General features: G+C 28.9%; 1 protein-coding gene across 1 annotated transcript; it reads right to left on the reverse strand.

Annotated features, from left to right (window-relative positions):
• Positions 1-336: 336 nt before the first annotated feature.
• LOC129958686 (uncharacterized) lies at positions 337-45,196 on the reverse strand. Its single transcript, XM_056071332.1, has 11 exons — positions 45,088-45,196; positions 39,087-39,176; positions 26,077-26,172; positions 21,515-21,666; positions 18,796-18,988; positions 13,706-13,887; positions 12,833-12,948; positions 8,400-8,683; positions 8,186-8,303; positions 2,920-3,036; positions 337-791 (listed from the first exon to the last, which is right to left on the reverse strand). Exons 2-11 carry the CDS (start codon positions 39,160-39,162, stop codon positions 680-682), a joined length of 1,446 nt encoding a protein of 481 aa, XP_055927307.1. The 5' UTR covers positions 39,163-39,176; positions 45,088-45,196; the 3' UTR covers positions 337-679.
• Positions 45,197-57,874: the final 12,678 nt, after the last annotated feature.

The following is a 57,874-nucleotide window of genomic DNA, read 5'->3' on the forward strand; positions in this document are numbered from 1 at the left end:
TATGTAGTAATTTTAATATCAATAAATAATTCTTTTGAGTTTGTAATTTTGAATCTTTGTAAAACTTTTCAATATTAAACATTAATATAAATACAATAAAAACAGTAAAATAACAAATGTAAATTATACAATGTGATAATAAAGCTTCCGGAGACTACAAATTAAAACATTTAAATTCAAATTTTGATATATATAATCATGTGCAACAGGATATGTTTTTAAATAGGAACTTTTTAATATCTGTTTCATAGGTTAAAATATCACAGGAAATGTGTTTCAGTAGTTAGTGCAACAACTGTTACATTTGTAACTGTGTGCAACTGTTACATTTGTGTAACATGAAACAATATTTAGCATAAACATTTTCAGTAATATAAAAGTCACGACTAGAAATGTTCTTTCTCTCATGCTTGCATATGTATAATGTATGCAAACGTTTTTTAAAATATTGCCTCTGATAAAACGAAATTAAAACAAAACAAGTATAGGTGAACATTTTGTAGCTGTCCAAAATTAGTTTCTAAAGTAGGGCAGGCTAGTAGTAGTGCTTCTTAAAGTGCAGAATAGTAGTCTTATTTTGTTTGCATATGTATAAAGTATGCAAATAGTACATAAAATTATATAAAAAAACATAAAATTATTAATATAAATATCGAATAGCATGAAAGTTTTCAGATATTTAAACGTTTTCTTCATGCGATACTGAATCCGTCTCACTGACACGAAACTTTGGTACAGGAATTGGATTCAATGGGTCGAAAAGATCGACATTCACAGGAAACTCTTTCACTCTGTAGACAAAAATAGAAAATTTTGAATGCTTTGAATCTTGAAATATTATTAAAAGCAAAACTGAAAATATTGAAAAAAGTTTTAGACTCACACTCTGAGAAGAATTTTTTCAAATAAAAATGAGATAAAATCATTTAAAAAAAATATTCACGCTGTGGACAAAGATGAACTAAATCAGGACAAATATTGAGATGAAGTTATCTTTTAGAAAAAGAATTTACAGGTATTGAGATATTTGATGTTATTCAATAAAATTCTTAGAATTGACCAACAAATGTTTTAGTAGCTTGATTAAGTCCTTTTTAAAAACTGATTTTATTGTTCTGGGTTTAAACTGAAATAGTGTGCTTTCTTGGTTTTGATAATGTGATACTCTGTGAAAACTAAAGCCATTGAAGAGCAGAAATCTCACATACACACACAAAACCGTTACCATAAATATAGTCAATTGAAAAATTATCTATAATTTCTTACTGCATTTACATTTTTATCCAATTTTAATATTTTAAATCCAGCTTTTACTTTTTACTTTAATGAAACGACTATAGATCCAAGAAACTTATGGCTGATCCATAACATGGTAGATAAGTTCAACCAATCTCAATATCAGAGATGGAAGAGGCATCTAGGAATTATGGCTGCTCACGACTTCATAAACAAACATTAGTTTGGATTGTCTAACGAACTAGATATAAATACCTATTAAACTGGAACAATCAGAAGCAAGTCTTTATTCCTATCAGAGCCTACCATCTAAATTTGCTACGTATTATATATACACCAAGTGTAGAATTACCGCATTTAAAATTTATTGAGGAGGCAAAGTGTCACAAATCATACTGTCACAAAGTTCGTCATCGTTAAATGTTATAATAATGAAGATGTGAGAAATGAAAACACGTAAGTGAATAAGCTACGCTTAATTTATGACAGATATATTTGTGAAATACAGAATGGTGACATTCGGAGTTCAGAAACTGACTCCTAAGTCACACTGCTTACCTGAATATATTAGTTCACAACAATGTTGTCAAGATATCCTCACGATATTGTACGGCTTTCAAAATATTGAACAACATCGTATAGTTGATGTACAATATCCTGTGCTTATAGGGGACAACATCGGATCAAGAGAGAAAATTATGAAAGATTTTTTTAGAAATACTGGATCATTGTAACAACAATGGAGATACATGTGATAGTATCCTCAATATTATCAATGGGATGAGGTTCATTAAAGCTTTCAGATTGTTCCAGAAAAAATAAACTAGGAGGGATGAGGAGATCATATCAGTAAAAATTTGGAAATATCAAATCTAGTTCAATATTACCCACATGTGAGTTGAGAAAAGCATGAATGAAATAAAAGAGGTTCCACTAGACTAGAATCAGATTTTATATTGCAGCGACTAATGAGTTTTTTATTCATTAAAAAGTTCTGGTTCTTCCAAAAATATTCAGTTCCTTTGTCATCTACATATTTAGGTTTGAAATAAAGTTAATTAAACAGTCCTCAAAAATGCCCGGCCTGCATACGTATATCGTTCCAATTCGTCTATGAGTACTTTGCTATAGATGATCATAAACTTAGTGGTAAAACATGATGTATAAAATTAGAGATAAAAATTTCATACGGCATTATATAAATGTAATTGTTTAATCCAATTCCAATATTTTTTTTTCAAAAGTAATATATTAGAATGCATCGGTAATTAAAGCAGATTATATTATCGCCAAATCAAACAATCTTATTGAAAAACAAGTTTACCATCCCAAGAATCTAATGCAGATTAAATTAATCAACTTCATTAGTTATTACACATCTCTTCTACTCGTAAGTGTACAAGCCAAATTTCCACAAATTCTGTGGATCGCTGAATTTTAAAGAACTGAATAGACGAGCGCAGAAATGACAAAAGAAAAAAAAAAATCTGCCTCAATATTATATGACAGAAAAGAACGAAACAGAAATTAGTAGGCTTTTGAAAATGTACAGAAAAAAAATCTAATGAATCAAATTCTAACCGTTTTCCTGTACATTAAAAAAAGCAAATTTTGAAACAGAATAGTAATTAATAATGGGTTCCTAAGCTAAAAGAACAGCAAATAAAAAAAAATTACACTTACTTTGTTTGTAAATGAGCTTCTATTTTACATTTCCATTCCTCAGTTTTGGGATACGTTGAGGTCTCTACTTGCTTCAAAGACACATAAATATCTTTGTCTAAATCTGACAAATGAAGTCTGAAATATAATAGTATAAATCTGTTAATTTTAACAGTATCAGCTTTTAATGTTAAGAAAATACATATTTTGCGATCGAAACAAATTATGAAAAAATAATTCATATCTAAACACTAAAATTCACACTAATGAGAATGTGTGGTAAATCTGCAATTTAAAATTAAAATACTGATTATCAAATCAAAATAAAGTAAAATGGACTTAATAAAGAACTTTATTTTAAACAATAATATATTCCTCAGTCAATATTCATTACCTATTATTAATATTACTAATATAATAATAAATGCAACAAAATTAAATTATTAATTTCTTGCATATATTACTAACTGTGATGGAATCTGATAAAATTATTAATGATTATTCGGTTAATTTTATTAATCAGAAAAAACATCATTGAGGTAAAAAAAAAGTAAGACATTTCAATAAAAATGAGCTCAATAACAAACTTTACTTTCAAATTTTCACCGGAGTCAGTTAAATGAAACGATGCTAGGTTTTTTAAAATCAATATGACACAAAAATTGAATATATTTCAAAAATGGATTTGTCTGCATTTTTTATTATCTTAGGCCATCACATTGAGGGAGAATGAAAATTGTAAATAGAAAGAGAAAGAAATTCCATTATTGGCTCCTTAATTGTTTACAGTTCATGGTTGTTTAACTAATACATACTTAAATTCAGCTGTACATCCAAATGACCTTTTCTTACAAAAGTACAGCAATGCAGCAATTTCCTTACATAATTACTTATTATTACCAAGTTCAATATCCTCGCCAAGTAATTTAATATTAATAACTAAAGTGATGTGGTGAACGAGGACGACCTCATGATTTTTTTCTATATAAGTTGAAAACATTTGGATAAATATAATTACAGTACAAAAAAAAAAAAAAAAGAAAAAAGGATTGTGAACTTTTATTTATCAAATCCGTATTTTTGCGTGATATTTACTATTATTGCGTTGAAATAATATAGTTATGGAAAGAAAGCTTATTACCTCTGTGAAATCACCCAAACTATTTGCTGTGCGAGGAAAATGTCGGTTCTGCTATAAGTGTAAAGCTTGTATTCGCCAAAATTGTTTTTTCACTCATAGATTCAAAAATACGTTTCAGGAGCACATAGTTCACATTAATGTTTCAAATATCTTTTGATTCTCTAGAATCGGCATATATCAAATCATACATGCCAACGCGATTAGTTGGTAAAAGTGATGACGTTAAAAATAAGCATTCAATAGAAAACATATAAAAATTTATAATAATAAAAAAAGGGAACACATGTTGACTGAAAACTAATCAGAGTAGAAATTTTTTAAGTATATCATACGTAATTTTTAATTAACAAAGGACGTTTTCATTTTTCTTAGGCTATAACAATTCTTCGAATTACATATGCACCACTTGATGCACCAAAATAAGAAAAAACGGATGCACTTCCGATTATCAAACTTTAATTCAAAAATAACGAAATTCGCTAAATGCAGAGATTCAAAATATGTTATTAACACACTGAAAATGTTTATCCCGGAGCTGATAGAAAAAGGCTGGATATTACATTAGAGTATTTATTGATGTCCTGAACGTCAGTCTTAGAAGGTGCTGTAATGGGAAATGTTTCTTTAATGTTAGAAAACAGAAATGTTATTGATAATATGTTCCTCGGATTCTTAATTGTCCAGGTACTTTTTAATTTCTACGAAATTATCGAAGGTTCCATTTACAATGATATTTGTTAAACAGAACGTTTGCTCATATCTGAAGATAAGTTGAATTTTTTTCTCTGCTCCAGTGAGATTTGCTATAAAAATAATGTTCAGATATAGTCTAAACTTTGGTTAATTAATTGTAAAAGTTAAAAATTGATTTCATTTTTGAATTGTTTCCATTGTTTAAATACGGGTGTTGGGATTCCTGGCGTAACCCTTTAGCGCATGCGCGCTGGTGACGCCAGAAAAAAATCCCCATGATCCCAAAAAATAACAGATGCATGTTGAGGTTTGAGTTTGGGCTGAAGAAGCGTGTATGATGGAACCAAAGATGGTTGTGTGTTTTATAAAGAATTAGTGCACATAAAATGAAATATGTAAATATTTGTATATAATTATCTGTGCCTGTGTCCTCGTCCTGCAAATAAAAGTGATGATAAAATTGAGAATACTTGGATTAATGATTTCGATGTTTATGTAATCTAATTCACCTTGGAATACCTCGATTCTATTTCATTTAGAAGATCCCGGAATGACTAGGTAAGGGCGAATTTTTCTTACATTTCGATAAATTTGAATTTGGGGCCTAGAAATCTGCAAAACGGGCATACATTCTGTTGTTAGTGGTCGTAAGAGAATAATTTTTAAATATCATAACAGACTCAAAAGATTGCAGAAAGTTTTATAAGGAATTAAAAGAACAAAAATTCGGAGAATAGAAATCTAGTCTCTTTGAAAGGAGAAAGAAGGGAATTTCATTCTTGTAGAATTAGCTACCATGGAACAGAATATTAAAATGATTTTTGAAGTTTAATTTTGAATTAACTCTTTGAAATGCAAATGCATTTGCAATAAAAACATCCATTTAAATAGAACAAATAATGAAAATAAAATAAATAGAAATTAAAATTTAAATCTTACATTTCACACATTCTACTAAATTTAGAATAAATTTATGTTGATAAAATCGAAAATAAACCGATAAAACAGAAAATGTGTCCACTTAAAGTAATAATTTGTGCTTTTTTACATTCATTTTTTATGCATTGATGCAAAATTTGATTGTATTCTTTTCGTAACTTTATCATTAACCTCATCTAATTATTACCGAGTGCAATCATGAAAGCCTTTCGGATATAATATATAAAAAGAAGAGAAATTTTCCTTTTAAGAAAATTGAGGGTTAATTATAAAAACTTGAAGAAGAAATTATGAAATCACTGAACTCGAAAAATCTGGATTTAAAAATATGTTACGAACAGAATTTGATGATGCAACATAAAATGTGGTACACGTAATAGTACAATAGAAAAAACTCGCTTGTCTACTTTTTGCACTGTGCGACCTATAATTTAAATTGATTTTAAAAGATGTTATTGGAAAAAAAAAACCCATTAAAATTTGCCAGTATTTTTGGAATACTCCAAAATACTTATTGCAGTTTTGGCTATAGCATTTTTCATTAGGAAGGACAGAAAACAATGTACCAGAGAGGATCGAATAACATGAATATAATACTAAAAGTTCTAAACCCAGCTGATAGACATGATGTAATGAATGCCTTAAAGCATTGATTTGTTGAAGCTATGAAAGGTCCAAACTGCATAATTAAAATTTTTCAAAAAAATTAAAGAGAGGAATGGAGCAATAGAACTTAATAAAAAAAAACTGGAAAACATTTAGCTTTGTTTTTCTCTTAATTCTTCTTAAACATTGTTTCAAATTCTTTGCAATGTGAAATCATACTCATTATTAGTATATGGATTTCTAAATAAATAACCGAAATATAATTAAAAATTTGGAGTTATGGTATCTACTGCTTCAGTAATCTTTAAGCCTTCAGTACAAGTTGAAGTTCGCAGAAATATAGCCAAAAAGCAAAAAAAAGTCATGAAATCGCTATAATATTATATATATATATATATATTCACTCTATCAAATTATTTCGCCATTTTCTCTAAGAGAAAATGAAAGATTAAAAGATCCAGAATCCTAATTTAAGGATTTAAGGTATTTTCCCCAGTGACAGTTATTTCATGCATTCAACTTCATCATCCTTTCCAAGGCATGAAGAATGTTTTTGATACTTATCAAGTATTTCAACCCGAATTTCTATGAAAATAAATAAAGAAAGTGAGAAAAACTTTTTATTTATTTATGATGAAAATAAATAAAAAAGTGAGAACACTTTTTCATCGCAGTTAATCAGACACCATTTAAAAAGGATCTTGAAAAAATTAATAGCATTAAAGAATTAGCAGAACTGTTGTAATAAACCACAGTTCACCTTCATCAAGATTTCTTATCTGGTTGTAACCAAGGTTGAACAAATATTCACAAAATTGAAATTTATTTTTAAAATCTCAAAGCAGTATAGGACAAGAAAGTCTCTCGAATTCAGCATTACTACTCTCAATTGAGAATAATACAGTCAAAAAATTAAGTTTTATAAAATTGTTAAGTAATTCGCTTTCTTATCAGCCAAAAAGTTAAGATTTTATAATTCAAATATAATAATAAAACATTTTGAATTATTTGTTAATAAATATTTTACCTTAATTATACTGTGTATATTTCACATTACATTCTGTACGATGTGGCGAAGCTTCGATAGCATATTTTTTTACTGTTTAATTTTGATAAAAATAAAATTATCACGTAATATAACACATTATCACACAATATACACACAAATAAAACTGTATGAAGTTGTTTTAATTATTCGGATGATCCTGTTCACCTAGAAAAATTGGCTAAAGTTTGGAGAAAGAATGAAGAGGAGAAACCTCCTGTTATAGCTCTGATCTTAACCTCAAAAAACCTCCGGAAATAGTCGCGACGATCTTGCAACCACAGGGAAATTTTTTCTTGTTAATTGTATTAATATTAAATAACAAAATTTAACAGTTGATTTAAAATGTGAAGATTATTCTTACTTTTTTGACATTTAAAAAGATCTATTATTATTTTGATCAAGAATTTTATTCATATTGTGATTTATGTCTTGAGAATAAAAGTTCATGTCATCTCACAAAAAGTTAAGTATTAAAGGTTTCTGATTAACATAATAATGAAAGCTAATTTATTTTCCTACTATTCATTACCTACTTTTGAATTCGCTATACATGAAGATGAATAGCAAAAGCAAAACACGTATAATAGTCTAAGTAAGTTTATAGAATTATCACAAAGAATTATTTAACACAGTTATTAAGGCATACGATTAAGCTGTTGGCTAAGCCATCACAACTAGCAATATAGATTTCAATAAGCATTCAGAATGGATATTATTGAACATATTGTATTTGATAGAAGTTATTGAATTAATATCCCAATATTTTGAGGCATATTGCACTTCAAAGTATTTATTGACTTAATATACTAATATTTTGAGGATGTATATTTGTGGTTAAAAATTGGAAGGATAATACATACCTATTCATAAAAATATTATTTTCTGACTCAAGAGTTTGAGACTGCTCACGCATTTCAGATGAAGAAGAGGGTAATAATTCAGCAACATCGCCATCTTCAGTTAAATCTTGAGCATTCGCTAAGGAAATAAAGATTTTTAAATCAGTTTTTCAGAATTTATAATACAACACAGAATACCTTTATAACTCAAGACAGCACAGGATTCATTTTTTACCTTCAAAAAATTTCTTTTGATAACAATAAAGGAAGTTTGCCCTGTGGCAAAGTGGGTTAACATGAGAAGGATAAAGACGAAGCAATGACATTTGCTTCGTCACAATCATTGTATTTTCATCATCTAAGGATGAAGGTACTGAACCAGAAGGAAGATTATACTGCTCTCTATTTTCACAAAATTTTTCAAAGACGTCCAATCCTTTATTTTCTTGCAAGTTAATAAAAACTTCGAGTGGAAGAAAAAATTCCTTCCATTCTAGTTTCAGATCTTTTGCAAAACTCCTAAGATAGAGAAAAATCCAATTGTTAAGAAAGGCAACATTTAACCTTTTAATAAAAATTGTAACATAAAATATGAAATTTCAATGCCTTAAAAATAAAAAATGTTATATGAAATGCTCTATTTTTTAAAAAAAATTATTTATAAAAGTAACTGCAAGTGATAACAATTATCTGAACAATTCCATTAGAAAAAGTTTTGATTATACTTTAGTTAAACGCATCTGGTATTATCTGTAGTTCCTTTAAAATCAATCAATTAACATTTTGCAAAAAGTGGAATCATCCTATGAATATAAGTTAATTATTTTATAATAACAGTAATCATATCATGTTTTATAATTTTTTAATATAATGTGAATTGAAGTTGGCATGAAGATGAACAGCAAATTCAAAAGAGGTGTAATAGTTTGAGTAAGTTTAGAGAATTATTACAAATAATTACTTACTAGTTACTAAGACATAGATTAAACTGATGGCTAAACTATCACAAATATCAATATAGATTTTTTTAGAACCATTCAGAATGGATACCATTACAATCGTCACATGTTTACAATCCTTGAAAAGAAGTGCGTCTAGTCATTGACAATGTGGCTGTTAACCAGTCACTAACACTGCTAGGGAAACTAAAAACTTACTTAAGCCTTGTTCCCATGATATGTCGTGCGAAAGATCTAATCAAAAATAACTATACTTCTGATCGTGGGAATGCAAAAATCCATTGTTGCGTCCTGGAAATTAGGTTGTTTGACCTTTCGAGCGAAATGTTGACAAATGCTTAGACATCAAAGGCTCGGTAATGGAAGGATGCTAGTAAATGTCATCCACCCATGTGTAATCCGTAATGTGGGTTTAGGTCGCACCAAACCCTTCAATATCTCCAGATGTTTAATATGCAACATTAAATACATTATGCCAAACAGACATAACGGCTAGAAGGTTTTCACAGAATCTTAGTGAGAATCTTAATCAATTCCCAGGCAAATCATATGCTCTTTCGAGGAAAATCCTTTATGCCTGAGTCCCTCAATACATTGCAGAAGAGTATAAGCCTTTTGTGGAGATAATGGATTGAGTTTCTTGAACCTTATGCGAGGCTTTACTTAGAGTTTCTGGAGATAGCACTATCAAATCAATACCCTCTTCCAGCTGAGTGTTTTCTTGTTATCATTTGAGACCACACGAGTGAAAGAGGCTATTTGCTAATGGTTTGGCCAGTAATCTCACCAGAACTAAATCCCATATAGTGCATTTGAAATGCCCTAAAGAAGAGCCATTGCATGACGTCACCACATTTTCAAGACCCTCTACTCATAGAAACCAATTAAAATCCTATAAGACACCATTTATTATTCTAAATATCATATAAAGTGAGGAGCAAACTTTAAGTTCGGACACCAGTGAGCATTATTACACTAAAAAGAGGATTTATCGAAAAATGAATGAAAATGATGAAAATACGGAACTTTTGTATTTGGTTTATATCATAAGACACAGATAATTAAAATTACAGAGCTTAAAATAATAGCTGGTAAATTAAAAAAAATTGCGATATTTAATTCTTTATTTCTTTTTTATAGCTTGAAACGTCTGAGCTACGGCATATTTAGAAAGCAAAAAACATTGCTTACACATCAGTGTCAAAAATACACACACTTTCTACATTTATGAGAAGAAAACAACGATTGAAGAAATGTATAAAATAATTTCTATTTTACTACAGCAATAAAATGAAATGAAAAATGCCAATCTCATGAAAATATACATCTGTATTCAATAAATGCAACTAGTCTAAACAATTTTTATTTAACAATCATTCGAAAGTATTCATAAAATTCGTCACATTATTGATCAACAAAATTTTGCCTTAAAGTTTAATTTTTAAAAAAGTATGCCTGAAATTTGAAAAAAAATTATCTAAAACTTACTTTCGTACCTTTTGAAAATATATATACGCTTTTATTAAACATGCTTACCACTAAAAGCTGCAAAAAAACTCAATGTTTTCTCTACATGTATACTGAGTATAAGAGGAAGCACTCAAGTGCTAGTTACTACAAAATAATAATACACCCTCCACTTATTTTTTGAGTGGAAAGAGTAAAAGGGGGTGAATAATTCAACATTAGTTGAAATAATAGTACATAAAATGAAAGTTTATATTTACATACAGAAAAAAAAAACACCACTTTATTATTACCTAGAATTTCTCAAGACAAATTTGCCTGTTAAGGGAAAAGAAAGGTATTGATCACTTACCCCATGCTCTATTTCAAAACACACAAAACTAAGGACAAGAGTGAAAAAAAAACACAAAATAACAATCGTGCTATCATAATACAAACTATTTCATGATTCCTTAACAAGAAAACATTACAAAGCATTTTTATTTTATTTTGCCAGTTCATATGTTTGAACATCAATTTCTGCACATTTTTCAGTCATCAGTTCTCTTTTTTTCTTTTTTCTTTTGTATTAATTTAAACTGCTTTGAGAATTAAATTAAAACAATTGTTGGAGATTTTTTTTCCTAAACTTTTTCCGATTTTCTAACGCTTCATAATACCTTATATGCGCTAATTTTACATACTGCAGCAAGTCTCTTGAGATCGGAACATTTAAGACGCTTCCATAAAAGCTTATGGGAATCATAATTCTTAGACCAATTAAAGAATTTTCCTTCTGAGTTTCAGTAAGTTGTGCTAAATCCACTTTCCACAGTCGTGGTGCCATGTGACATTACAAGAATTGTTTTTATGACTTCCCCAAAATTAGAAAGCTCTTTGAACCGCAAATAATCAGAATAGAAATCATCTAAACGAATTTCTTCATTAAATGAAACAAGCTGCTCTTTGTATTCACTTTTTCGTTTTTTCAAGAAAACTTCAAATTGGAACTGAAGTTACAGTGAAAGTTTGTGCTTCGGAATAAAGAAGCAAATCAGCTAATCACTGTTTTTCTATAAATGTGGAATTATGCAAGATACAGCTTTTAAAGTAGGGAATATTTTGAACATGAATTCAATTTTTTATAGTATTCTTTATAAATATGAAACACTAAGTAAAAAAATGTATTTGTTCTTTGTTCAGTTTCAGTATCTCCACTAGTATTCAAGTAGCTGCAATCAGTATTCCATTATCGGTATTTTTTCCCCCTCAATCTTGGAAAGTGCATTGATCTATGCAGAAGAAAATTGGGAATGAGTAGAAAAGGGTTGGAGTTCTGTGAATAGTATTATTTAGTTTTTAGAGCTATGGCGAGAACTTTTTATTCTTTCAAAGTTTAAAGAGATCAGCATTTTATAGATTTAAAAAAAACTTCGGAAATTTAAAATTATTTGTATTTTTCCAGTTTTTAAGAAAAATTTAAAAATCATTTACATATTCCATGTTTCATAGATGATTTTTAAATTCCATTTAATTTCTGAATTTTCCTTGTTAAACTTAATTTGTTTCATTTTTATAAAGTTGGAATCTTGTAATCGATATTTCATTCATTTCCTGGTGTGCTAGAAGTTTCAAATTTTGTACACATGTGTATTCTGAAAGACAATGCTTCATTTTTAACATTTTCAGAACTTCATCATCGATAAATTAATTTAACTTTGATTCCAGACAATATGCTACCTAGTAGTGAGTTACAGAAAAAATTGACTTCAGTTTACCATAATACATAAAACAATGAGTTATAAATCAATGACTAAGAAAAAAAAATTTTAATAAAAAAATTCTACTTTTTAGTATATTAATAAAACTGTTTTTATGAAATTTATTTTAATAGCAAATTTGATAGTTTCAAGTTCAACTTTCACTGTGTTAGGGTGCCAAGAGACGCAGGCATCATTTATTATCAGGAATACAGAGACAAGTTCCTTTTCAATTATTTATAAGGGTTATAAGATATGTTTAAGACTATATGTCAAAACTGTCAAGTTTCGATCAAACTTCTTATAAATTGATTATAATATAAATGCTTAACAGGAAAGTGCTTTTGAATTAAATCAGTCTTCAGATTCATTAGTTCCTATCAAACTTCAATAAATCAAGCTACATGATCATACTTTTCAAAATCAGACTGTGCAGTTCCCAAGGAATCGAACTTTAGTTCAAAATCGAAATAGTACAATAAATTAAATAAAACAAAACTTACCTGGCAATTCTTTCTACACCCCTGTTAGGTTCTAAGAGTTGTATTTTTAATAACTGGCGTTGTTCTTCAGGCGTAAATAATGAGCGGTTCTTCAAAGCATTATAAAACTTATCAGCCTAATGGAAGGGCATAAATTAGCTTTCAGACCAATAAAAATGAGCTTTTATTACCGACAAGTTTAACAGTTTAGAATTTCAGATATCTAAGAAATATAAAATTTCCTGATAAAAACAGATTTTGTTTAGAGAGCAATTATTAAAATATTTTTTAATACTAATATTCCTTTCAATAACAATAATATGTATCAGTAACCAGAATTCCAAGAGTGAAACAAATATTCATTTCATATGATTTTAATAAGTGGAATCATATTTTATAGTTCCTATGTAAGCACATCATCTAATACTAAGTAATTTTAATCATGAAAACAAAATAACAGCTTTAACATTCTTATATGCAATAAATAACAGCAATTCATTTACACTATAGACAGTTTGATTATCTTGATATCTGATTTACAATTAAATGAAAAGAATTAAAAATCCATTTTTTGTAGTAAAATTTACATACAGTTTGATAAGATAATCAAACTGTCTATAGCATAAATGAATTAAAATGAATAAAAATGGGATGATTTTAAATATTTTATATTCTGATTTTGATCAAGCTTTATAAAAAATTTTACTACAAAAAATGGATTTTTAATTTTTTTCATTTAATTGTAAATGAGATATCAAGATAGATATCTGATTTACAATTAAATGAAAAGAATTAAAAATCAATTTTTTGTAGTAAATTTTTTTATAAAACTTGATCAAAATCAGAATATAAAATATTTAAAATCATCCAATTTTTGAAAGAGTAAAAGCATACCATTTCAAATGGCATTGGTCCTGCAAAGGCATTTAAAATATAAAGAGGCCTTTCTTTTATTTTCCTCTTGAAATTAACTCCAAAATTCCTTTCCAGCGAACTAAAATCCTTGCATTTGCGAGGTTTGCCAACTATTGGCTGTAACCCTGCATTTGAGCGGAAAACCGGCACGTAGAATAAACCTATGAGCATAAAAAAAATCATTTTAACACAAACGGCGAAACTAGAGAAACAATGTCAATTAATATGAATAAAACTAAACTAATAAAGAATTTGCTTCTTTTCCGTTTTAAAACTCTAGTGTGGGGAACTGGATGGGATATCTGGAGGTTGATCTACCACATTTTTCTAGTATATGATTTTTGAACATCTTACTTAAAAGAAACTATTTTGTTTATTTCAGAAAATGCAACTTAGCCATTATTCTGAAAAGAAAGGAGCAAATAAATTGTGTTATAATTGAACCTAAAATTGCTCATTTATAAGCGTTATATTAGATTAATCAATACCTGTGCTAGTATATTTCGCACATTTACCTATTAAATATAACTTTTTATTGGTGAAATGGCATCCTGAGAATAGTATAAAGTACTTCAAGCAGCTTTTCTTTTAGCACACTACATACCATTGTATAAAAATTACAACTTTTAATAAACCGAAATTGATAAATATGAAAAGCGAACAGCATTTCCTAATTCACTCGAAGTGCCCATGACTTCGTGGCACCTTATTAGTTTGGGTAAATCACCATGGAAAATTACAAAATGTAAAAAAAAAATATATATACATAACAGTAATTTCATTGCTTGGATTGGTTTTTGGATTGGTCATCTGAAACAGGCTTCTATGTTTGCTCCCAAATATTGGAAAAAGGGGTCAGAAGATGGGAAAGTTGAAACATCGGTCTTTCATATGTTAACAATCTTAAAAGAAAAGTTTAAACTAAAAAAGTTATATATATTAAAAAGACATATAAAATGAGAAGTAGAATTTTAAGATAGCTTGATTACATTAGGAGTGCATTTTTAAAAAAAAGTCCGAATTCGAAAAAATGTTTTAATTGATTTATTTTTTTAATTTCAGCGACATTTTTTGGAATTCCGCTTCAGTACTTATTATATAGAAATAAACACATGTAAAAAAATGTCTTGGTCGGTATCTGGATTGTTTTTTGAAATTATTCAAATTTAGGGGTTTAATTTAATTATATTAACGTCCCGTTTTAAAGCAACAGTAGGGCTATTTTGGGACGGATCCCGTAATTTTGAACCACGATCAGATGAACAGGGCGACACCTGAGCTGGCACCCCCTCTCCAAATTTCCACACCACATTAGTGGGAAGACGTTTGGCAAGACGGATTTAACGTGCACCAGACCCGCTTACACAACGGATCTTCGTCTCTGTCTGAAGGTCTCGAATCTGAAGTCCTCCGGCTCCGAAGCCGAAACTTTACCACCAGGCCACAGCGGCCACTCAAATTTAGGGGAGATCGGAGCTAGTTAATGCACGAGATAAGTTAATATATTGGAATTTCAAATTAACCAATAATTGAATCTCACGTTTCTTTCACTCGTGTGGCTTCTTCACCGATTTTTGAACAATACCTGAAGTCAGCAGGAGAAAGAAAGAAAGAAAAAACGTTAAAATTAGTTGATAAACGTTGATAGTTATGCAATTATTCGCAATTTTTCTTTTAAATTTTTATTGGCGTTGGAACCCTTGGAGATATTTGTGTAAGATCAATATGCAATGAAGAAATCTTTATTTGAAGTAAACGATATTACATTTAAAAGTACTAAAGCTTTACATTTAACTGTTTTATACCACTCATACATATCTAGATATATAATGGCGCCTCAAAGGGCGACTTCTTATTATTTCTTTGGAAATAGTAGTCACAGTGTAACAATTTGGCCTGAGTAAGTTTTAATTTTATAGTGTATGTTTTCTTTTTAAAGCTGATACGAAAAACTATAAAAGAAAGATGGTTAGGGGTACATTCGCACAAATATTTCTGGAGTCAGAGATAAGTTGTTTGGTTGCTCGTTGAAAAAGGCGGCTAGCTAAGATGGAATTGATTTCATTGCTTTCCAGAGATTCTGCAGTAAAAGGAACATTGCTAGTAATGCGTAAGTTGTAATTCTAATCAATATCCATTTCTAATTTAACTGCTTTAAGAGAAATCAAATTTTGATGGATTAAATAAAAAAAATAGATAAATTTAATTTTTAAAGATATTTCTCTGAAATGCTGTTTATAAATTACATTAATGAATCATTTTTATTTTGAGTCAGAATCAATTGTACATAATATTGCTATAAAAAAATGTCGATGAAATTTCGCAGATGAACAGAAGGTGGTGTTTCAATAGTACATAGACAATGCTTCAAAAATATATTATGGTCTTTTTAATATGGGAGCATAAACTTTGGCTAATAATCGGCAATTAAAATATCAAAATAAAAATTCGAGGGAACTAGACAATGCGAAAGTTCTTCAAGTGACTGGTTGGCAGCTTTTCTAAGAAATAATGCTTAAGCCTTCTTATGCACTCAGCAGGAGGTAACCTGAATGCAACTATGAGATTTGATAGAAAGAGCATAGACTAGCATTTGATAAATTCTAATTCTAGTATTAATATATATATACAATGCTGGCAAGACTGGTTCGACAAAGATCTAGAGGACTAAAAAGATAATTGCTAAAAAAGGTACCAAAAGGATGAAGCCGTAATAATAATTCAGGAAAGCATTTTGATATTAGTTGCCTTTGCTGTTAGGGCTGATGGCAACTCAATTCCTACTTTTTTTCCAGAGGAAAACGTTTTAAATATCATTTTTTTTCAAACATACCTGAAAGAAGTGCAGTCTCAATAAATAAATTGTGTAGATGTTAGAGCAGGATTTTTTAAGCTCATGACATGAGACATTTTGTTAAATATACCAAACACCAAAGAAAGATCTGTCTGTTCCGAACAGTCAACAGCGCCATCTCAATTAATTAACATTGGATTTCATCAAAAATCAGGAAAAATTCTTTTGGAAATAAACTTAAAAGTCCACTCAACTTATGATATCAGTTGCAAACAATAGGCAGATTTGTGTTTGAGCCTTTCAAAAAATTTACAAGAAGTCTCATTGATTCTTGGGTGATGAATAACTCCGAGAGAACTCTAACCAATATTTTGGGACGGACCTCGTAATTTTGAGCCACGGTCCGTGAATTATTGGCCCTGGCCAGGGCTAATAATTCACAACCAGTAGATTCAGTTGACGGACGGAATTTTGCAGAAAATGCACGAAGCAGTGATGCAAAAGCAGAAGGAGCTCCTTTCGTAATAGAAGAAATCCCTTCTGTATCATAAGTAAGTTCTTCATTAGAAATAGATCTCTCTACTTCAACAGAAGGTAGAAGAGGTTTATATCAGGTCACAGGAAACAAGGCCATTTCCAGAAGCTGATGATAGGAAAATGGTCAAGATGGAAACCACTAGTGAATTTCATTTTAAGATATTCATTGGTTGAAAATAGTTTTTTGACCGAAGTTAAAAACAGGAAAACCTATAAAGAAAAAACTACTAAGTACTGAAAGAAAAACAACATCAATCCAGACAAATAAATGGAAGAAAAGAGCTCCATAATATAATTCTTTAGATGAAGAGGATGACAATTAATATTACATAGAATTGATACTACATAGAAAACTCCTCCTCAACCCCTTTCCCCCCCTAATGTACTTTTCAAAGTCCCAAATCTTTGAAAAGTACCTTAACTTTTTAGAGAAGGAGTTTTAGTTAAAAGATCTATGTTAAAAATTCCAATTTGTTATTTTACTTTGAGGAACTTAGCTTGAGGTCATTCTGGGGCTGTAAAAAAGGACGGTATTCTTTGTGCCCCCCCCCCCTCCACTTGACTAGAATTACTAAGAATCAGAGGAACAAGAGTAAAAAAAAAAAAAAAAAAAAAAAGGACCTTTTCCTTAAATGCAACCCGATTCCTCAATTTTGTAACCTTTAGTGATTGCACACAGGGCATACCGTCCTCCCCACGCCTAGTTACGCCAATGGGTACCCCACTCTCCAAATGTTTACATCACCCAAATGAAAAGTCAGATATTGAAGTAGATGGCAAAGGAATAATGTAGTAGCCTTAAGACATCAAGCCGTACAGCGTAGCAAATCATTTCTTTGAAACTTTGGTATGTAATCGAATCGTACAATACTAAAACTTTGAAAAGAATGAAATTCACCGGAATAATCTATAATATAAAACCTTTCGTTCGAATGGTCACTTATGTTTTGGCTATTTGCAGTCTCATCTGCATAACACAAACACACACACATTTATTTACTTGCATTATTTTTGGCTGAGCAAAAAATTTCATTATAATAAATCAATTATTTTTCGAGATATCACATATTTGGAAACTGAGTACATGTATTTAATGTTTCATTGTTTCTCAACATACCTTAAGATGTGATTTTTAATACATTTGGCTACGGCGAACAGTATATAATTTTAAAAAAAAGTTTAGAGAGAAAAAAAAACAGTTCTACAATAAGAAGATGATAATGAAACAGTTATTTAATAAACAAACCCAATCCAAAGGCCAAACGGGAACGCTAAATGACTTCGATACATAGCATCCCACCTAGCAGAAAGACACAAACTACGCTTGTCGATACCGACAGTTATTCAATGAGAGAATATTCGATAAATATTTGACACGTATCATGATCAGATTCAACTTTTTTATGTGGACTGTTTGATTTTAAAGTCTTTCAGTTACATTATACACGCATCAAGTATATTTCAAAAGTAATGGAAAATGAATGCAGCACTAAAAAATGCTTCAAAATTTTCTGAGAAACTGCAAGCATTTTATATTGGTTAAAGGTTTTATCAGCAAAAAATATGACAAATCTGATTTTTAAAAAAAGGATTAATGATTTTTATAAGATATTAACTGCTTCTTTACTCTGTAAAGAACTTTTACTTGTGAATATGTTCATTTAAATTTCAAAATTAGTAAGCTAACAAATGCATCATGAAATGCTTAAATGCTAATTAGAAAGGGTGCTTTTATTACCGTCATTGAACAATGCTTGTATCTTTTCAAAAGTTTCATCAGAACGTTCTTTCATGGAAACGCAAATTACTTCAGAAGGAGTTAGATTATCATAATTAGTGACTGTCATGTCACATAATGGTCGGGACAACAAGATTTTACAACAATCTATGTATCCAAGTTTAGCAGCAAAATGCAGAGGCGTATCTCCTGTCTACAAGAAAAAGGAACTGTTTATTTAGCAGGTAATCAAAAAGGAATACACAAAATTATTATTAGATTAAAATGTTTGGAAATATATAAATCGACAGATAATACTACATGTTGCCATCAAATTTATAATCAAAAGCTTTATTTCACCATCAACTTACTTATAACCACATAAAAAAAGGAAGACATGTACGATTAATCGTCTGAAATCATTAGTCCATTCTTAAAGCGACATATTGGAATATTTCGAAAATAAACATCTAAAATTATATTTGTGAACGTAATAAGTCTTCAGATTTTAATTTATTAAAATCTGCAAAAAATAATTTTTATTACGATTCATTAAAAAAATTTTTTGATCTGGTAGCACAATCTTGTCTTTCTGCCTACGATAATTTACTGATAAAATTGCTATGATTTGTTAACATATCATGTCATGAAATATAGCGTCATTTGCTATTTATGAGTTTATTATATAACATTTGCTTTTTTAATTATGTAAACTTGATTTGAAATTCATACTTAAATCCTCACAATCCCTTAAAATCTCTGCAGTATTGAATTTGGTAAGAAAAGACCTGTATTCCATTGCTAGATTTCATATTGTGGAAGGCACAGTCATTTTATGATTAATTTAAAGCTACTTTTATGATTAATTTAAAGACAGAAGAGAAATAATTTAAATTTTCGAAAACAGTTGTAAAGATTTAAAATTATTCTGCACACGATTATCATACAGTGGCAAGTGATCTAATATAAACACAATTTTTTAAAGCAGAGTCGGGGCCGAAGAGAGAGAAGACACCTTCGAATTTTAAATTTCACTTTTATTCCATCCCTGGAGGCATAATATATGTAATAAGCAGCAATGCAGAAACGACGAGCACATCAACACAGAACGACACAAGAGCGAAAAGAAAAAATTCTCAAAAAAAGGGCTTGAGCGAGGAAATATTTTCCCCAGTGTTATTTATACTATGAGATTCTGATAGGGATTTCTCTACACGTAGCGATTTAGGAAAGGGAATTTTCAAAAAGAATTCGTTTGGCTGACAGTTTCTTGTCCCTTCACTCGGAATGTGGGAATTTATCGACTTCAGCAGTTTTACAACTCGAGTTGAATTAATTAAATAAAAAAGGTGGAATCGGATCAGGAAATAAGGGAACATTTTAGAATGAAGTGTTAACATGGGCTGAATTAAAATAAAACTTTGGAAATTAATTAGGTTTAAATTAAATTTTAAAATATCATTATATATATATATATATATATATATATATATATATAGTAATTTCATTTAAATCCTAATTAATTCCCTATTTTTATCTTAAATTAAACCGTGTTACTTTCTTCTAAAATGTTCCCTTATTTCCTGATCCAAATCCCACTTTTTCATTTAATTATTTCCAACACGAGTTTCATTATTCAAAAAATCGCTCTCTTTGTTTCCCATGCTGCGAGTGAAGGGATAAAAATTCCTAAAACCTACGCATTCCTTTCAATAAATACCTAAGATTCTCTTTCCTAAATCGACAAGTGTCAAAGAAATCCCTATCAAAATCTCTTCATAAAATAACTAAAGGGAAACATTTTGGCCACTTTTTTGCTCTTGTCTTTTGGCGCGAAGGAACGCGTTCCAACATCGTTCCCATGTACAAATCATCACTCCTGTGAAAAAATAAATCAAAGTTAAATTTCAAATACCTCTTCCTTTCAGCCACACATCTACTAAAATTATGCTACACACACACACAAATTTTTTTAATCTCTAATGCAGTTAAAAGTTTAAAAAAATACCTGCTTATCATATTTAACAACAAGTGTGGCTTCAATACAGTGCGTATTATGTGCTTCCTCTTTTCATGGTCAATTAGTTGCATATTTCAAACCATTGTTAACTTAGTCAACATATTAATGGTTCATTTTCATTTTGTGTCAACAGCTTTGTAAACATATTATATATGTTTTGTTAGCTTTATTTGTAGAAAAAAATCTTAAGTTTCTATACTAATCCCACCTCTTAAAACTAGGAAAATGAAATTGTATTCCCGAGCAGAGCTGACAAAATAAAATTTCAATTCAAAGGGTTATTCAACATAGTTACATGCATTTGACTATTCCCAGTGCATTTTTGATACTAACAACTTTTAGCAGATAGATGCAAAAAAGAAATTACATATTACCAGTAATACCTTATTAGTTAATTTAACTAAATGAACAGTAATACAAGAAGTAAATTTTATTATAAGCATCTTATATTTACCTGTATTGAACCTGTATTTAAATACATTTTTAGAATATCTAACATTTTTATTGACACAAGCTTCTTTCTTTTAGATGAAAAATAATATTTGGGCAACTGTGGATTCTCCAATAAATCCAGGATCAACTGAACGAATACAGGATAGTTGAATATGACTGCTACTTGTAAAAAGTTGTATTTAAACCCCTCCTATTAAATGAAGCAAAACAAATTAACATATATGTAATTAATGTATAATATTTAAGAAATAAAAAAAATCAACTTACATGATCTACAGGTGGAATTTCACCTTTATAATATAACGATCTGGGATACTGCCAAAAAAAGGTCGCGAACTCTTGTTGGCGATTAAATTTCATATATATGTACAGAAGCTGTATGTCTTCTTTCTCCCACGAATCTGTATCTTCATCAATTGCTGCACAAAAAAGAGTTGCGATTAAAATTTATAAAAATTTTAGAGAAATGCTCTCAAATACTTACATAGGGGTGTAGGACGCAATTTTAAAGTTGTGAAATTACGAGCAAATACGAAAATATTTTTGCCATTCAAGGTAAAAAGGTTTATAACTCAACATTGTTTCTAGGGTTTAGAGAAAACAGTAGAGATATATTTGTCCTTTCAAACTACGTGCATTTTTGCAAGATACTGAAAACAGCGGAATTCAGGGTTTTTTTTTTTTAATTTTTTTTAATGAAAATTAAAAAAATAATAATAATAAATTAAGTCGTAAATTTCCCATTTTCAGCTTCGTCTTTAATCTAACAAATTCAGTAGAGAAATATATTGGTTGTCTCCATAGAACATTGTCAACAGAAAATAGAATGTGGTTTTATTGTCATCAAAATATATCCTGTAAAAATTAAACATTCATAAAAAAAAACAGAAAATGCAAATACCTTGATGAAAAGCAGCAATTAAAATCCAGATCATTTGATGTTTTACAGATTGGCATCTTTTTTTTTTATCATTAAAAGATTTTTAAAAAATGTTTTAAATGTACATAAACAAAGATGAATAAACTGTATGAGAAAAAAAAGTATCAATTCAATATAAATAAAGCAAATAAAGTTTAATGATTGCTTAGTTTGATATATCCACTTGAATTAGCTTAAAACAGTATTCAAATTTTCCAACACAATTTTTTAAAACTATGATCCTCATATGCCGCCCCCTCTCCAAAAAAAAAAATGCTGAGGTGGGAGTTGAAGTTAAGCCTTAATAATTACGCATATAACATTTTTGAATTAATATGGACTAGCAACCAATTAAAGTATTTTACTTATTCAAACAGAATAATTAAGCTTTTATAAAAATAAATAATAATGCAGTTATAAAGAATCATAAACAAAAATATAGCTAAAGTGTGCAAAAGGTTTTGAAATTATATTTTGAAAATGACTGATAAATCGAAATGTACATAATATGTGAATTATTTCAGAAAATATTGAAACGGCTTCAGCAAGTGTATTCCGATCCTTATGAGATCAATTGAATACATATTTATTTTATATTTTTCGAATATATCAAAATTTTTACACAAGTAACCATTCAAATTTCTTATTTAAATACTTTTTATCTGTTTAAACTATTAATATATCAAACATTTTCTGAGCAATAAAAGCAAAATTTTATTTAAAAAAAATTCGAACCGATTTTGAAATTCTTTAAAAACGTTTTTACGATACATCATTATGATACATATTAAGTGAAAGAACAGTCTGTAATTAACATTCATTATACAGTTACATCTATAAATACTAAAAGCGGAAACGTGCCTCTTGTCTGTAGATCTGTTGTCGCATGAGAAGCCGAACTGTTTCAATCAGATACTAAACTTGATACAAATACACTTTGGAGAATAGGAATATGCACTCCAAAATTTTTTGACACTTGAATCAGTTTTAATTTATCAAAAATGAAGCGAAATTTCGACGGTTTTACTGATAATTTCTGAAAATATTTTTTCACACAAGCATAGTTACCAATTACATCATCTTAAGATACCAAATGAAAATTCAAACTCTCGTCTTTTTAACAATATACGCAGGTGTTCAATTTTCTTCCAATTTTAACAAACTTTCTTGCAAAAATTCTAGATATAATATACAAAAGTATAATTTGTTGAAATTTAAGTCAGACTAATTTCTTCGTTTCATCAAACCTTTAAACAATTTTTTTTCTATTGGAAAAGATTATTGTATCCAACATTACTATTTAAATAAAGAATTTTATTTTACTTTTAAGTAATGAGAAATTAGTATGTGATATTTTTTCTTTCAAATATTAGATTCTCTTTCTGATTCTCTCCCTCTGATCTTAAGAATAAGGTAACATTTATTTCAAGATAAGATTTTTCATGGCATATTTATAAAGTGCATATAAATACTCAAGAGATTTGCCTGACTTCTAAAATTACAGAGAATTTTTAGCTATGCATATACAATATTTGATAGTAAATTAAACAATTTCTCAATAATTACTTAATCTCTTTGACCTCCAGAACAGATATAAATTTCATAAAAATTCAAAATGTTTTAATTTATAAAAGTTTAGTGCTATATTCTTAGTTTCATTTTTTGAATGTGGAATATTATGTCACTGTCTTTATTTAATTTCAGAGCAACAATTTTGATTTTTTAAAATTAATTTCTTATTAAAGTAACTATTTTAATCACCATTCTGTTCTAATTTTTTATATTTTCAATGATAATGGCATCGTTATTTTATTGAATTATTTTTTAAAATTTTATTGGACGAAAAACAAATTTCCGAATATTTGAAATACATTGGCTTAAAAACCAACGTCTTGCAAATGTTCTTTTGAAAAATTCGTTTTGAAGCACCACACTAATATTATGAACAAAAACAAAGAAATGTCAAGGTTCCTTTCGTGTTGTTATACGATTGAACAATGACATAAATTTATTCAAGCCTCAAAAAGCAACAAAAACATCCAATTAATAGTTTGTAATTCAATCCATTCCTCTTTCATCATATAGAAGGTTTTTTTTCCTTATAATGTCTACATTTTGCATTTATATTATTGGTAACATTTATTCTAAGTTCTTCTTATTCAGTTTAGTTTACAGCAGCAATTCTAAACAATCTATTCGGCATTTCAAAACACTAATCGACTTTTTGCTGATTCATAAGAACGCATTATGACTAGAAATATGACCTTCAGAGCTTATTCATTGCTTTTGCTTATTAATCAAAAAGTGTTTTCAAGCTTTCATGACTGGCTTATCTATGCCAGAAATGATGTTTGAATGTGGAGTGGTTTGAATTTGGGAATTTATTATGTTAACTAAATATATAAAAATATTCAATTTTTTTAAAAAAGTTTTATCTTTTTTCTGGAAAATGAGTTGGATACTTTTTGTTAAATTCAACTATTTTATTTACAATTTTCCTCGTAATGACGTTCAGGTTAGTTGTCCTGCCTGCCCCACCCTTGTTAAGCCATTACCTAAGGGGGGGGAAACGAAAATGGCAACTACTGCAGCTCTTAGTACTGTGCTTACTATAAAATCAATGACTCAGTTCCACAAGCAAGTATTCTTCGAATAAATAAGGATTGTTAGTTATCTCTTCATGTAACTTCTAAGTTGGTCCTTAATATATTTTGCTTAGAACTTGAACTGCTACTACTACAGTTGGATTTATCTTTAAGAAGATAAAAATAGCCTTTATTACAGTTTAGAAAATAATTGCAACTTTCATTTTCTTTCCAAAAAATAAATAAAAGTTTTTTTTTTTTCAAAAAAGTCTGATTGTATAAATAGTGGAGCATCAATAAATTACACTTATTGATATAAGTTATACTTACTGATACTTTGCTATAAGAAACAGCAGAGCATCGAAAAGTTAGGCAAGAGAAAAAGATTCTATTGAGAGAGAAAATTTTTTCCATGGAGCAAAATTATCGATTTTTCACGAGGATGCTCATAAACGAAACATTTGTTAATAAGGAGATAGTTTTTTTTTAATAAGAAAGAAAGTAAAATCAGTACCAAAAATATTTCAACTCTTTTAAAATGTCAATAAAAATGTCACTATATTATAAATGCTGCAATTTTCTTAAAGCAAATTTCTCAATATAATCAGGATTTTTTTTTTTTTTTTTTATGAATAAGGCAGAATATTTTTAAAGCGAATATTAACAATTTACTAGAACAAAAATTTTTTGTAAGTGCACCCAAAAGTGAAGTATCAAATTTTTATCATTTATTCAGTATAAATGAAATATTGGCTTGGAAAAGGTTTTACCCTTACAATGAAACAAATTTTTACAATCTATGCATACTTGCACCTAAATATAAATATAGATTAATGAAAACGAATACAAAAGTATGTTGGTTATAAAGACATTAATTATATAAACAATTGTTGAAAATAAAAAAAAGCGTTTATAAATTACTGTAAATAAGAAGAAACAAGTTATCATGAAATAAATTGTAAATATGGAAAAATGAATATACATTATTTTTAAATAGGACACTTGGAATTTCAGCATCTGAAACACGGCAAATAAACTCATTTCTGTCATTTTTTACAAAAAAATAACTTATGTATCCAATTTTCTTAAATATGCATAAATGTACCAAAGTTTAAAAATAAGAATTTGATTTAGATTTTATAAGACGAGCCATATAAATGGACTTCCACAAAGGGATTATTAAAAAAAAAACATATGCTACAATTTAACTCCCGATGGTAAAAATGTCACCGTTTAAAATAAATAGCAATGAAATATTTTGAAATGCAAATAGAAGCACGTGTATTAGTTTTTAATATTTAATATGTAAGATTATTTGTTCTTACGAGATAAATCAGGTCGGAAATTTAGAGATGGCACATGTATACGAAGTCCGCTTCTTGACTTTTCCTTGGTTGGATTTTGTTCCTTCGGTTTCTCTTCTATAAGAGATCAGTAGAATTATATATATATATATAGTAATTTATTTATATATTTAAATCATATCTTATTAAAATTATTATTTACAAAACCTTTCAGACTTGTTTTTTACATGAACAGAATACTTTACATGATTTACTCAGTGCAATACAGAATTTTATAAATAAATGCTAGTATTTGGCATTAGAAAGCAGAAAATAAAAAGTAAATTCTATTACCAACCTTAATGCAAATCAATAGTTAAAACAGGAAATATACTTTGAAAGATAAAAAGAAACTGAATGGAACGATAAAACACCACCACACAAAAAAAAGTTTTAAAACTTTGAAACTGAAGAAAGAAAACTAGGAATTACAGTATAAATATAAAAGAAACATATTCCAGCCATAAAACTCGTAGCATAGATGTAATTTGAGAATATATATGTATCGACATTTCTTAATTTGGTTTATAACCTAATTAATTTCCTATTTTTTATCTTAAATTAGTCTATGCTGCTTTATTGTAATATTTTCTCCTTTTTCGCGAGATAAAAACCACTTTTTTACTTAATTATATCTAACTCGCGCTCTAAAAAAAAAAAAAAAAAAAAAAAAAAAAACGTTGGCACTTTTATTTTCTCAGGCACCTGGCAAAGTGATAAAAAAAAAACACCTAAATTTACGGCATAACATCAAAAATACTTTCATAAATCCGCACGTGTCAAAGAAATCCCTATCAGAATACCTTAGTAAAATCACTAAGGGAAAAATTTGTCTCATTTTGCAATTGTGTCGCGATGTGAACAGACGTATATTATTGCTTCTGCCCGTGTACAAATTATGCCCTACAGTGGAAAAATAAATTGAAATTCATTCCAAAAGTGTCTTCTTTTTACCTGCGCATCTTCAAAATTATATTACATATATTTAATATGCCACCGCTATCTTAGCTTTATTTCCATATTATTATTGAAGTTTTTTACTTTGGAAAAGTATAGTATGTTTTTAATAGCCATTTATTATCCAGCATTCTGACCACGGGCGGCCTTCTGGGGGGGGGGGGGGTGCGGCAGATGCTATGCACCAGGGCCCGGGATTGAGGGGCCCCAAAATGATTAAGAACTAAAATAATATTCTGAACTATAATAGCAGAATGGAAAGAAGAGAAAAAATTTAACTTTAAAAATCGACGGGCTTGGAAATATACAGATATAATGCAAATATGTAATATATTACAAATCTAAGGCAATAATTTATCGTCATTTACCTCCCTATTAAGTAAGATTGCATATAATGTTTGAAAATCCATACTATAAAACTTTCAATATTGTTACATCTTATCATGTTCATGACAAGAACATATCCCTCTGGGTGTCAAAAAAGAAAATTAGCAGAAAAGGAAAAAAGAAGAAACGCTAAACTTCAAGAAGTCACAAGAAGATATATTTTCTTGTTTACAAATTAATTCTGGCAATGAAAATACTTCGACCTCAAAAGTTACAATTCGAGCTTTAACTGGAGAATAAAGTTTCGCATAAACTACACTAATTTGTAAAGGAAACACAAAAACGTGAAATTCGTTGAAGAACTATATATTTATACGATTATGATCGAATCAGAAAATAAAGATCAAAATGACGATAACATATATCATCAAGTTAATATAAGTAATCCATATTTATGGTCAATTATTATTATAAAGAATAAGTTTAGAATAAAACCGAATCTGTATAACAGAAAGGATGTTTTACAAAGAATCCTGATCATTTCCCACTTACGTTACGTTAAAGATACGTTTTATTTTTGTAAAAAATACCAAATGGTGGAACCGAACTTCGCAGCTGGTTAATGTACACAAAAACGCAAGACTCGGTATTTTGTTTTTATTGTATACTATTTTCGAAAAGAAGTGGAAATGAACAATCTACACGATTTATAAGGGATTATAATAACTGGAGAACCTGTCAAATGTAATTCAAGATCATGAGCATTCTATTGACCACTTTAATTAACGTTTATTGTTTGGAAAGAATTACTAAAATGACTAAATTTATATTCGACTATTGATAAAACAAATCGAGTTACCATAAACAAAGAAACGGGACGACAGAACTATTTCAAAGAATGTGATTGATTATAATTTGAGCATGTAATAATCTTCCACTTCGAGAAACCCAAGAAATAATAAGAAGTCCTAATAATGGACATTTTTTTTAAGTTTAATGGATTTATTAAGTAAATACGATTCTGTGCCAGTTGATCATATAAATAGAATAAAAAAATTCAAAAAAAATGTACATCATTTAACACATAGATCACAAGAACAAATTATTTTTGCATTAGGGAATGAAATCTTTAATAAAATAAAAGAAGGTATAAAAGCATCCATGCACTCCTGATATTTCCCTTAAGCAACAAATTTTTAAGTCATTTACAAGGTTTATACAAATAACTGCTGTGATCGGAGAAGGACTAGAAAAATTTTTATTAAAAAGATTAAGTAAGTTTGATTTAATGAATTGTAGAGACCAGGCATATGACAACGGTAATAAGAAAGGAAAATATAAGGCGTACAATTTAGAATAATTGCTCTGAACCCTAATGCAATTTATATGCCTTCCCAATTACATTCTTTTAATTTATTAATTTGTGATGCCACTTCCAGAAATGCATGTTGTAATTTTTTTGATATTGTAACGTTTACATTGCTTGTTTTCTGCAATTACAAAAAAAATGGGGAAATTCTACAAAAGAATTACTCTTAAAGAGTTATACGACACTCATTGGGAAGCCAAAACTGATTCAGTAAAAACAGTGTATACACAGTTTGAACAAATTTGTAATATCCTAAAAGAATTTATTGGTGCAAATACCGCTCCCGAAGCTTAAAGTCTGTAGAATTCAATACCAGAAGTGCAATTGATTTTATGTTTAAAAGTATGGTTCGCAATATTATCCAATTTTATCAATATCAATAAATTATTTCGATCAAAAGCAATTGTTCTTGGTTGATTTAATTTTAGTCATTAAAATTAAAACTGAATTCCAAAATTTAATACATTTTTAGAAGAAGGGAAAGTGATAGTGTATAATTTGAATATTTCAGAACATTTTTCTGAAAAAGATTATATTCCTAAATAGCAAATTAAAGTTAGAAAACCCGATAGAGGAATTTAGATGCTGTTTTTTAACAATATAATTTATAATGTTATTGCACAAATAAAAGATAGAGTTAAGAGTATTTCAAATTAATTCATATATTTCTAAATTAATTATTTCAGACATTAGAGAGAGTGCTGAGCACTCCTTCAGCAAATTAAAAATTAATAAAAAAATTGTCTTCCGTCAAGCAATGTGTACAGAAGGCTTAAATGCACTTGCTATACTAAGCATCGAAAAAGAAATTGATAAAAAAGAACTGTACTCTGAAAAAAATTAAATTTTTCGAAATAATTAATAGCAAAAATAAACTTGCAATAGTAGTATATGTTTGTGTTTGTACTTTTTTTTTTTACTTTACTTTACAAAACATTTAGGGCCCCAATAGTTTTTTGCACCCAGGCCCCTTTATAGAGAAGGCCGGCCCTGATTCTGAACAGTAATAAACGCTTGAAACCAAAACGAAGAAAATAATATGAACATGACTTTAATCCAAAGCAATATGAAACTATATCCATAAAGTTACAAAGATATTTTAAGAATGTATAAATAAACACATTTGAGCTGTATGTGATCCTTTAATGCATTACACTCAGAATATTTTAATATATTCTGGAATATTTTTACTGAAAGTCCCCTTTCATTTTGAATACGTTGAATACTTTATAACAAATCTGAAAAAGGAGGATTTAAATTGATGGATAACTTTATTAAATTATTTTTCTTTTTGGTTTTTAAAGCGTATTACATCGCATCACGCAAAATTGTGAATATGCGGCGATACTTTATTCCCTTCTGACAATTTTTTAAGCCTGAAACTTTAGCATACCTTAAATTTAAATATAACTTTTGCTGATTTTGCGTTTAATTCAACATTGCATATTTTTACTTAGCATTTGCAGTGGTCAATTTATTAGACTTATTGAAAACTAGCTTATAAGCGTTTTTAAGTTATATTTGTCATAAAGACAGACAGACAGCCATAATGCCAAAAATATGTTTTTCGGAATCGCGGATGCCCAAAACGAAGAGTTTCATCAAAATATCGAGTTGAATTTTTTCATGATTACAATACCTTCTCTATATTTCTTTTATGTCGAAGTAAAATGAAATGTTGAAGCAACCATAGATAATGTTTATATTACTATCGATTAATTTAGTATTTATTAAAATATATATATAATATCCAAGTACAAATATTATAAAAAATAGCATACAAATCAAGGCTTGTTACGAAGTTTATATTATTGAAAAGCCTTGAAGGAAGAAAGGAAGTGCCAAAAGTTTGTATTAGTAGACAAGAACTGAAAACATATTAAACATATTTGAAGAAATTAGTTATCGTTTACAAATATATTCTTTTAATTAAATGCAAACAATAACGTTTTATGGTAGAAAATAAGAATTTATAGTTTAATTTTTCATTTATACTGGAGGAAAAAATTGCCTTTAATTAATATTGGATTTAAGATCTTAACGTTGCGCATTTAAATATTTCAATTATAATTAAAAATTCGGGTAAAAGGAAATTTATCATCAGTTTTTTTTTTTTTTTTTCGAAAAAATTATTCTTCTGCATTATTGCATTTATTATGAACTGCATGCCACAGACAAACTTCAGGCTTAACCGCATGTCATTTTCGAAAATATTCAAGAGACTAACATGATATCGTTGCTGATGTTTTTCGGTGATTAATTGCTATTAATCGGTCAATAAAAGTACCCGTACTTGGTTAAAGCCATAAATATTTCCTTTTATTTTTATAATATTTTTTTTAAAACAGTATACTCTCCGTAATGCGTCAGACTATTAATCAAAAGACTATCGGACTACTACAAATCACAGACTACAAATCAAAAGACTATCAAATTCATAAAAGCTTGGGAACAAGGTTCATTTTTAAAAATATATACAAAGAGCTAAAAAATAAGCAGCTTTTGGAAATTTTTAAGCTGATGGTTTTTACATGTTGCTATGAAATATTTCTGTTTTTTATTTATTTTAATTCAAGAGTTTAATCTTTACTCCACGTGCATTAAAACAATTTCAAACTGTGGAAATGAAAGAAAAAGTAAAAGTTTCATTTCATTTTTTTTTCAAAACCGGCAACATAAATTGTTAATGTTAGAAACAGTCTATGATGTTAATGAGACCTCGGTGGCTTGGAGGTAAGGTCTCGGCTTCGGAACCGGAGTGTTTCAGGTTCGAGAACCGTTTCCACCGAAAAACCGTCGTGTAAGCTGCTATGGAGCACGTTAAATCCGTCGGGATCATACGACTTTCTGCTGGTATGGTGCAGAAGAAGAGGGTGCCAGCTCAGGTGTCTTCCTCGTCATCTGACCGTGGTTCAAATTTACAAGATCCATCCCAAAATACTCTAGTATTGCTTCAAAATGGGACATTAACATAATTGAACTGAACTGAAGTGTGATGTTAGGGCTAAAAAAAATCCCTTTTTAGCCCCTAACTTCTAAAATATTGCAGTTATCGAAAAACTTTAAATTCAAAGGTTGTTCGTCTTAATGAGGCGCTAATTTGGCTTATTTTTTTATCTTCAATATGAAGAAAGTTATAGCGAAATGAAAATTTCCACCCCCTTTGAGCTATATGGTCCATTTACGAACTCATCTGAGATTTATACATTTCTAAAAACATATTCTCAGCCAGTTAAAATCCGAACAAAATTACTCTAGTTATCCTGTTCACAAGATAACATGGCAAAGTATTATACGCATATTATATATATATATATATATATATATATATATATATATATATATATATATATATATATATATATATATATATATATATAAACTTTTGAACGAACAGTAGTTTTGGGTTCTAGGAACCATGATCGGTGAAGAATTGAAGAAATTTTTCCTAAGCCTTATCATGAGAACCATTGCAATAGATAGTCTTCCTATTGGAATCTACCTAATATATTTTCATCCTGATTAGTATTGGATGTATCAACTAGAAAGTAAATATTAAAAGAAAAAGCGTCAATAAATTGAAATTAATCTAATATATTCCTATTCTAAAAATCTTTTATATATATTATTAACTAGAGTAAATATGTACTATATTTATTATTAGAAGTAAATAAATCAAATATGACCATAATCTTTGTGACTGAAGCTTCAGTAAGTTTTCATAGCATCCTGTTATTTTGAGAGTTTTTGATCAAATCCTAGAATTAGCTGAGAATTTAATGAAACTCAAAATGTTTGTCTCTGACAAATTTCATTAGTATTTTTAAAAAATGTTTCTTAGCTAAATACTAACAATTCAAGAATAAAGAAGTGTTTCGCTTGCAATCTATTACATGAAGGATTTCAAACAAAAATCAACTGAACAATGTCGTATCTTAATATAATATTAAACCATAAACAAATAAATACTAAAGTACATAATGTATACAAAATAACAAAATTTGAAGAGAAAGAATCAGAAATTCAAGAACTGACATCATAAAATATAAAAAGTTTTCAAAGTATTTATTGTTGTATCTTAAGAATGGTATTTCAAATTTTTTGATGACAAAGTTTTTATTTTTAATTTTGATGTTCTCAATCACATCAAATTTTATTAAAAACCTTAAAAATCGAAAATTCTAAGTGGAATAACAGAGGCAAGTATAGTTGTTGGCATTATATAGAGAAAGTATATCAAATACAACAAGGACTTCAATATTACTTGGACAAAGATCAACAATACTTGGATTTAGTTAAAATTCAAATCTACATGAATATGAAGAGATCCTTTATCTCTTATTGAGATAACTAAATGTTTATTATTTATTTATTGATTGTAATCATTGAACGTATAATCTCTTAAATATACGGGATGAGAAGGAATGCATACAAAATTCACTAAATTTCTCATGAATACAACATTTAGAAATGTTTTAAATATAAAAATAAAGGATTGCAGTTTTTAACACTTGGCCACATTCAGAGACAATCTGTTTAAAATTAACTGTGAGCTTATTCCCCAAGCTTTCAAAATAAATTCTGAAGCTGCTGAGACAAACAAATTTTGATTCAAAATTTTATATATAAAGCCTCTACATTTAATACAAATTTGGATTTGATTAAATTACCAGAAGACTACTCTTTTTACCAGAAGATGTATTATATACAGGGTGAGTTTGATTAATTCTGACAAACGAAAGAGGGTTATAGAGGAACCCATGGGGATCATAAAATACTATATCAAACCTGTCCCATCTCTAACCGTTTGCAAGTTACATATTGACGGATACAATAATTTTGCTCAAAATCATGAAAAGATCCAAATAAAAAAAATTTGGGCTTATCTTTACACAAAGCAAGCACATATTCTGAAAGGGCAGTTAAAATTTTTTTAAATGACACCAGTTTTATGAAAATACATGGATTTAAAGACGAGTAATAAAGGCCAAAGCATTGGCGAAATTCGAAATCGAAATGTCGCAAAAATTTTTAATATTTAATTCCAAAAACACTGCACAAGCTATAATTTGTCAAATTTACCAAACCCTTGTCCATACCATCGGCTTTCGAATGAGCCCACCATAAACCACACAAGTGTTTTATTTCAGGAGAAATGATGTTTTTAGTTGGTAATACATCTCTGAAATAGACATTCGTTAAAAAAGAAAACTTAAGAGGAGCCATTGCCACTCCTGATTTTAATTTCTTGTTTACCTTCATCCTGTTGTATAAGTTAGAAGCAAGAAAGAAATGCTTAAAGCTAAATAAGAAAAATAGCACTTATTGAGAATGGGAAATAAAATACAATGGGAATAAAGTATTATAAGTTTTCACAAAAAATATGAAAAAAAGACGTCGAATTTAAAACAATGAAATGAGTTTAAACTTGCTGCTGAAATTGGTTACCCCCACACCTAATACATATTCTAACTCTTTTCAGAATGGAATTAGCAGTTGTTGTTAATAATAGTTCACCCTTAAGTTTTAGTATTGCCTCATCGAGCTGACTGCTTAAGTCTCATAAACTGACAACTTCTGTGCGTAAACTTCTTATTTGAAAAAAAAAAAAAAAAAAAAAAACTAATAATGAAATCCTTTGGAGTCATATCTGGCAATCTAGGTGGCAAAGAATCGATTCTCTACGACCAATCCATCGTGGATGATGCTCATTTAGGAAGTCCTGAACTGCCGTTGAAGAATGTGCAGGGGTCTCATCTTGTTGGAGAATGATTTCCCATCGTTTGGGTGCAAGAATGGCATCAAGTCATTCTGATAGATGACGTTCCGAGAATTCCAAATACTCATTGATTGTCAAATGACCCTGGAAATCATGTGGGCCAATTAAGCAATCGCCGGCCACTAGCCAGACGTTTAAGTTAAATCGTAACTGAAACGAAGAGTGTCGCGTTACGCGCAAATTTTGTTGTGCGTAAAGATGCCAACAGCGCAAATTGAAAATGTCATCTCAAGTAAAGAGTGGCTCATCCGTTCACAGTATCATTCTCATGAAATGTCTTTGTAACAGCCAACGGTATCATCTTACCAGCTTTTGGAAGTCTGAACGTAATTCTTGAACATGGAAGGTACTCGTTTTCGTGCAAGATTTTCATCACTGTACTTTGTGAAGTTTCAACTTCACTAGCAAGTGTACGGGATCTTACACTTGGAATTTCATCTAATGTGTCGAGCACACTTTCTTCAACGGTGACGAATCGGCGATTCTTAATTTTTTCAAACATCTTGATAAACGAACCACTCTCCCTTAGCCTCTAGTATTGGTACAGCAACCGAGTTAGGAGTACGACGATTTGAGTAACGCAAACGATGCTTCTCTTCCATTCCTCGAGAGTTACCATTGCAAAAGCCGTATATAAAATGAATGTCTGAGTACTCTTCATTTGTTAAGCGAGACATATCCATTCAGAGGCAAATAGTAATAGGCACAATGGAAAAAAAAAAAGTCGGCCGAGTTGTAGGGACGTCCTGAAATGTTGAAGAAATAACAACAACAAACATCTAAAACATTGACAAGCTAATGATAATAAGTGGATTATCTAGCCTTTTGTACCCGCATGTGAGATGCTCGCACAGGTAGATTATAACACTTCTGCAAATCCGAAAACGTTCGTATCAAAAGTCTCTTTCAATGAACATTGATTTCCGTGACGTATTGCCAACGAAAGACTTAGTTTCCTCTGAAATAAAACATGTCTATGGTTTATGGTCGGCTCATTCGAAAGCCGATTGCATTTACAAATATTTGGTAAATTTGACAAATTGTAACTCATACAGTGCTTTTGGAACACAGAATTACAAATTTTGGCGACACATCGATTTTGAATTTCGCCAATGTTTCACCGCTTATTACTCAGCTTTAAATCCATATGTTTTCATGAAGTTAGTTGTCATCTTAAAGGATTTTAACTGTTTTTTCAGAATATGGGCTTTATTTGCTTGAAGATAAGCCCAATTTTTTTTATTTGTTTTTTTTTCCCCATGATTTTGAGCAAAATCATTGTATCCGCCGTAACTCACAAACGATAGATGGCACAGTGTTGTAGTGTTTTATGATCCTCATGGGCTCTTCTGTCACCTTCTTACATTTGTCAGAATTGATGAAATGCACCCTCTATATATTTCAAAGCTTTTATTTATATCCATATAAATAAATTGAAATACTAATCCCCCTTCATAGAAATCCAACTACTGGATAGATATTCTTCACATTTTTCATATACATACTGTGAAGGTTTTGTGACAATTAAGTGATTAATTTTTATTTATTAAAAACTATATTTCCATGTTGCATATCTAGTGTTGTGTAAGGACACAATTTCTGGCAGACAAGAACCAGTTAGTCAATTGAATTTAAAATAGTAAACATAGGAAAGATATATCTAAATAAACTTCCTTTTACTTTATTGAGATTGAAAAATGTCTAAAATTTTTAAAGGTTTTTTTTTGTTATTTAAAAATGTGTTCCAAACTTGACTACTTGCATTAAACAGTTGATGAAGATTGAAATACATTGTTTGAAATAGTTACATTCATATTCCATACTGTAAGCACATATTTAAATTGTTTCTCAAGATGTTTATAATTTATTTTTTATATCCATTTTTAAAAATAATTAATAATTTATGAAAAAATTAGTTTTCTCGGGAAAAACGTATCAGTTAATCAGTAATTTTTAGAGTTCTCAAATTTTTCGGTGCAATAGATTTTCTCATTTTAATTAACAGTGAAATTACAGATACAAGAATTTTAAGTATTACAATAATTTATTTAAAGAATCTTTTTTATTAAAAATTGTTTATGTTGATTTCATTAGCTGGTTAGATACGTGATGGCTTTAGCTCTTGTTGAAATATTTGTTTTATTATAGAATTACAAATTTTGCTCACAAAAGTGAAGAAAAATGTTTTATGAAGATTTTATGATAATTAAATAATTTTCATCAATAAAAAATGAAATAGTAAATTTTCTTGACAGTTAAAAATTATATTCATTCCCAGTAATGCTGGTTACATTAGTTAGTATATATATTAATGTTCTCTGATTAATAATTTTATACAATTGATATTCTAGAAATTATGTTCACAATTACTATGAAACTTATGGAAGAATTTAAAGTAGATTTTAGAACAAGTAATTAACAAGTTAATTCTTAATTAACTAAAACGCTATGCTTCCTTAGCTTTCCTTGTATGTAAAAAAAAAATGTTTTATCTTTAATGTTGCCACCTCTATTGAATGAAATTTCTGCGGATATTTTAAATTATCTAATTTATTCATTATGAGTTGCCACTTGCAACGTTTATGTTCTGAAGCATTTCTTAAAAATTATTAACAATTTAAAAAAAAAATTAGCTTTTTACAACTTATTTAGTACTATAAGTATTTTTTTCTAAGAAGTTACAAGATTTAAAAGTAGTATGAGGCAAACAATATTCTCATTTTAGTTAAAAATAAATTTGCAGTGGCAAGAAGATTATATGTAATAAAATTATAGTCATATTTAAAATTATTATTTTGTACAATAACATTTTTCAAATAAAAAAAATTACACATACTTTTGAAAAATGATGTTTTTTTTTTTTTTTTGTATACATACAGATATTCTAAAATATACTAGTATTATAAACAATTTTAGTTTCTTGCAACTGACATAACCAACAACAACTAATCTGATGCAATAACTTACACATCTGTTATCTTAAAAATTCTTACATTAGTATTAAGTTTTACATAAAAATATGGAATATTTCAATAAATGTTTTATGAAAATTATATAGCACACTTTTTTATTAATAAAAGGCTTGAAAATATTTTTATTCCAAGCAGCACCAGGCAGATCAATTAATGAATTAATATAAAAAACAAACATTATTGATTTAAAGTTATAATCGATTTCTAATCTAAAAATCTTTTTATATAGATTACTCATTACAGCATACACGTACAAAGCAAAATTTTTATGACTGAAGCTTCTATAATTTTTCGATAGTTTATAGCATACTGCTATTTTTGGAATTTTTCAATAAACTGCAAAAGGGTAGGCTATAAGAGTTAAAATTCTGTTCTTACGGCTAAATATTAATAACTTAAAAGCATATCCAATGCAATTTGCTAGATAAAGGGAACTAAAAAATCCATTGAACAATATTTTATTATAATATATAAAGCATAAACAAACAAATATTCAATTATATGGAAAAAATACAAAATAACAAAATTAGAAGAAAAAGAACAAGAAATTTAAGAACTGAAATATATATCTTTAAAAAAAATCAAGTTTATTTATCAGTGATATCATTATAAACACAGTGTCATATCTTAACAAAAGATAGCAAATTTTTTAAAGATGCACATTCTTTTTTTTTAAATTTTAATGTTTTCAATTAGTACAAGTTTTTGTTAGGAATCACCAAAACAGAAAATTGAAAATTCTGAATAAAAGAGCATAAGCAAAAAGAGCTGTTGACATTACACAGAAACCACTTCAAACATGATTAGAGCTATTAGCTGAATTTAACCTAAATAAATATGAGAATCTTTTATCAGGAATAGTTAAACATTTATTTGCTATTAATTGGTTATCATTATCATTGGGCATATAACTTCTCATATGCTTGTCAGGAGAAAAGTGCATCCAAAATTCATTAAGTCTCTGATGAATATGTTGTTTACAAGTCTTTGATAAAAAGTATAATGAACCTTAAATATTTGCTCATATTTGGTATCAATCAAAATCAAATCATTCAATAAGTTTCCAAAAAGCATTTTGATACAACTAAGACTGACAAAGCTGAATCCAAAATTTTAAGTACGATATCTACACCTAATACTAATTTAGATTTGATCATACAACCTTTTAATATTTACAAGGAATATAAATTATGCATTAAAAATTCTTTTTAGCCCATTCACCAAGATCGACTTGACTGTGATGTTAATTTCTAATAGTTTGGTTTAGTGTGCTTTAGTATTTGCCATTGGTTATGACTATTTTTTAAATGAAAACAAAAAGACTAATTAGTAAACATTTAAAAAGAAAAAAAAAGTTTTTTCATTTTTAGAAATTGTTCCTGATAAAAGATAAAAGGTGAATGATTAAGAGACTACATGATGTATTATAAAATATTATGTAATCTTCTAATTCTTTTAAATCAAGTATTCAGAAAACTGGTCTAAAAAAACAGAATTATCATAACTGTACCGTTAAAATAATAAAGATTATTTTATCTACTTATTTCATTTCAAAAAATCAAATTTCAGCATAAGAATAAAAACTTACCACTAGTTGATGCAGTAGCGGAATCAGACGAAGAAGTTGTGGGGTTAGAAGAACGAGAAGTTGATTTATCTTCCATTCTTGTACAGAAATCTAGTAATTAATTGCACAGTAAGTTATACAAATATAAGTTAAATACAAGTAATCATTTAAGAGAACAGATAGTTAGTAAATTTCTATGGGAAAGGTAAGTCAGATACAGAAATTAATTTTTACAGAAGTGAATTAAAGAAAAATATGGCAATTAAATTTTTTTAATGAATTTGAACATTACAAACAAAATGAATAAAAAATATACCATAAAATTTTGCAGTTTCCAGAATTTTTAATATAATACTAATTAAGTGAAATTATAAAAATCTTTATGCAAGTCAATCAAGGATTGAAGTTTTAAATAGTGATGAAAAATTTTTTTTTAACATTTTAAAAGGCAAAATATCAGATAAACAAAACTATTTGTATTTTCGAACCGTTCTATTAAATATATACTAATACTGTATACATAAAATCAATCATGTTATAAGTACCGTTTTTAGATGCTAAAAGCAAATCATAGCTCAAATTCTGTTCTTTTACATTTTGATTGTTATTTAACTCAAAAATTACCATCTCTCGTTTTGTGAATATTCTGAGATCCAACAAATTGCCACCTAAATTTTTTTCCTACAAATTTTGAGCAACACAACCCTATTTCACTACAGGTATAGGTAAAACCAAATGCATGTATATTTTTCCCCTACATATATCTAATGATCATGACTGCATATCGATACATTTTCTTATCTAATGTAATTGAAATACTCATAATTCCCTGTTCAAACAAATAAAATAGAAATAATTTAGAATTATAGACAATCCATTTACAAAATTCTTAATAATATGGATATATATAATAAATGATAGTTGAAAAAAAATCATACATAAATGTCTTTCATGATAAAATCGGATACAAATGACTAAGAGCAAAATTATTCAAAATCGCAACTTTGTCATAACTAATATTGCAGACTTTTTAGGAAGAATATGATTTGATGTAGATTTTTGTCTTCAAACATTTCTGTTTTTATCATACAGAACAACCCATAAAAAATTGTATTGTTCAAAAACCTTACAATAAAAAAATTATTTTACTTTAAAAAATATTATTGTTTATACTCAAAAAAACAAGTTGTTAAGTTCCCACTGATATTGAAATTTTATTACATCTTATAATTTATTCTGAATAAGCTTTAATATTATTATGTATACTCTAAAAAGCAAGTTGTTAAGTTTCCACTGAGATTGAAATTTTATTACATCTTATAATTTATTCTGAATAAGCTTTATCCAGAAACATAAAAAATAAACATAATAGATTTAACAATGAAATAAGAACCATAGGAAAATATTTTCGCAAAGACGAATATAGAAAGCTAGCAAATTACAGTAGTTGCACTATTGCAACCATTCGTTAAACTGTGAATGAAGCATTAAATTTTATTTCATTTGTCTAACATATTTTTTGAGGAAATTGTAATACTGCACACATACCCAATCATTTTTATAAGAAAGTATAAGCACACAAACAACCTACTTTCATGAACTTCACAAGTAAATTTAAATATTCATTTCAATGTTCATAAATTACTGCACTAAATATTTGAGATGCTTAATATAATTCTACTAAACATTTTACAAACTCGGCAATTTGTAGTGTATGTTGTTTAAGGCACTACATAAAATATTATCTATTATTATTGAAAGGAAGCATGAAGCATTCTCAAGTATCAACGAGTAAAAAACCCATAAATATAACTGAATTCCTTTTAATACAGCCATGGTAGTAGTAATAGAGCTGATAAACATTTCTTTTTCTTTTCTTTCTTCTCAAGGAGGATGCTTTTCTCAATTAAGATTAATTTTTCAAAACTCAGTATGCAAAAGGACATAATTTCAACATAGTTCCAGTTTATAAACATATTCAAATTGCAAAATAAATATCAAATATCCAGCTATATGTCATTTAGAGAGTTTAAAAATTAATCATTTAAAGGCCTTTGAAATTTAAATTAACAGAGTATTTAATGCAGTACAAAATAACTACTGCAATCATAACTCATATTTTAAGCTATGTTTTCTCACCTGATATGTACCAATGTATGCATATATCAAGTTAGAACACACATATCATATGGAATCGGTACTTGAAAGGCAATTCTATAATTCAGATTTGGTCATTAGGCAAAAATGACTTTTAGAAAAACAGGTATAGTTATGTAATTAAGAACAAGCTATCATTTTATGAATTTTAAATTTACTATTACAAATTTTGCCTAAATACATGTAGTTTTCAGCCAAAAATTTAATTCAATACCACGCATTGTATACAGACAAAAATTCAACAATCAAGTTTTGAAAAACTCAATACATATTTTTGCACCATTTTCCAAAAGAAATAAATCAAAATGTTGCAATGAATTGGTTAAATATTAGTTAACTATAACCCAAATAATCCTACTTCACTGTTTTGAAAATTAAAAAAGAAACAGTGAATTTGATTAATGTATTTGAAATCCGTGGCAAACTGGTGGTTGTCCACTTACCCTATGCAAAGTAGCCCCTTACACATAACATAATGTGGCCCTCTGGGAAGTGCATGCAAGAGAGAGAAAAACAAGATTCATGCTAAATCAAGTTTCTTGCACTCTTTTTAACTACATAAAAAATATGTTTATGCTACAATCAATATCCTCTGTGCAAAGTCACGAGTACCCAAATTTCTTTCAAATTTTTCAATTATTGTACAAAAGTGGTTTCTACACTATTTCAAAATTTAAAAAATTGCCTGTTTAGTAATACCAATTTATCTTTTATTCAAATTTTTTCATGGAATTTCAATCTCTTAAAGATATATATATTCCTTTTTTCAATAATATATTTAATTATTGTGACGAAATTCAAATTACTTTCATTATTTTAGCACATATTCAATTGCATGATTTTCTTTCATTGTTAAAAGCTATGGAAGAGATAATCTGGTTATTATTTGCAATAACCAATTTTAAATTTCATAGCATGTTAGGAAAAATTATAGAAAATGCCAAGCAATTTTTAAAAACTGCTGGGAGCTAATTCTTCCAGAGATTAGTGATAATTTTTAAAGAACAAGATAAAATTTAACTTCTGCAATATCTTGTAAGAAAATAAACAAAATGCTTTGAAACATTTACAATGTTTTATTTACCTGGAATGGCAAGACTAAAGATAAATTAATCTGTTCTATGAATGGAAACATAAATTTTAATGAATAAAAAATGACGATTTACCTAATTGTCCTTAATAGTTCAAGAAAAAGTTTTCCTCATGCTAAGTTGGTATATCTAGAATACACAAACTATTTATGAACATTTTTATTTATATAGTTTCTTTTTATTTAGATAGTTTCACTTTTACTTATATACATATTTCACTTTTACTTATATACATTTGAAATTCATATATAATCACAAAAATTATATTAAAATTTTCTTATTCACTGCATATATTTTTGAAAATTTTATCAGTTCTTTATAAAAATGCATGATAGTAGCATGTATGAGTGGGCCTCTATTGTCTCCTAGCAATCATATTTTTCAAACCCAATCCAATTCTGTTTGTAATTTAAAATTTAACGACATTTGAAATAAAAATGAAGTAAACAGTGATTTTATCATAGACCAAGCTAAGCAACAAAAAATAGATTTCCTGAAAATCTACTATTAAAACAAAACAAAAGTAAGCATAACATTCTTCCATTTTTCAAAAATTTTGCAAACAAATGTTTGATTTCATTTTATGGCACGAAAACAAGACATGACCATACGACTCCAAGTATTCATTGATCACAAATCACAAGGTATTGCAACCAAAAGAGAGTTTGATCATCTAATAAACATTTTAAAAATAAACAAAAATTAATTACTATTCTAGAATTACCAGTGATTTTGAAAACTTTTTATAGTAATTAAAGAACTCTCGGAAAATATTTCTGCAATTTCCCACTTGCAGCTAAATTTAGTCATTCAATCAGTTGTTGACATCAATTCTACAGATTTCAATTTCCATTTCAAAATTTAACCTAAGTGCATATAAATTACAAACAGGCAACAAATCTCTACATAACAGAATGCTTGTATAATGCAATATCTGATTTTGGGAAAAGTGGCAAACATTTGAAATTTTTAAAAATTTATTTGTCAAAAAAAGTAAAAAAGGAACTTTCAAAATGTTTTGGGGGCTATTTTTAATTGTACTATACAGTAATATTTTTTAAAGTTCAAATAATCTATGTGTCATTTACAAATGGAAGAAAAACTTGTGACTTCATTATCAGAAGACACATCATAAAATACAGCTTTAATAAATAATAAAAAGGAAACTTGCTTTAAATTATATATTTTGAATGAAATGTTTTATGTTATGGAAATTTTATTAATTATTATTGGTCGCAAATATTTAAAGATAAGGATTTATTATCAGGATTGCATGCTTTTATGATTATTTTAAAATAGGGTGTCAGAAATTTACTCGAAACGCAATGAATTCTAATGAGCAAAATACTTTTGAAGGCCCATTTTTATTACATAAGTTTTGATTTGAAAAATTAGCTGCCAATGCATAATTGAAAATAAATAAAAAGCAGCAATAATTAATTACAAAAAGGAAATTTGTTATTTTGCAAACTTTTACAATATATTCTAAAAGAAGATAATTTTTTGGTTAAAAATAATAAAACAGCTATGTTAAATAATAATAATGCTATGATTAAATAGTAACAGGGGAGCAATAGAAGCAGCCTAGAATGGGCAGTGCTTTTTAGAAATGACAAAATTTAAAAAAAAATTAAGATTTTAATTTTGCTTTTAATTCTATTGATTTTTCAATAAAGATATTTATCATAACAGTATCATTCTAATTCGAAATGGAAGATTTATATTCTATTTGCTGTTATTCATTATGCACTTTTAATTTTATGCTATAATAACTCAGCTTTGTCAACACTTAAGTGGCAAGATCTTTTATAACAAATGTGTTTCTTATAGCATGAATATATGACTTCATTATATGTACAATACACAACAACACATTTATTCTTGTTAAAATGCTTTTTAAGATCTTAGTAAATTTTGTAGCCTTTTGAATTTAAATAAATAAAGGACAACGAATTTCATCCAAGTACCAGGCAGGGAAAATTCATGCTACGCTACTGAATAGTAATAAAATTTTATATAAAAGGATTCGAAAACATTTTCTTGTCTTTATTTTCAGGAGTAAAAAATTTTGGAATTACATTTTTGTAAAAAGCTTCCTGCTTCCCTAGCTACTTGCAACAAAGTTGTACTTTGAGTATTTTAGAATTTGCGTATTTTAGAAATATTTAATTAAAATTAAATTATTAGCAGATATTATAATAAGATACAAAAATTTTAATATATCTATAAATATTCCGAGTTTTCTATGGGCACTTAATTGAATAAAATCAAAGCTCAGTTTCAAAACAGAAAGTGTTATCCAATCAGGTAGTAGAAAAGGCGAAATAAATAAATGGGAAAGAAATAAACGCGATATTAATAACTGATAAATAAAAGATACTCGATTTGAAACAATTATTAAGCAAACTCCAATAAAATATTTCATGAATGGAGATTATCTTATTTATGTTTTGTTATAAACATTAGAATGATCGCGTTAAATACTAATCTCATTACTGTCATAAATTAATAATAAATAATACTGTTAAATATTAATAAAATCTGCAGTTACAACATCAAATCATGATTTTAAATAAAAAACATCAATTTTAAATATTTTTTTAGCTTATAGTACTTTTAACTTAGTTTGAGGGGCGCATTCTAAACACTCACACCTTTTACAGAAGCAAATTCTGAAGTGTAAATTTTTAATAAAGGAACTTATAAAAAAAGAGTCGAAATAAGTAATTATTGGATGAAATAATTCTTTTCCATGCTTAATTAAATTTTTTTACCTTTTATTTTCCACGTCTGTTAAATCAACGGCGATTTGAGATTGCAAATAGGAATCTTTACCACTATAGAAGAACAAATTCCGGAAAAGTAAGAATTTTTGAATTCTGCGGATATTCGAATTTACCGGCAGCTGGTTATTGCCAGATTCTGTAAAGGGAATAGATTATATCAAATATTGGAATAATAAAACACTTTTCCAATGAAAAAGAAATGCTTTACGTGCAATAATAGCCTAAATAACTCACTAAATCACTTAATAATGTTGAAGATAAATTAAATTAATTTCATTTATATTGCAGTTTAATTGCATTAGATCAGATGACATGTCTTCCTCGATTTGTTTAGTTTTGGAACATTTAACATCTATTCGGAAATTTAACTCCTTTAAAACGCATAAAATATAAAGGAAATTATTTCTTGAGGATAGACAAAGTAAATATTTTTGGTTTTCAATGGAATTGCAGCATGTTAATAATATAATAGAGGTAAAGCCGATCCTTCAGTCATGTGAAACTAACGAAATTAAATTAGATTAATCTCTTTGAACTCAAGAATGTTTAATTAGTAATTAAAAAGTAAGCTAATAAATATCATTTTGTGTCATACAGTTGAGGAGACTTTTTATGTGTTCTGAATCGCTTATCGAAATAGGTTGAAAGTAGAGATGCATAATCCAAGATTTTTTGAATAACAAATAATTTTGCTATTGTTATTTTTAAATATTTGTTCCAAATATCTGTTATTTCAATCATATGACTAATTAAAAATTATTACTTAGTATTAAATATAAAATTTATTAATTGTAATTAATACTTAATTTACTAATTTAAGTTACGTGTGATTGAATTCACCCTCTCTAGGGCCGTGGGAAGTATGCTTCCCACCAAATTTATCAATATTCGTATGAAATTATGTAGGTTGGCATAAGTTCTAACATTTTTTTTTTCAAAGACAGAAACTTAGATGCTTCATTTCTTTATCTTACACAAAATGATGTGTCTTGATTTGTTACTTAATTATTAATTATCCAAATTAATTAATTAATCAAATTAAATTTATCTAATAAGCTAAATGAATCCCTTTTCTTATTCTAATTTCAAGCCTAAAAATATTTTAACATAATATGATTAGAAAAAATGGCCCTTTAAAGGGTTAATTTATCTATTTTAGCTTGCTTCTTAAATTTGATTTTTTTTCAAAACTATTTATTTAATTTCTTTATTGGAGTAATCCATTTTCTGAAAAATTTGAATTAAATATATATGTCATTTCTTTAAAATGTTTACTTTAGTTCTATATTCTAACAATAGATGGCGCCAGCAGTGAACAGAATATATACAAAGTGATGTCGCAAGCAATTAAAAAAGATTTGTATGAAATAGTGCATCGTCAAATGCGAATATCGGAAAGTCAAGGTTACTTTCATGAAGTGGAGCGGTGACTTTACAATTTCCAGTGAAGTCACCGCTCCGAATTTCAGTGATATGCAATTCAATGATACGATAATTCCAATAACCGGTCCCTTCACTTTTCAATCCATTCACAGATTTCTCCTTTTCTGTATTGTTCGAGAGCTTCCATTCGACAGATCGTATCGATTGTTACTTTTCAGTGAAGTCATCGCTCCGGTAAATTTCAGTGATATCGTATCGATTGTTACTTTCTATCGTGATCAAAAACCTGTAATCGAAATATCATCAGTAAGATCATATCAAGGATTTGAATCACACCCCTCTTTAAAAAGTATTGATCACTGGTATTTGTGACTTTTTGATATTGGTTACATAATAACCGCTCGTAAAATATTCGTTATCCCTAGTTGAAAGATGTAGCAAATAATCGTTCAGTGCTTAACAGCTCTCGGATCCGGATCTATATGGTGAACGAGGACATAAGTAAAACTCGAATCCGTGTCTCAATCTTGTCTCATATAGATCTATAATAATACTATTCAAAGAGAGACGATTTAAATCCTTCATATGATCTTGCTGGTGATTCAGTTACAGGTATGGGATAACGACAGAAAATAACACTTGATACGATCTGTTCAATTATAGCTCCAGAACAAGAATTCATTCATGCATGGGGAAAGTCTTGACGCACGTTCCGGGAAGAGAACCCGCCCCCTCAAATAGTTGTGGCTGGACTTACTGATTACATGTAGAGAGCCTCCCATTTCACAAAGAGATTGGCTACCATTATAATAATTCACAAAGGTTTAGCAATTGTCCTGAAACCATCACTGGAAGCAATAAACAGCTTATCTCATTGTACTTAAACAAAATTTCTTTCGCACTCAAGCCTCCACAGAAAAACATTTATTAAAAAAGTCTTTTACAGATACTCAATGCTTCAAACAAATGTCATATTTTTTCATAATTGAAATGATTTGATATTCACATTATTAAATTCTCTGCATCCGGTTAGTGTGAGAATTTCACTACCCCCAAAGACTACCCAGTTTTTTAAACAGATGTATGGCTTCTTTATAATCCTTATTAAAAACAAAAGTGATATTTTAAATAAACTGTCCCTGAAAAATTTCCCTTCTAATACATTTTGGCAAATATTTTATCTTGTCATCTAACTTTTTCTCCCGAGCTCAATCCTTCTGAGTTCCGTCAGAATTAAATTGCGTTCATACGCAATAGTTAGCCTCGTGTGAAAGCTACGTGGTATAGAGGTTGTAGCGTGATAACAGAGACGTTGTAGCTGATTAATTTTTGCTGTTTTTTTTCCTATGCCATAAGATTTACGCCTTTTATTATTTTTTGTTTCATTTATGAGTTTCAACAGAAAATGTGAGTTTTCAAGCATATGAATTATTTCTGTTACATCGTACTATTCATAAAAAAAAAAATCCAAAATGAATATGTATTGGAGAAAATTAACTCCTTTTATACAACACCACACGAAAAAAATTCGCATTAGGATTTTGCTTAGCCGTTAATGAAAGTTTTGAGAGATTAAAAACAAAAAATTGGCGTTCACATTCTTTTATGCTGTTAGATTTATAGGATATTTGGAAATTATTTTATGCAAATGGAATGCTTTAACATATTATATTTTGAACTTATTGCCGATCAAATATGTTTAAAAAATATTTTATAAAGGAAATAAAAATTCATAATGTGATGATTTAAAATGAGGCAATTTCTAGCCGGTAATATATATATAAAACATAATTACTGATCCAAATATCCTTTTTTCTGAATATTTGAGCTTTCAAAAAAGAGAATGGGAAAAAAAAAAGAAAGAAAGAAATTCGCCAAAAAGTTGGCTAGTATTTTCTCGATATGAAATTAGTAATAACTGCTTCCGTAAAAGAAGTAAGGGTCACCGGTTTTGATTGGTCATGGATCTTGTGGACTCTACCGTTTCTTTTCATAAAGGTATTAATATTACTAATACATTTCATAATTTATCTAATGAAATTTTTTAATAATAGTTTGGGTTATTTTTTAAAGAGCAGAGGTTTTTTTTTCTTCTTCATATTACTACAACTCCTAAAATGATTTATCGATATTATTTATCTAATAACGAGATAATTTAAAAACAGAGCAATTTTTTACAGCTAGTTTAAAGATATTGTTCTCACAATTGGATTACATTTGTTTTTATCCCATGGCTTTGAAAATTTGGAGTCTCTGAAAATAAACACGATTTTTCTCTCTATTATCAACTTGTCAGTCACAACGTTTTAAAATGATATAAACGACTTCGCAAACTTTTTATCTTTATATCCTAATTTCTATTAATAATAATTAGACTTTATATATGTAGTTCATTGTTATGAATTAGTTTTATTAATTCTTATTGAATAATTGGAATGTTTTGAATCCGATTGCTTAAAATTTAATGCATTTCTCTAATGAATTTAAATATAATATAGTTCTCTACTGAAATTAGGGTAAATAAAATCATTTTTAAACTTTAAACTATGCACTATTATCTTTTAAAACTAAATTTGTCGGCATCCTGACATAGGGATAGTGTGTCTTCTCCGTAATCTGGGGTTCTTGGGCTCGAGTCCTGGTTCGGGCATGGTGGTTCTTCATCTGTTCTATATGTGAGATGTGCGAATGTGCCCCCATGTAAAAAGGGGTTGTGCAAGCTAATGTGATGCGTGAGTAACTAAGACGTACTTTTGGCTCTAGTTGGCGCTACTAAAACAAGAGACAAACCCTTGTCTTAAAATCGTTGACTTCGTCAGCAAGCCTTGTCCATGGCAAGTGCCATTAGAAACAAAACTAAATTTTCCAAAAATGTTTTTCACTTTTCTCAGAGTCCTATTTTGTTGCATACTTTGTTTTTAAAGTTCTTTTACTATGCATCGGAAAAAAAGCACTATACTTGCTTATAAAAAGATACTATGCAAAATTAAAATCTAACTAATTTTTTCTACATTTTTCTTAAAAATTTTTCAATGTTTTTAGATGCATCATTATTAGTTTTTGTTATTTTTCTACAAATAATATTACTTTAGCATTTAACATGCTTCCCTACATCGGAATATGTCAATGACAGTAATTTTTTTAAAGTTTTATATATTTCTTTTACGTTACAGAATTTTAATCCTCCGTTAAGAATAAAAAGAATTAATTTGACTCATTTGGTACATAATTTCTTTTAGTTTTCTGCGTAATTTACTAAAATAATGAATAACTGAAATACAGTTTAAAATATCTGACTGAAATTTCTCATATTCTTCATTTGTAATATTGTCTAGGGAATGAACCAAATATCCATGTCAACATTATCCGTTGTGGGGTAATAAAAAATTCGGAAAAAAAAAGGGTTTTGTGCTTAGATTTCTATGCAAATGCTTAGAGATATTGACAAATTTTTGTTTCAGCCGCAAGCAGATACTTTACCTATTATGTACTGAAGGTTATTTAATTTTGAGAATTTGTTATGGATTGAGATGATTTGAAAAAAGTTCAGATTTAGTGCAAAAAATTCAAAGGTTTCTCAAATATTAAAAAATATATGTAAAGGACTATTTCGCCCTTTACATATATTTTATTTAATACTTTTTAATTTAAACACCCGTTAAAAATCTCCGTATTACACACACACACACACACACACACACACACACACACACACACACACACGAACACATCTTATAAAATCATTCCAAATTCAGGGTGTAAACATGTAGGGGAGGTAGGTAACAAGAATACTTCTAATATTCACATAGAAAATCCAGATCATAATCCATTTCTTTAGTCATAAATACAAGGTATCTCAATTCAACGGAAACAAGATATTTAGAAGTTTCTAACTTCTACATTAATGAAGATATTTTAATTCAGTTTTCAACAGTAATGTGGTGGACAGTCCCGATTTCTTGATTTATCGAACATGGATTTTTTTTTCTGGAAACATCTGAAGAATTTCAAATGTTACCATCAACTGGAGGATCTTGTTACTTAAATATCAATAACTGATGCTCGTTTGCGTGAACTACTTATCATCTTTGGCAATGTTCACCAGCTGCTCAACCGACACTGTCAAGAATGTATCGCTGTTGGTGGATTTTCGATTTGAACAGTTCTTGAAAACCTTTCGCTTTCAACGACGGCACCATTACACGTTTTGTCTTTCTTTTCATCCCTTATTTGCGTGACTTGCGTCCATACATCCTTGTATAATAAATGACTGATTTAAATAAACAAATGTATCGCTGTTGTGAATTTCATTAAAATATTTTCACTAATGCATAGGTTAAAAACAAACATCTTTTTCCAGTTGAATTAAGACAACCTGTATTTATAATTAAAGAAATGAAATGCGGCCTGATTTTCTTAACTGTGTGCCAGATTCGGTCAGTCACATTTGCTCTCACTCATTAACTAGTGCTATTTGCTCTCAAACATTAAAATAAGAGTCACATTAGAAACTTTATCTTGTTGTTTCTTATTGCACTTGTAGTAGGTAAGCCCGAGAGAGCGTCTCTTGTTTCAGTAGCACCATCTAGGGTCAAGAGTACGTCTTAGCTACTCATGCGTCACATTCGCTTGCACAACCACTTCCAACCAGGAAGGAACATTCACGCACCTCACAGATAGAGGAAAGATGAGGCACAACCGTGCCCGAACCGGGACTCGAAAAGATGAGGCACAACCATGCCCGAACCGAGACTCGAACCCAGAGCACCCAGATCACGGGGAACGCGCGCTATCCCTATGCAGGACACCGGCGAAACTTTGTTAATAAGATTTATCGCATTATCAATATATGACGTAAGGTGATCAATCAATGTCAGAGTGAGAATGATACTGTATGTCCTTGATAAAGAAACGAAGCTTCTGTGGCAACATGATGGTGGTTTTAATTATTTTTCTATTGAAACGAGTGACTAATACCACTTTTCAGAAAAGTGATGAAAATATTAAATAAAACGGGACAAATTTGCTTCAAAAATATATTAAAAAGGAACACGTCTGTAATTTTACCATATAGAAGACAAAATTTCTGATTTTGATGCGCATAATACAAATTCAATTTAATACACTGAGGTATAATTTTCGGTTTAATGAAAATTTAATCTTTAAATATTGCTTTTAAATTTATTTTTTTATTTAACAGAACGAAACAAAATAGACAGAAAATATTTTAAATTCAAATTCAAATGGATATTAATAACGTTTAGTTATTTTACTTGTTCTCAAAATTCTTTAACTGTACAGTTTTCTTCTAGTATGTGCTTCATATCTACTAAGTGAAGAAAGTTAAGTGAGTTTTTAGAAGTTAAGCATATGAAAGACTATTTCATTTCATCGCAGCAGAGAATACTACATGAATGGATAAAGGAAACTATACAGATGGTTAGTACATTTTCAAATGACTGGTAAAAATTTGATTTACCAGTCAACAAGATTTTGAAGATTTGCATTTAAATATCAATCAAATGTCACAGATTCGTTATTTCTCGTTCTATTACTTTAATGAATCGAAAGACTGAAGGTTAGATTAATCTTTTTTTTTTTTTTTTTTTGGGGGGGGGGGGGTTCAAAAATTTCGCAGATTGGACCTGAAATCATTGCATGAATTTTATGTCCAAAATCTAGGAGATTATTTTATCGCCCAGAAAGTAGTTATAATAGTAATTATCAGTCCTCATAAATAGAAATCCGAACAAGTTAAGGCAAAAAGACAAAATATTGGAATTTTAAAGACAGAAAAATGTTGGTTCAGAAATGTTGTTTAGATTTTTAAGTATGAGATTTGCTGTATTTTTATAATTATATTAAGTTTGTTAAGTTATTTATTTTATGTGCATATGAGTTAATTATTTTATTACATGGGAATTTCATGGGAATTTTTCATTTCATTTCAATTTTCATGGGAATCAGATACTGTCTACTGTCAAGTCATGATATTGGAGAATCAAGATGTCACTAATACTATTAAGCAGAATATTGGGACTCTTCCGAACGGGTCATAAACGCCCAATAAATCATTCATAGCTCATTGAAAAAAGGAGCTAGGGAGTGATTAGTCTAGGTCTTCTAAAATCATATTGGCAAGAATATTTAGAGAGAAAAAGTATTTTTATTTTAATTAAATTTTTATCTTTAAATACAAGGGAAAAGCTTCAGTCTGTTTGCATGTGTGTGCAGGTGCTTTGTACAAACCAGACCGCTTGAATTATACCTACCAAATCCGGTAAATTTTCAGGGTGTTGCCGAATTCGGCCGACACATTCAGAGGGGTGATAGTAGGCATCAAGAGGATAAAGAATCACATACAACATGGGGTCCCAAACGACGTTTAAGGGATGAAAATCTCAAAAATATAGGGAGTGGAGGAACTGTTGGAAACTCTAAAAAATAAATTAAAAAAAAAATAACAAATGTTGTTTTAAGTATGAATTTTTTTTTACACTTTTTAAAAGGCTATTTTTCATGTAACATGCCGATTTGATGAACCAGGGGGTCGTAAATAATTGAAAAAAAAAAGTAGTTTAGAACCCTTATCAAGAAAAACTAAAATGTTTGCCGGGAAACATCGCTGCAATATCGGTACCGTTGTTTACAGAGGGTGTTGCCAAATTCGAAAGGTAAATATAGAGAAATGACAGTAGGCATTAAGGAGATGAAAAATTATCATAAAACATAGGGTCGCAGGAGACGTTTATTCAGTGAAAATCGTAAAAACAGACATCGAAGAGACAATTAGTCCGCCGAAGAGAATGGCCCTATAAATGCATAATTTGGAAAAATATAGTCGAAAAGAAGAAGCTTTCTCGTATGTAAATTTTCCATACGTTCGAGGAATATAAAAGCAGTGAACATTGCAGAATTGATGGTTCGGTGAGTATAAAAGCAGCTTGTATTCATTAAAGAGCAGTGCAGAATTGATAGTCGATAAGTTTCATTCGCAAACAACATGTCAGATTTCACGAATGACGAATTTGTGGATATACATTTAATTTATGACCGAGCGGATGGTAATGGACGCCTAGCACAAAGAATATACCAAGAGAAATATCCAAGTAGGCGTTGTGGGAGACAGGATCCTTCAAAATAACGAGGCCAAATGCAGGGCAAGAACGCAGTGCGCACACACCTGAAGCAGAAAATCGAGTTTTGCAGCGCTTTGCCGATACCCCATTGACAAGCACACGATCACTTGCAGCTGATTTGGATATTCAGCATGAAATGGTGTGGAAAGTCATGCGTGCTGAAAACATGTACCCCTTCCACTTGCAGAAAGTCCAACTCCTTTGTGATGACAATTTCCCACATCGGATGGAATTTGCACGCTGGATGCTTGTTGCCACACAGGAAGATGCACTTTTTTCTGCAAGAATTTTATTCTCAAATCAAACCTACTTTACTACAGAAGGCGTCTTCAATAAGCACAATTCACATCTGAAAATCCTCATATAACTATTTCGTGGAACGTGCAACACAAATTTAGTATTAACATCTGGGCAGGAATTTTCAGAGATCATCTATTGGGACCGTATCTTATGCCCGATCGCCTCAGTGTCACAAAGTGCTTTCTTGCAGCACGTCCTTCCGGATTTACTGCAGGAAATACCGGCCATTGCACGTCAGAATTTGTGGTTAATGCATGATGGTGCACCAGCGCATTTTTCGAATTATGAGCGTAACTACCTAGATCATACATATCCTGGGAGGTGGATTGAACGCGACGGACCTATTGATTGGCCTCCACGTTATCCGGATTACAATCCCTTGGATTTCTTCTGGGGCCTCATGAAATCTCTTGTTTCTCAAACACTTTTGGATACAGTGGAAGATCTTACAGCACGTATAGTAGTCATTGTTGGAGAAATCGAATGCACACCTGATATATTTGAGCACGTCCGGCGGTCCTTTAAACGTCGGTGTCGGCTGTGTAATAACCTTCGTGGCCGCAACATTGAGCAGTTTTTATAAAAGTTTCTCCTCGTCTCCTTTCTTATGTTAAAATGTCTCTGCTGTAAATGTACGCTGTATCTGTATTCCACCAAATAAATTTTCACTGCCGTTTGCGACTTTATATTTCTTTGGAAATTCTTATCGCCTTGATGCCTACTATCACTCCTCAGAATTTTTACGGTAGAATTTTGCAATACCTTCTGTAAACATTGGTGCCGATGTTGCAGCGATGTTTCCCGGTAAACATTTTAGTTTTTCTTGAATATCTTACAACCCCCTCAGTTTTCACACTACTGACATATCGAATTAAAGAGTATAAAATTCCTTATATTTTCAAGCTTTTATTTTTCTTAAAATTTTAATATTTTTGCAGATAAGGGTTCTAAACTACTTTTCCGTTTTCAATTATTTACGAACCCCTGGTTCATTAAATCGGCATGTTACTTACATGAAAAATAGCCTTTAAGAATGTGCTTTCATTTTTAAAAAAATTCATACTTAAAACAACATTTGTTATTTTTTAATTTATTTTTTACAGTTTCCAACATTTTTCCGACTCCCTATATTTTTGCGATTTTCTCCCCCTAAACGTAGTTTGGGACCCGATGTTGTATGGTGATTCTTTATCCTCCTGATGTCTACTATCACCCCTCTGAATGTGTCGTTCGAATTCGGAAATACCCTGCATATTTTGGAGGGTAGGAATGTGTTCTTGGAGTGGTTTTTAAAAAAAATTTTAATTTAAGTAATTAATTAATCGAAATATTGGCGTTTTTCGTTTTAAGTTTCTAAAATGTTTCTGTAAAAAAATACAGAAAAATTTTACAGTCTCATAAAATACAAAAAAGCATCAAAATATTTGTTATTTGAAAAATTGTGGATTATTCATCTCTAAGGCACACTAAACGGGAATTTCGTTTTATATCATTTTATTACTGGGTACTGCGAAAGCGTGTTTTAATCTATTCTTTTTTTAATCTATACTCAGCTCCCTTCCACGAACTTTCAGTCAAACTTTGGAATTCGAGGCATTAATAGAAGTCTGGGAATCTACAGTTTATATTTCAGAAATACGCGACACCGTTGAAGTAGGTTTTTCTATGCCTAATTTTCTTTTTCGTTTTTTTTAATAATATAGTTACAATCAACAGTTAAATTATTCATTCAAAAAAAAAACACACACAGTTATTTAGAACGAAATATCTACAATTTCTGATAACCATTTTTCTGAAAGAGTACGTTGAATGATGAGTATCAGTCTCTTTACAAAGCGAGCTAATAGTACAAGAGTTGAAAAGAAAGGCAAAACTAGGTTTTGAAGAACAAAACGATGTGCTATCGGGTAAATAAATATACATACAAATGCGAACCTGCCAAAATGAGAAGCACACTTGAATCAAAAGGCGTAGCTGTGAGATCTTCCAACTTATATATTTGGAACATTCTAAGGGTATTTGCTCGGATTGCAACGACGAAATGAAGTGAATATGAAACATACTTTTTGCTCTTCATATCTAAATTTCAACTGTATTTTTTCTCATATTGTTTCTACAATTTTGTATTACAAATATATAAGTATTTCAATTGAAATATTGGAAGCTTTATTTTTTCAGTCATTCAGCTAATTCTTTGGTCATTTTATATTGTTTTTCTGATTTACAAATACATTTTCTCTATTCCTTTTAAATTAAAATTTCTTAAAATAATTGTACTAATTAACCTTTGCCAAATTACAACCTAATTTTAATAATAACTCTCGCAAAAATTTATATTTTATAATAGTGCACCTGAGAAATATATCAATTTATAAACAGATTTTCCACAATTCAAAGAGGACCTTTGAATCATAAAAGAGATATTAATCATTTGTTACAATTTTACGATTTGTTGAATAAAGTCCCCCCCCCCTCAACTTAACTTTTCCTATTTAGATGAAACTATATTTTTATATGCTTTAATTGAAAACCTAAAGAATGGATAGTTGGTTTCGACAGAAGAAAAAATCACAATGCAACCCACATTGTTAAAAAAATTTCAATTATACATCCAATTACCACATTAGTTCAAAGACATCAGAAGCAATGAAAAAGTGGAATGCTGAAATGCGTCAGTATTCTTATAATGAATAGTAATAAAACAGCAATTACGACTTGAATTTGATTGCAAACTAATCACTTGGAACCAGATTGAGTAACAGTTGAAAAACTACTTAATGTAAAATTGCAAACATTATAACCAAAATACATACAAATTCAATTATTTTTTTACTTCACTTTATTTCATTATTATTATTTTTCCCCTTTTTCTTATTTTTCTGGTTTTGATTCCTCTGTCATTTATTATATTACAGGTAATGCCTTGTGGGCACTGCAAATAATTTACGAAAATAAAAGATTGTATGAATAAGTCCATTACCTCAGAAACAAAAATCCACTGAGTTAAGAATTCTTTTGGTGAGACCAAAGAAAAATTTTCTATCTTAAATCCAACTTTTTATTCATTTCTTAATTTCTTTTTTCTTTTCTTCGCAGCAAAAGAAAAAGAACGATTCTCTTGCTTCAAAATCGCTTTTTTTTTTTCTTTGTTTCCATAATTAAGATATCTCCAATTATTAATACTCGAATTTTTTACCTTTTGCTGCACTCAGAAAAGCTCTGCATGTACGGAAACGTTTTCAGCTTGTGAGAGTCACATTTCGAAATACCATTAAGAACAGTTTAATTAGTTATTTGTTAAAAATGTTTTGGGCGTACGATTTTCCAAACTAGTCGTTTCTTCTCTCCGAATAAGAATTTTGCTGTTTTTTTTTTTAATTTATGGTTGAAAAATTATAAAGTTTTGAATACTTCAATGAACAATTCGAATTCTGGGTAATTCGTTTCTAGAAAAGGAGGATGATAAATAATTCTTCAGTAACACTGATTATTTTAGGACAATTAATTTTGGGCTTTGATTTGATTTATAAGAGCCAAAGATTTGAACCAAGTGAAATAAAAATTAAGTTTCAGTCAAAATACAGAGTATTATTATTTAGGTTTTCTTTACATGATTTCAATTCCAATTTAGCACATTCAAAAAAGCCATTAAACATATTTTCATTTGCATAATTGTTTAAAGAGCTAATGTTGTATCTTTAAAACAATTTCAATTATCATTGTTTAAATTTGTGTAGAAGAACAGCTTAATGGATATAAACAAAGAGAAATAAGAATAACAAAACTTTATTTTAAAACATCGAATACAATACTTAGGTTTCATGTTAATACTTCCACCAAACAAGACAATATGCAGGACAATACCATCAACAAATGAATACTTTGAAAAAATTAGAACATAAAACTATTCGAAAAATGTCATAAATAAAAAATAAATCGACACGTGTCAAGCA

The sequence above is a fragment of the Argiope bruennichi genome, chromosome X1, assembly GCF_947563725.1.
Source record: "Argiope bruennichi chromosome X1, qqArgBrue1.1, whole genome shotgun sequence".
Taxonomy (NCBI): domain Eukaryota; kingdom Metazoa; phylum Arthropoda; class Arachnida; order Araneae; family Araneidae; genus Argiope; species Argiope bruennichi.

Coding starts and splice junctions, on each gene's coding strand:
- LOC129958686 (XM_056071332.1), bottom strand. CDS start 39,162: ATGGAAGATAAATCAACTTCTCGTTCTTCTAACCCCACAACTTCTTCG. Junction 26,173..39,086: donor CGCTACTGCATCAACTAGTG/GTAAGTTTTTAT, acceptor GATCTCTTATAG/AAGAGAAACCGAAGGAACAA. Junction 8,684..12,832: donor GGTGTAGAAAGAATTGCCAG/GTAAGTTTTGTT, acceptor TCTCTATCTTAG/GAGTTTTGCAAAAGATCTGA.